This window comes from Salvelinus fontinalis, chromosome 14, assembly GCF_029448725.1.
Source record: "Salvelinus fontinalis isolate EN_2023a chromosome 14, ASM2944872v1, whole genome shotgun sequence".
In the NCBI taxonomy this organism is placed as follows: Eukaryota; Metazoa; Chordata; class Actinopteri; order Salmoniformes; family Salmonidae; genus Salvelinus; species Salvelinus fontinalis.
In genome coordinates, this window is record NC_074678.1 from 43887469 (window position 1) to 43959557 (window position 72089).

Genomic DNA, 72089 nt, shown 5'->3' on the forward strand with positions numbered 1-72089 from the left:
CGGACAACTGTCGCCTTATCCCCAACCCTCTGCAGGAGGACTCTGACGGTGAGTTCAGCCCTTTTTCAGTCTAGTTTCCAAAATGTTCTCCAATATATCCGTGTAATGTTGACAATAATATTATCCAGTGACTTAAAACTCACATGTTGAGTCAATCTCCTTGTTACAGGTGATGGTGTTGGGAATGTGTGTGAGAACGACTTTGACAACGACACCATCATCGACAGCATCGATGTGTGCCCGGAGAATGCCGAGGTCACTCTCACAGACTTCAGGGCCTACCAGACAGTGGTGCTGGACCCAGAGGGAGACGCACAGATAGACCCTAACTGGGTGGTGCTCAATCAGGTATGTGTATGCAGATGTTGGATCTTCATTTCAGCCAGTTTGCTATAACAGGAAAACAATCCTGTAGCAATTTTTGTAGGGGTTGATACATTTTCGTTAGGTCAAATCAAGTCTAAAATTTCTAAGTGGTAATTCTAAACGTTACAAGCCTTTTTAAAACTCAAATACACTTCAAGTTTGCATTTCCTGCCATGCAGGAAAAATCTCAGCAATAAAAGGGTCATCAAATGAAGATCCTACATCTGCATTGATGAATGCATTAAATCTAATACAAGAAGTCCAAGGGTGTTACAGTAGATACAAATCAATGCCAACCTACAGGGCATAGACGTCAGTTCAACGTCTATTCCACATTGGTTCAACGTAATTTCGTTGAAATGAGGTGGAAACAACGTTAATTCATCCAATGTGTCACCAGTGGGAAGAGACATGTTAATTGCTTAAGTTCTATAATCTTCTCTGTTTCTCTTTCCACAGGGAAGAGAGATCGTCCAAACTATGAACAGTGACCCTGGACTGGCTGTTGGTAAGAGCAACAATCACACTGTCTCAAGTCGGATTAATTCAATAAACCGAGTTGTACATGACGTTCTCAAACGCATCCTAACCCAAACTCACGCCATTCCTTCAAGGTTACACAGCGTTCAACGGTGTTGACTTCGAAGGGACGTTCCATGTGAATACCGTAACGGACGACGACTATGCAGGGTTCATCTTCGGCTACCAGGACTCTTCCTCCTTCTACGTGGTGATGTGGAAACAGGTTGAGCAAATCTATTGGCAGGCCAATCCATTCAGAGCTGTGGCAGAACCAGGGATCCAACTGAAGGTACAAAAAATTCCTAAATGCACATCTTAAATGACTATTATCTAGTCATGTAGTAAAAGTCACTTATGTTCTCACGGCAGGAAAATAATCCTGCAGCAACTGGAAATTTGAGTTATTGTGTGGATTATAATTAATGGAAGAAGAAAAAGCCATTGGGAACAGACGTCAATCAACGTCTATTCCACATTGGTTCAACATAATTGGGAAGGAACATCCGCAACTCTGATATGCTCCTATGGTGATTTAATCAGACGTACAATAAACACAACGTTTTAATATATAGTATTTTTCTGTTTTTTCTATTACAATTATAGCAAATTTTCAGTTTTCCCCTCCCCACTCAAATCACTCCCAGACAGTCCTAGCAAAATTCTTGCTTGAGAAATTGCTTTTTGTTGAGAAGCATTTTCTTTCCTTCTTTTTGACCGTTTTAATTTAAAACAACCACAGTAAGGTACTTAATTGTTACCCAGAAAATATTTATTCATTTTTTATTATAATTAATGGACATTTTTGTATGACTTTACATTTTTTGTTAGGGCAAATCAAGTCTAAAATGTTAAATGGAAATTATAAACTCTAGAAGCCTTTTTAAACCTTGAATTCCTCCAACTACATGGTGATCAAATTAAGATCCTATATACATCTGTACAAATTCATGCAAACATACCACTACTCTATTAATAGACTGACCTACACACAACTAGCCCTTTCTAAGTAATACTCATAGAGCCAGTTACCTAATATTAAGTCTCCTCCTGGACTAAAAATAGCTCAACGGAGAATAGATACATTTTGAGTTGAAATATAAATACACCTTCCCAGATTGATACATTGGAAGAGATCTGCAGTTCTGTAACAGTGCTGCCTGTGCAATTGTGTTGTCGACTAGGCTGTGAAGTCCAACACGGGACCAGGGGAGAATCTACGCAACTCCCTGTGGCACACTGGGGACACCAGTGACCAGGTGAAGATGCTGTGGAAAGACGTCCGCAACGTGGGCTGGAAGGACAAGACTTCCTACCGCTGGTTCTTGCAACACAGGCCCCAAGATGGCTACATCAGGTAGTGCGCTGCTATCAGACACACCTCGTAGGCGTCTGATGGCTTTTGGTGCAGTTTGCCAACGAGGACGTGACCTTCTCCTTTCATAATACATTAAAGGCCCAGTGCAATCAAAAATGTGATTACCTATATTTTATATTTAGTTCCACACTATGAGGTTGGAATGATACTGTGAAAATTTAAATAATACCATTTTAGTGTCAAAGCTTTTTGAAAAGACAGCCTGAAATTTTAGCCTGTTTTAGTGGGAGGGAGTTTTGGCCTTCCATGGTGACATCACCATGCGGTAAATTAATTAATAGACCAATAAGAAAGAAAGTTCCAAACCTCTCTGCCAATAAGAGCAAATGTCCAGTTGTCCCCTCCCCACTCAAACCACTCCCAGACTGTCCTAGCTAAATTCTTGTTTGAGAAATTGCTCCTTGCTAAGAAGCTATTTTTGTTCATTTTTTAAACAATTTTAACAGAAAACAATCACAGTAAGGTATTTAATTGTTACCCAGAAATGATTTGATATTGAGGTAAAAACGGCTGCATTGGACCTTTAAATTACAATTTGTGGCATTATGTGTGGACTGACATATGTGACTGTTGAACTTTAACAACATGAAATTACTATCGTGCATGTTTTCTCTTATCATCATACTATCCATATTGTATTCTTTACCACAATAGGTTACATCGTCCAGTGTGACACAACTATTCGGGTTGGAGATGGTCTTTGGCTGCATTAACACAGGCAGCCTAGTTCTGATCTTTGGCAAAATTATTGGCAAAAGATCTGATTTGATTGGTTAAAAGATCAGAATTGAACTGCCTGTGTAAACACAACCTTTGTCATATTTTGGTGTTCCTAACTGGTCTCGCTCTATGCATGTGTGTGTCATGTTCAGAGTGCGTTTCTTTGAGGGTCCTCAGATAGTGGCAGACACAGGTATCATCATAGACACCACCATGAGAGGAGGCAGACTGGGTGTCTTCTGCTTCTCCCAGGAGAACATAATCTGGGCTAACCTACGCTATCGCTGCAATGGTGAGCAGCACACTACTGACAACCCCACCCCCCTTATTAGAATACCCTTCTCACAAGCAGGAAGTAGAGGAGGATGGGGACCTTAGGGAATCAATTAGAGAAGTATTGCATTGCAGCATCCTGATAATAGAATTCCTGTATTGAGAAATGGATGATACTGCTCTCTGGCAAAAGAGGATCTACATTTACTTGTGTTTCATGCCTGCTTCTATCCATTCTCATTGTCATTAAGTGATACTGTGGCTGCATTTACAGTGCCTTCGGAAAGTACTCATACCCCATTGACTTATTCCACATATTGTTGTGTTACAGCCTGAATTCATAATGTATTAAATATATTTTTTCCCCTCCCCTATCTACACACAATATCCCATAATGACGAAGTGAAATTATGTTTGTAGATGTATTTTCTATTGAAAATGAAATGCAGAAATATTAAATTTACATAAGTATTCACACCCCTGAGTCAGTACTTTGTAGAAAGAAGCACCTTTGGCGGCGATTACAGCTTTGAGTCGTCTTGGGTATGTCTGTGTCAGCTCCCGTTCTTCCTTGCAGATTTTCTCAAGCTCCGTTAAGTCAGATGGAGAGTGGCGGTGAACAGCAACCTTCAATTCTTTCCACATATTTTCAATGAGATTCAAGTCTGGCCTTTGGCTGCGCCACTCAAGGACATTCACATTCTTGTTCTGAAGCCATTCCAGCGGTGCTTTGGCTGTATGCTTGAAAATCAGAGGTTGTTTGCGGTCAAAGGTTGTTTGCACTCTGTGACGGTCGGCGTCGTTTAAGATGAGGGAGGATGATTATTTTTCTTATGAGCATGGTCTTATTTCTATTACAGCATGTTGGATGACTGTCATTCATATTCCATTCCCCCAGCTCGATGTAACATCGATAGGTTTAGGTTACTACATGATACTCAGATTTTCCCTATACCCATCATGAGGTTGCTACAACCTAGCCTATGAATGAAAGTTTACAACATAGGTGCACAAGTGGAGAGAAATTTGAGTAATCAAGGTGACAGGCATTGACAACTTCAATACTGACTTGCACAATCTTGCCTGCATCTAGCTGATCTAGGGTGTAATCATTAGTCCAAAAGTTGCAAATGATAGTTTCTATTGGACAAATTCAGGTATGGTTATCAGTGGTGGAAAAAGTACTCAATTGTCATACTTGAGTAAAAGTAAAGATACCTTAATAGGAAATGACTCAAGTAAAAGTGAAAGTCACTCAGTAAATGACTACTTAGGTAAAAGTCTAAAAGTATTTGGTTTTAAATATACATAAGTATCTAAAGTAAATAGAATTGCTAAAATGTACTTAAGTTTCAACAGTAAAAGTATAAATAATAAAAGATTACTTATATTAAGCAAACCAGACAGCACAATTTCCTTTCCTTTTTTTATTGACGGATAGCCAGGGGCACACTCCAACACTCCAACATAATTTACAAACACAGCATTTGTGTTTAATGAGTCTGCCAGATCAGAAGCAGTAGGGATGACCATGAATGTTCTCTTGATAAGTGAATGAATTGGACAATTTTCCTGCCCTGTTAAGCATTCAAAAAGTAACAAGTACATTTGGGTGTCAGGGAGAATGTATGGAGTAAAAAGTACATAATTTTCTTTAGGAATGTAGTGAAGTAAAAGTAAAAGTTGTCAAAAATATAAATAGTAAAGTGAAGTACAGATACCCCCAAAAACTACCTAAGTGGTACTTTACACCACTGATGTTTATCCCCGTTTCTTTCCATTTAAGAATCGGCAGAATGAATACACCCCTGATCACGCAAACACAGTTGACACAGTTGACCACTTTGATCGTTGAATAATTCCTTCTCACATCTATCTACGCGCTCTCCACCTCTCACTTTTTGACTTCACAACACATCAGCTGTCTTCCACACCGATCTCGCCAAATCATTTCTGTATGGACATCACTTTGCACAAGGGGGCATGCTGAAACAGGAAAGGACCTTCCCCAAACTGTCGCAACAAAGTTGGAGCTCAGAATCGAATACAATGTATGTTGTAGCGTTAAGATTTCCCGTCACTGGAACTAAGGGGCACAAACCATGAAAAACAGCCCCAGACCATTATTCCTCCATCAAACTTTACAGCTGGCACTATGCATTGGGGCAGTTAGCGTTTTCCCAGATTCATCCGCCGGACTGCCAGATGGTGAAGCGTGATTCATCACTCCAGAGAACGCATTTCCCCTGCTCCAGAATCCAATGGCGACGAGCTTTACACTACTCCAGCCGACGCTTGTCATTGCTTATGGTGTTCTTAGGCTTGTGTGCGGCTGCTCGGCCATGGAAACCCATTTCATGAAGCTCCCGACGAACAGTTCTTAGACAGACGTTGCTTCCAGAGGCAGTTTTTAACTTGGTAGTGAGTGTTGCAACCAGAAAGATAGCTAGTTCTCGCTCTCGCTTCCCTTTAATTTTTGCTAGCTAGCTGTAGTTTAAGTTTTCAGTACTATACTGGACAAAAATATAAATGCAACATGTAGTGTTTGTCCCATGAACTGAAATAAAAGATCCTAGAAATGTTCCATATGAACCAAAAGTTTATTTCTCAACTTTTGTGCGCAAATTTGTTTCCATCCCTGTTAGTAAGCATTTTTGCCAAGATAATCCATCCACCTGACAGGTGTGGCATATCAAGAAGCTGATGAAACAGCATGATCATTACACAGGTGCACCTTGTGCTGGGGACAATAAAAGGCCACTCTATAATATGAAGTTCTGTCACACATGAATATATTTAGTATCTTTTTTTCTAAAAAGGATAACTTTGTTTCACTATTTTGATGAAATTCTGTGAGGAGGATGGTCCTCCTCTTCCTCCTCTGAGGAGCCTCCACTGTCTGAAGTGGGTTCTCATTAAGGATTTGCCTGTATTTTGCTCCACTCACTGTTCCGTCAATCCTTACCAATCTCCCAGTCCCTGCCGTTGAAAGGCATCCCCATAGCATGATGCTGCCACCACCATGCTTCACGGTAGGGATGGTGTTAGATGGGTGATGAGCTGTGCCTGGTTCTCCAGACATGGCACTTTGCATTCAGGCCAAATAAATTTGTCTCATCAGACCACAGGATCTTTTGAATTATGATCGGTCTTTCATGTGCCTTTATGCAAGATCCAGGCATGCTGTCATGTGTGGCTTTCGTCTGGCCCCTCTCCCATAAAGCCCATATTGGCTCCCTTCTGGCAGGTTCTCCCATCTCAGCCAAGGAACTCTGTAGTTCTGTCAGAGTTGTCATTGGGATCTTGGTCACCTACCTGACCAAGGTCCTTCTTGCCCAGTTGCTGAGTTTGGTCAGATGGCCAGCTCTAGGCAGTCTGGGTAGTTCCATATGGAGACCACTGTGTTTTGGGAAACTTAACACTAGAAATTGTTTCACAATTCATGCCTCATCTCAGGGATCTACCGCCAGTTCCTTGGACTTCATGGTATAGTTTCTGCTCTGACATGCATGGTCAACTGTCTGACCTTTTATAGATGTGTGGTTCTTTTGAAATCATGTCCAAAACACTTGAATTGGCCATGGGTGGACTCCAATCAAGTTGTAGTGACATCAACGATGATCAATGGAAATTAGATGCACCTGAGCTCAATTTGTAGTGTCATAGCAACAGGGTGTAAATACTTAAGTGAGATATTTCTGTATTTCATTTTCACTAAATTTGATGAGAAAAAAAATCTAATCCATTTTGAAAAACAAAATGTGGAATAAGTCAAGGGGTATGAATACTTTCTGAAGGCATACAGTATATACAGTAGACTGCATTTAAATGACCTCTCGGTACACATACGACTAGTTTGAGGCTTTAGAGAGAGAAGTTTGAGTCTTAATTAACTTACACGACTCATGTAGGTAAGCCTATTGCCATGCAAGGATTCCATATCGACTTACCATCTCTCCCTCTCCCTTTAGATACAATCCTCGAGGACTTTGACTCATACCAAGTCCAACCCGTTCAGCTGCAGTTCTAATACAGCATGCACACACATCTGCCCAAAGACTGGGAGGACATTCCATCTACACCCCCACATTCTGGAACGCATGGCTCCCAGCTGAACAGTGCATGGTTGTGTCTGTAATGGCACCCTATCTCCTATATAGTGCACAACTTTTGATTAAAGGCTATATAGGGCCGATTTGGACTTAGGGAATTATGCCTTTCTTACACACTTCTCAGTAGTTAGTATTCAGACTTACCTTATGAAAGTACGTAAAAGGGCTTTGCAGGCATGCTTCCCTTTTCAATCAATAGGGTTTTCAGTGCATTTATCTTAAGCCATCTCTTTAAATATGGTGTAACTTTTAGCTAGAATTTTGTTGACAGACTCAATAGAATATATTGAATATTAGGGATCAATGAAAGAAAACCATTTAAATATATGCCTATCATTCTCTGTTTCAGCACCATTTGGTAGATTCAAAAAATACTCTTATCTTGTAGATTATTTAGGGTTAGAAAAGTATTTATGAATCATAAAAACAGGTTTGGAGAGCCTTTACGCGGAAAAGAAAACAGTGTTTTGATTAATTCAGAAAATTGCCACATTGTTATTTAACCCATGGTAATGTTGGAAGATTAGTGTACATATAATTATAATAGGGAGAATAGTGTACAATAGTAGACTATACCCTCGTCTGTTGCCTGCACTAACCATGGTACTGTGTGATGACAGCCAAGTATTACGCCATGCGTAGGCTTCAAACGGTTAATGCCTGGCCTGCACTCTGCTCCATAATGATTTAATTAGCCTAACTGTTACTAATGATCCTCAGCAACAACCACATGGCCATGGCAGCGTTTAGAGAGGAAGCAAATACAGGTAAACAAAACAATGTAATTAAATGGAATGATAATGTATGCTATACCAACTGAAGGGAACTAACAGTAAACTGGTCGATACTGATAGTGGCTAATATTTAACATGATAGAAATAGGAAACAGAAAGTCATGGTAGCCTATAATTAAGACATCCGAGTGCCCATCTATGCAAGTTAAAAGGCTGTACAATTTAAATTCTGCATAATGGCACAGCCTTTCATAATCTTTACTTTGGGAAAGTTGATATGAAGCCATATGACTGGTTTCACATTTGTCTTCAGCAATTGGAAGGTAAAATACACTGCTCAAAAAAATAAAGGGAACACTTAAACAACACAATATAACTCCAAGTCAATCACACTTCTGTGAAATCAAACTGTCCACTTAGGAAGCAACACTGATTGACAATAAATTTCACATGCTGTTGTGCAAATGGAATAGACAAAAGGTGGAAATTATAGGCAATTAGCAAGACACCCCCCAAAACAGGAGTGATTCTGCAGGTGGTGACCACAGACCACTTCTCAGTTCCTATGCTTCCTGGCTGATGTTTTGGTCACTTTTGAATGCTGGCGGTGCTCTCACTCTAGTGGTAGCATGAGACGGAGTCTACAACCCACACAAGTGGCTCAGGTAGTGCAGTTCATCCAGGATGGCACATCAATGCGAACTGTGGCAAAAAGGTTTGCTCTGTCTGTCAGCGTAGTGTCCAGAGCATGCAGGCGCTACCAGGAGACAGGCCAGTACATCAGGAGACGTGGAGGAGGCCGTAGGAGGGCAACAACCCAGCAGCAGGACCGCTACCTCCGCCTTTGTGCAAGGAGGTGCACTGCCAGCGCCCTGCAAAATGACCTCCAGCAGGCCACAAATGTGCATGTGTCAGCATATGGTCTCACAAGAGGTCTGAGGATCTCATCTCGGTACCTAATGGCAGTCAGGCTACCTCTGGCGAGCACTTGGAGGGCTGTGCGGCCCCACAAAGAAATGCCACCCCACACCATGACTGACCCATCGCCAAACCGGTCATGCTGGAGGATGTTGCAGGCAGCAGAACGTTCTCCACGGCGTCTCCAGACTCTGTCACGTCTGTCACATGTGCTCATGTGCTCAGTGTGAACCTGCTTTCATCTGTGAAGAGCACAGGGCGCCAGTGGCGAATTTGCCAATCTTGGTGTTCTCTGGCAAATGCCAAACGTTCTGCACGGTGTTGGGCTGTAAGCACAACCCCCACCTGTGGACGTCGGGCCCTCATGGAGTCTGTTTCTGACCGTTTGAGCACACATGCACATTTGTGGCCTGCTGGAAGTCATTTTGCAGGGCGCTGGCAGTGCACCTCCTTGCACAAAGGCGGAGGTAGTGGTCCTGCTGCTGGGTTGTTGCACTCCTACGGCCTCTTCCACGTCTCCTGATGTACTGGCCTGTCTCCTGGTAGCGCCTGCATGCTCTGGACACTACGCTGACAGACACAGCAAACCTTTTTGCCACAGTTCGCATTGATGTGCCATCCTGGATGAATTGCACTATCTGAGCCACTTGTGTGGGTTGTAGACTCCGTCTCATGCTACCACTAGAGTGAGAGCAACGCCAGCATTCAAAAGTGACCAAAACATCAGCCAGGAAGCATAGGAACTGAGAAGTGGTCTGTGGTCACCACCTGCAGAACCATTCCTTTATTGGGGGTGTCTTGCTAATTGCCTATAATTTCCACCTTTTGTCTATCCCATTTGCACAACAGCATGTGAAATTTATTGTCAATCAGTGTTGCTTCCTAAGTGGACAGTTTGATTTCACAGAAGTGTGATTGACTTGGAGTTGCATTGTGTTGTTTAAGTGTTCCCTTTATTTTTTTGAGCAGTGTATATCTAAAACAAGTGTAATTTATAGTTCCCTTATCCAAACAGATTACACATTTAACTAGCGCTTATCAAGTTGTAAATTACAGTGCATGGAGAATGGTGTTTTTTCTATCGGAAAAAATGAAGTAATGCTTTTTCCACTTGAAACCGGTAGGTTCGCTAGACCTTATTCATTATTTCCTCATATGTAAAGTTGGAAAAATGATTAGGGAATTAAGTCAAGGTCAGAATACAGCGTCTGTTGACACACCCATCATTTATTTGATCTCCACCCAAAACGAATAGCAGGTGAACAGCATGCTATTCTCATGCTTAAGTTCGTCAGAATAAGCATAGAGAAAAGTGCATAAACATGGAATTACGTTCCATTTAAGCACGCTTAACTCGGGTCGGAATTGGGTCATATTGAATAATTTTTAGAAGGACCCTGTGAGACGTGACTCAGCAAAAAAAATGGAGGCTGCCATATTGGTCACCACCAGCAATGACAACATTTTCCTGTGACATTTGCTCCCCAATAATTCCAGTTCTCAGGGGACTTTTCTTTATGTCTACTACTACTACTCTGTCAACAATATAGAAATGTGAAGATAGTTGTGTGTGTTTTGAATAATCAGGGTGTGGCCAGAAAATGTGTATTACATTGTGAGCGGACTAACTATTTTTTTGAGGGGGGGGGGGGGGGGGCTATGCATTAGATTGCATGTGATCAATTAATAAAATGTTGAACCACACAACTGTTATTTTGCTTTAGCATATACAGGACTTACCTTTAGGTCAAAACTGGTTTACACTTTCTCCTCACTACTAACTAGACAGAAACTGAAGTCATGAGAAACGGCTTTGAGTACTGATCAAAAGTTTGGGACTGAAAATCACAAAACATGCACAGGTATTCAAAATTATCTTTTAAAAACACATACAGAAATACAGATTACAAAATATAAATAACATAACGAGGACAACAAAATATAGAATAGTTCAAACGTCATGCATGTCCACACTTAGTAAACCTTGGTGAAATGACATTTTTCATTTCTATATTCTGCAAAATCGAGACTATGCACAGAGAAAAAATGCCTCCCACATTCAGTTTATCTTACAAAGGGTTCACATAAAAAGGAGTTTAACATAGAAACAAAGAATTACTATACATCTCAGAATATGACTTACAGGACAATAGTTAAATATGTGATACCCACTTAAAGCTGACCAGGGAATTCCTATAAGAGAGATTTTCTTTACATTATGAATTGGAAATACTTGCCAAAAGTGGCATTTTAGGGTACCCAACTTCAACTGCACTGTTCTACAGGAGGAAATTATTTAGATTCATATTAATCCATTTCAAATTATGGGACAGAAAATATAATTATCCCTTTCATTCACCTTTAGTTGAGAGAATGTATGGGGACAGGTACTCTGGCAGTGACAGTAAGCTTAGTGAGAATCAAGATACTGCTCACCAATTCCCACAAAGCTGAATGCCTTTCATGCTCACTTCAGTCAGTGTATTGTAATAATTACTGTCAAAACAGGAGTCCACATCACCGTATTTGATTGCCATTTCCCATGCATATGCAGAGCAGTATGGTATATCTATTGACAAATAAATATACATTGAGTGCTATTCCTTTTTAACATGATTGGGAAAACAAGCTGCATTGGAATAAGCCCTTTCTGGTTTTGCATTACAAAATAAGGAATACGCTTCCACACTGTTACAGGCTTTAAAAAAAGAAGATCTGCTTTCTAGGGTACAACAGTCAGCATTGACAGAACAGTCACTGTTCACATTCACAAGGCAGGTGGCCACAAATAAAGTGAAAAAGCAACCGAATAAGAACACATACAACATAAAAACTTGTCATAAACCTTACTTAAAATATGTCTTATGCAGTCACAGTAACTGATATGTTTAGACTTGATTCGGCAGTCATGATGGCACATGCCTCAATTTAGGTTAGCCAACTAGCCATAGTTCATATTGCTGAAGTCAACATGATAACGTTGAATCATTTGCAATAAACCAGCATCAACAATAGGGACCACTTATAACATCAGCCATGTCATGCAACTGACAGTAAGCTCTCGACCGTCAAGTCAAGTTTTACTGCCAATACGGAGTACAGTTGCAGTCGAATATATTGGCACCCTTGCACTTTACAATGGAGCAGAATGTTCTGTTCTCTTTTAAAAACTGGTTGAATGTTTTATATATATATTTTTTTATTACCCTGAGTCACCTGGAACTTAAATTAGATAAATGGAGATAAATTACAACCTTAACAAGAATCACTTGCCTCCAACCAAACTAATTTGAATTTTAAATAATTTAGTCCAGGCCATTTTTGACTTAAGTAATAAATCTTAATTTCAGTTTGGATGTTTATTTTCTTGATCCTGTGCAGTTATAAATCAAATACACTTGTTAACGCCAACAGTTTTCTTCAATTTCAGCTGATGAAAATAAATGGAATTGTTCGAGGGTGCCAATATATTTGACCGCAGCTGTATAAGTGCCATTTTTAAGTAGCTTGTGAAACTGTTATTACTCTTGCCAGATCATTAAAGTGTCAGTTCACTCCAAAATCAACAGAAGTTTCTATATTTCAAAAGTGGTCTTACGTCAAAATGAGTCCATGCCCCTGGCCTTATGTTCTGTAGATCCAGATATTCAGGGTACGCTTCAGTCTTAAATGAATGGAAACAATGCGTACTCTCTTATTTCATCATGGTTGCAGTCTTTGGCTCTCAGTTTACACTTGAAGCCCAGTAATTGGGGCAGTCATTTGATGTCAGGAAGTGTACCAGTGCATCAAACTAATTACAGCATACATGCTATATTCACATCAACTATTGGGCTTTTATCCACATATATCATGTTGAAGTGATCCTTGGAGGAGAACGTGACAAGGATGTGAATTTACAAGTTCAGGATATGAGTTGAGTTACCTGCAAAGAAGCCGGTTAGAGTTGGAGGATTTGTTGCCATTGTTTTTGATTAGGCTATAACTCTTTCTGTATCAGGATATTCAAAGTCGATTCCGACTTTGACGGAAGTTCTCACAAACTCATGAGCCCGCTTTTCTAAAAACAGATTAATCTCAACATTAGACAACTTTGAGGTCTGGAATCTTCAGACAGAGTCTACAGATCACTTGGCATCTGATCTGTTATGAAAACGGATTTTCAATAGGTTCGCATTATAGGAACAACTGCCAATTTGATTCACACACAGTGAGGTGCTACAGTGATGAATTAGATGCTAAAGCAAGTAACAGCCAATTCAACTGAATAAGAAGTAGATGGTAAGAAAAGGAACTCAATGAAAATGCTTTTGGTTCATGTCAATCAGTGAAACAGACACATTCCAAGACTATGTTACACAAATACATTCTTATTTCAGCAATGAGCTAGCATTATGCAGAAATGGAGGTAACACAGTCCTCTGAAAAGTAAACCGTTTAAGTGAATCATTAGGAACAATTGACATACATCCTTTTTGACTGGGCGTTTCACTGTTTAACATTGTAGAGCATGATTTAAACCATCCTGCTTAGCAAATTAAGGCCTTTTTCTGAGGTTCACTTTCATTTTTGTCATGCAGTCGATTTGTTTCAGCTATAGCCTATGTACAGTACAGGATGTACAAAATTGTCTTGAAGAAAAATGATAATTTGTTTGCAGATAATCTGAATGGCACTGTAAGTATCATACATGCGTATTGCAGTTTGGCTCAAAGTGAAGTTTTTTGTGTGATATATATATATATACACACACACACACATATATTATACACACACAGTATCATCTATATGCATTTCCTATTCTAATGCAATGGACAGATGTTTTATTCTGATTTGCATAGGAATCACAAATCTTATTAAAGCCAAAGTCTGTGATAAATAAACAAGTCAACAGGCAATGAAGAATAAAATGAACGTGAACCCTTAAAATAGTGTCTGCAAGAACAATATTTCTTTGAGGTATGAAGTAAACCAACTGTTTCCTTTTTACTTAATTCCTTTTTTTGTTATATGTACATTATATTTGAGCCAATATGCCTATTCCCACATTGGTAAATTAAATTAACATATTTATATTTTCTGTATATACACACACACAAATACACTGTACATTAGAAACATAATCCCACACAGCGATCAACATTTCAAAGGTGAACTGAAAAATACGTTTGATAGTGTTCTTCAAACAAATACAGTTGACACGACAACTTGAGTATGAAAACGATCTCAGCCCATAGAGCGTCCAATTTAACCAACTTCCAATCTAGTGACTTAGTTCCAACCACTACATTAGTTTTCAAAAACAAAAATGTTTGAATATGAATTGTAGGGAAAGATAGAGTAAAATAAAAAAGCAAGAAGCATTTCAGCTCTACAAATTGGTGTATGGACAAAATCTCTTCGTCAATGTTACCCACTTTAGTTCTACATGTCTTTTGGGACTAATTTCACTGGGTGCATAAAACTGAATGTGAAGCTTGTTTTCTACCAGCCCTAATCTGGAGGGAATAACCAAATATAATATATAAGTAATATTGGAATTGTTTCATATAATTTTCTACCAAAATCTGGGTTAAGGAGCACAAAATGATTGTGCATTTTTGTCAGTTTCCCTTTAAAGAAGCAGAAACCCTACCCATATTTGCACTCTCCATCACAAATTTGAATCCAGCGGTTGATTTTTTTATACAAAATCATCAAGAATTTGGCTAGAAAGTGTACCAGTAAAAAATACAGTACAGTGATTTGTCGAACTTTACACTATATAACAAATATAGTCACTGACTAGGAGTTAAAAGTCCTCTCAAATACAAGAAAATCTTACGAGAAGTTAAGAAAATACATTGTCACATTAGTTAAGACTTAAACAGTATAACACTCAATATGTAAGGCAAAATCAGGTGATCTCACAGTGACAAGTTCAATAGGTTTCTGAGGAGTTTGTATCCTTCAGATTTTCAGGAGGCATTCAATCAGGATATCCATTTTCAACACGCAAAGGACAAATATGGCCATCTTGTTTTGGAAATTTGCCTCTACAGTGTTTTCATTGTCACATTTGCTTAACCTTATCAGCTGCTAAATGCAAGGATCTGTTGTGCATGTTTCCCATTAATTATGACAAACTTAAAAACAACAGAGTTGGCACAAGACAAAACCCAACAATTTATGGCCTATGTAAGTGATAAAAAGACCTGCAGACCCTATGCTATATTTTAAGAGGCCCCAGCTAATTCTATCTAGCAAGCTGTCTTAGCAACTGGCACTCGTTAGCGCTTATGAGCAAATATGGGGAGGATTTGTACTCCTTAAGTTAACAGAGTAGCTTAATAAATACAGTTTGTAGGTTCAAAATGAATAACATCAGTGCAGTATGTACAACATGACCACAACAGAGCAATGTTGGTATCGAACTCAAAACACATTTTGAAATGCAACATAATTTAAAAAAGACATTAAAACTAAATGAATAAATATTTCAATAAATACATATTTCAATATACAACAATCCAACATACATAAACGCAAATATTAACATTCGGTTGTCAATAAAAATAAAGCTTTGAGTGTGAAGTATAAAGCTGTTATGGTGGGTAGGGAAAGAATCCATTTCAATTATAGGGTAGAAATAACTTGGATGTTGTACATAATATTGTACACAGTATTCATGATAGGTACGGTGCAGCGCACCTTCCTAGTGGCTTTTTGCTTTTCAAAGTCCCAAAATGTAGTTGTAAAAAATAAAAAAATGAAAATGTAATAAAAGCAAAAGGAGATCAAATCTGTTCAACTGTGACACGGTGGGATATAAGTAATAAGATATATACAGTTGAAGTCAGAAGTTTACATACACCTTAGCCAAATACATTTAGAATCAGTTTTTCACAATTCCTGACATTTAATCCTAGTAAAGATTCCCTGTTTTAGGTCAAATAGGATTACCACTTTATTTAAGAATGTGAAATGTCAGAATAATAGTAGAGAGAATGATTGATTTCAGCTTTTATTTCTTTCATCACATTCCCAGTGGGTCAGAAGTTAACATACACTCAATTAGTATTCGGTAGCATTGCCATTAAATTGTTTAACTTGGGTCAAACGGGTAGCCTTCCAAAAGCTTCCCACAATAAGTTGGGTGAATTATGACCAATTCCTCCTGACAGAGCTGGTGTAACCGAGTCAGGTTTGTTGGCTTCCTTGCTCGCACACGCTTTTTCAGTTCTGCCCACACATTTTCTATAGGATTGAGGTCAGGGCTTTGCGATGGCCACTCCAAAATCTTGACTTTGCTATCATAAGTGATTTTGCCACAACTTTGGAAGCATACTTGGGGTCACTGTCCATTTGGAAGACCCATTTGCGACCAAGCTTTAACTTCCTGACTGATGTCTTGAGATGTTGATTCAATATATCCACATAATTTTCCTCCTCATGATGCCATCTATTTTGTGAAGTGCACCAGTCCCTCCTGCAGCAAAGGACCCCCACAACATGATGCTGCCACCCCCGTGCTTCACGGTTGGGATTGTGTTCTTCGGCTTGCAAGCCTCCCCCTTTTTCCTCCAAACATAACGAGGGTCATTATGGCCAAACAGTTCTATTTTTCTTTCATCATACCAGAGGACATTTCTCCAAAAAGTACTATCTTTGTCCCCATATGCAGTTGCAAACCATAATCTGGCTTTTTTTAATGGCGGTTTTGGAGCAGTGGCTTCTCCCTTGCTGAGCGGCCTTTCAGGTTATGTCGATATAGGACTCGTTTTACTGTGGCAATAAATACTTTTGTACCCGTTTTCTCCAGCATCTTCACAAGGTCCTTTGCTGTTGTTCTGGGATTGATTTGCACTTTTCGAACCAAAGTACGTTCATCTCTAGGAGACAGAACGCGTCTCCTTCCTGAGTGGTGTGCCGGCTGTATTGTCCCATGGTGTTTATACTTGCGTACTATTGTTTGTACAGATGAACGTGGTACCTTCAGGCATTTGGAAATCACTCCCAAGGATGAACCAGACTTGTGGATGTCTACAATTTTATTTCTGAGGTCTTGGCTGATTTGTTTTTGATTTTCCCATGATGTCAAGCAACGAGGCACTGAGTTTGAAGGTAGGCCTTGAAATACATCCACAGGTACATCTCCAATTGACTCAAATGATGTTGATTAGCCTATCAGAAGCTTTTAAAGCCATGACGTCATTTTCTGGAATTTTCCAAGCTGTTTAAAGGCACAGTCAACTTAGTGTATGTAAACTTCTGACCCACTGGAATTGTGATACAGTGAATTATAAGTGAAATTATCTGTCTGTAAACAATTGTTGGAAAAATTACTTATGTCATGCACAAAGTAGATGTCCTAACCGACTTGCCAAAACTATAGTTTGTTAACAAGAAATTTGTGGAGCGGTTGAAAAACGAGTTTTAATGACTCCAACCCAAGTGTATGTAAACTTCCGACTTCAACTGTATGTGTATGTGTATGTGTGTATATATATATATATATATATATATATATATATATATATATATATATATGTGTGTGTATGTGTGTGTGTGTATGTATATATATATATATATATATATATATATATATATAATAAATAAATAAAAACGCAGAAGGCTAGCAAAGCTCTGACCAACCAACAATCTCATTGGAAATGACAGCAATGCACTTCCCAAACCCAACAAGTCATTGCATGTCCTTCTCTACAATGGTTTTTGATGGCATATTATTTGAAAGGACTTGAGGGTGAGATCAGATAGCTGAATGGCCATGAAACTGGGGAGATGATTCACCCCCACCATGCCTCGTTTCCCTTTCTTACCAGGGTTATTTTTTTGTTTGCCACAGCCAGTATTCTGCATTACAACCTGTCCATCCTGAACGTGTCCTCAGTGGCAGGGTCAGCCAGAACCATGTCGGGGTCATTGAGCATGTGCAGTCCATCCAGTGTGAGAGGGTCGATCTTCAGCTCGTCCAATGGGAAGGGAGAGTCCGCGTCGAAGCTGACATCTCCAACACCAGCCAGTGAGTTGGTTAACTCCTTAGAGAGGCTGGGTGGAGACTCACCTGTGACTAAAATGCAACATTTGGGAAAACATTTGACATTTGTAAATCAAAGCAGCTGCTAGATAACTACCAATATTATTTAAGTAACAGTCTTCACTCAAAGAATCTATAACAAGAGAAAAACTAAATACAATTCACTTAAACAAAATACATGTTTTCCTCATACTGGCCAACCTTCATAAAACAATTGACTATAATCAAGCCAGGATGAATGAATCACTTTATTAGGTGTGTACAGAGCCTAGACTAAGTTAAATTACATGACAGGCTCGCTAATTGGCTGAGCTGCTGCTCAGTACCTGTGAGAATGATGTTAGGGATGTTGCCATGGTTACTGTAGCCCAACTGCTGGGAGTCATGCAGGCTGCTCCCTGTAAGGCCCATCATGGCTGCTTGTGTGTAGTTGAGGGTGGAGCACTGGCTGTATAGGCTATTGGAGCTGATGGGGTTTTCAATCATATTGAACTGCTCGAGCTAGGCAAGTGAAAAAATACACATTTAATAAGTAAAGTTAGGTAATAGAATATAGAGATCAGGCACAATTTCTAATGTGGATACATTTGGGGGGAACGAGTTGCAGTGAAAATAGACAGTGAAATTCATGTCCTAGTTTGATGTGGGTTAAGTCACCTGGTGGGAGAGAGCATTGGTCTGCCGAGATGCTAGCTGCGGATCGTAGAACGAATCCCCAAATATACTGCCCACCACCGGAATGTGCTGAAAGAGACATTTGACCACTGATTAGAGTAAAAATAAATGGGATATGTAAACTAATAGGCCTACAGCTAATCAGTACAGCCTTCTTGGGTATCTGAGGGATATAAGGGAACAGTAGTCATGAAACAACACAAAAAAAGCACAAGCATGAGGCAATCCACAAGCTAGTCAATTCAAGCACCGTTAGCAAATGGCTGTTCATGACTGCACAGACACTAGCATCTGAAAACACTTTATTATGCCAATTCAGACCATGTTTTAAAAATGAACCATAGAATGCATGATTCATAAGAGCCACATCCACATAAATGTTTCAGCAGTAAGATTTGATACAGCTGAACAATAACATTATAAAAATCAAGACCAATAGGCCTTGTTTAGAAAAGAGAAATGTCACAATATAACTGCAGAATGAGCCATCTTGTCATTTTTAGAGGGATGAGCTAGCAAAACAGTGCCGGAGCAAATAAATGCAAGTGACTTTTGCTAGCTAGCTAGCTAGCTTGGCTAACTTCGGGGTGAAGTTAATTAGCTTCTGCAGCTTCTCTCTGCTAGCAACTGTAACACGGTTTCATGCCTTTAAAACTGACTTGTGCCAGTAATACTTACATTTGACAAATGTCGTGACGTATCCACTTTTTAACTATAATTACTTGCCAAAGTTTGGCAATATTACAAAACAAATTTTGGAATTCAGAAATGTTAAAAACAACAATAAGTGGAACATACAGTATATACAGCTACTTTCCCAAGGAAGATCACATTACTGTAGCCAGCTGTAATATATGTAAAGGTAGGATCAGCAAACAGAACAAAAATATAAACGCAATATGCAACTATTAACTATTTTACTGAGTTACCGTTCATAAGGAAATCAGTCAATTGAAATAAATAAATCAAGCACTAATATAATAGATTTCACATGGCAGACAATCAGAATGAGTTTCTCCCCACAAAGGGACTTCATTACAGACAGAAATACTCCTCTGTTTTATCAGCTATCTTGGTGTCTGGTCTCAGATAATCCCACAGGTGAAGAAGCCGGATGTGGCGGTCCTGGGCTAGCATGGTTACACGTGGTCTGTAGTTGTGAGGCCGGTTGAACGTACTGCCAAATTCTCTAAAATGACGTTGGAGGTGGCTTATGGTAGAGAAATGAACATTAAATGCTCTGGCAACAGCTCTGGTGGACATTCCTGCAGTCAGCATGCCAATTGCACGCTCCCTCAAAACTTGAGACATCTGTGGCATTGTGTTGTGTGACAAAACTGCACATTTTGGATTGGACTTTTGTCCCCAGCACAATGGACTTTTGTCCCCAGATCATGCTGTTTAATCAGCTTCTTGATATGCCACACCTGTCAGGTAGATGGATCATCTTGGCAAAGGAGAATTGCACACTAACAGGGATATAAACAAATTTGTGCACAACATTTGAGAGAAAAGCTTTTTGTGCATATGGAACATATCTGGCATCTTATTTCAGCTCATGAAACATGGGACCAACACTTTACATGTTGCGTTTATATTTTTGTTCAGTATAGAAAGAGTTAAACCCATGTCTAACACCTGAAACAGCCTTGTTAACAGGATATTTCCCCAAAAATGAATAATGTCAACAGGAGACAACCAAAGCTGCTACAAACAGTTGTTGGACTATCCAAAACTAAAAAGAAATAATTAAAGTTCCAGGTAGGTGCTACATATTCACCGGACATACACTACATGGCTAAAAGTATGTGCACAGCTGTTCGTCGAACATCTCATTCCAAAATCATGGGCATTAATATGGTGTTGGTCCCCCCCTTTGCTGCTATAACAGCCTCCACTCTTCTGGGAAGGATTTCCACTAGATGTTGGAACATTGATGCGGGGACTTGCTTCCATTCAGCCACAAGATCAGTAGTGAGGTCGGGCACTGATGTTGGGCGATTAGGCCTGGCTCGCAGTCGGCGTTCCAATTCATCCCAAAGGTGTTCGATGGGGTTGAAGTCAGGGCTCTGTGCAAGCCAGTCAAGTTCTTCCACACCGATCTCAACAAACCATTTCTGTATGGACCTCGCTTTGTGCACGGGGGCATTGTCATGCTGAAACAGGAAAGGGCCTTCCCCAAACTGTTGCCACAAATTTTGAAGCACAGAATGTCACTGTTTGCTGTAGCGTTAAGATTTCCCTTCACTGGAACTAAGGGGCTTAGCCCGAACAATTAAAAACAGCCACAGACCATTATTCCTCCTCCGCCAAACTTTACAGTTGGCACTATGCAGTCGGGGAGGTAGCGTTCTCATGGCATCTGCGAAACCCAGATTTGTCCGTCGGACTGGCAGATGGTAAAGCGTGACAGCTGAGCAGTTGTTGCTCCTAGACGTTTCCACTTCACAATAAAAGCACTTACAGTTGACCGGGGCAGCTCTAGCAGGGTAGAATTTTGATGAACTGACTTGTTGGAAAGGTGGGATCCTATGACGGTGCCACATTGAATGTCACTGAGCTCTTCAGTAAGGCCATTCTATTTCCAATGTTTTCCTATGGAGATTGCATGGCGGTGTGCTCAATATTATACACTTGTCAGCAACGGATGTGGCCGAAATAGCCCGAATCCACTAATTTGAAGGGGTGTCCACATACTTTTCGCCATGTTGTGTACATTTGGTTCAAGCAAAAACACAAAAAGCTGCTATGCGACAACACTCAAAGACCTGAGCGAATATGATAAGCAGACATCGAGCAGTGGTCTGGAGGAGAGGAAATGGGGGTGGGATTGCTGACACCATGGATGGGAGCGAGAGGCTGGGATGAGTAGCAGCTGCCCCATTTACAGCCAATTCCAGGCAAAAAACCCTCCCCCAACAAGGCAGCTTGATGGTTTCGCCCTTACTTGAGGCGAGCCGCCAGGGGAGAAGCCCGGGGAGAAGCCTTGATTGGAGACTGGGGAGGTTGGAGACTGATTGGCCGGAGAGCCTGTCTGATTGCGGTACTGTTGGAGGGAAGAGTGTTAACCGGTGCAGAACTTCTAAACACTAGCAAGAGCACACAGAGAAGGTCCCAAGGACAGTCTGGGGTGGGCTCAGTCTTAAGCAGCTACTACACCATCTATCCACAGACCAGTTCACTTCCAATGAAAAAACACAAAAACTAAAAGCAAATCAGCCACTGCTGAAGTGAACCAAACTTTGTAGAAGCTAGAATTTCACTGGGTATGAGTAAGGAAGTCAAGTTATCAACAGTAAGGTACTGACAAGCAGGAAACTCAATTCAACAGAAGAAACTTGGGTAAAGAAATTTCACAGATCTTAAGTCATTCTTCTACCTGTTGTCCTCAAATAAAACTAATTTATGTTAAGCGGCTATAAGGGCTCCTGAATGTCGCAGCGGTCTAAGGCACTGAATCTCAGTGCAAGAGGCGTCTGCACTGAGATGTTCATGAAGTCTTTAGAACATTTAATGAAACAAGGACTACAACACTTTTTCTTGGAACTTGCCAGGTCACACTTCCCCCCTGTCTGTGTCCTCTTTCTACAGAGTGTTTGACTCACCGAGTTGACGTTGATGCTTGCGGGCGTCTGGATCTGGCTGTCCGGGGAGGACTGGGTGGCTGTTGGGGCAGTGGTGGTGGCCAGGGTGATCAGCCTGATGCCCTGGGGCAGGGCCTGCTGCTGCAGGTCATTGAGCACTTGAGCCTGGGCCTGCACTGTCAGCTGGCTAAAGAAAGCATACTGGGATAGCTGCTGCTCCAGAGTCAAGGCCTCCATCGCCACTGCCTGATAAATGATACAGAAAAACAAAAACAACTTTACCAGGCTAAAGAGGCCAAGATTTTGGGGTGAAACAATGAAAACAAGGTATCTGACAGTGTTAGGACAGGGTTACAGTATTTAGTGTAGGAGCAGTTGATAAATTAAAATGCAATTCATTTTAGTAAGCTAGCTAACTAACAGGTGAAACAATTAACTTATTTACAGTTAGGTAACTAATGCACTGCTCTTTGTTAGCAGTGTTTTCCACTAACGCCGGCTATACACACACATTTTCAGCCGCGTACTTTTTCCACTTAAAAAAGGTGCACTAAGCAGAAATCACTCCCCCATTTCATGGTTGCAAAAATGCTAATAGTTCACCTTATGTGTGACAAAAAAAGCAAGTATAGCGCAGAGAATTATTGTACCATCTAAACCGTTGTAAAATATATTTTCCATAACCAAAAATATTATATTTTCAGCTGTTTTGACACTGCTGTAAAAAAACGAAAGACGCAAAAACGAAACTTAAAAACGGGATGCACAGAAATAGCGCACATAGAAAATATCTACCACTTCTTAGACTTGCTTTCAATGAGAATGACAGTTTTATAACTTACATTTCTATGTGAATTTGGTCAGGTCGCCCAAAAAGTTACATACTGCAGCTTTAAATTAAACAAGGCTACTTTCTATCATTCGCAATTGTGTCGCACTGACTGAATAAAGTCAATCTGATATCCTTGTCATGCCTAAATCATACAATGTAGTTATACACGGAGTGTACAAAACATTAGGAACACCGTTCCTCAGAACAGCCTCAATTTGTCGGGGCATGGACTGACTACAAGGCGTCAAAAGCGTTCCACAGGGATGCTAACCCATGTGTCAAGTTTTCTGGATGCCCTTTGGGTGGTGGACCATTCTTGATACATGGGAAACTGTTTAACTTTTGCCCATTCAACCTCAATAGCACACATACACAATCCATGTCTCAAGCCTTAAATCCTACTTTAACCTGTCTCCTCCCCTTCATCTACAATGATTGAAGTGGATTTAACAAATTACATCAATAAGGGATCACAGCTTTCACCTGGATTCACCTGGTCTGTGTCATGGAAAGAGCAGGTGTTCATAATAATTTGTACAATCGGCATAGGTCTACTGATTTAATCAGTGTTTACAATGGAGTAGTCTACTACTGTTTTCTGTGTAGCCAAGTCCATGATTAACATCTGCTTCATTCACTCCTACCTGTATTGCAGATAGCTGAGAAAATGGAAGCATGTGGAAGTCAGCAGACTCTTACAAGATTCTTTAAGAAGAATTCTATGGGTCAGTTGTTAAACAAGTATTTTTTTTACAATGAATGACATACTGTAATTCACAAAGAGAGTTGCAAACACTTGCAGAAATTATTTCACTGGATGTCGTTCTCTCTTCTCTTAGAGATACATTTTTTCAGGGGATCCTGGCTGGCTACTTTTTCTATAGGGGCTACTCCGTGTGCTTGTGGAAAACACAGAGCTAAAAAATATATTAGGCATTTTTGACAGTCTTCTAAAGTGTATTAGTAAAAACGAACTGGTTTAACATACAAGTGACTGCCAAAATAAAGGAAACACGAACACAAAGTGTCTTAGGGCATTGGCCCACCACGAGCCAGAACAGCTTCAATGCACAATGGCATAGATTCTACAAGTGTCTGGAACTTTATTGGAGGGATGCGACACCATTCTTCCACAAGAAATTCCATAATTTGGTGTTTTGTTGGTGGTGGTGGAAAACGCTGTCTCAGGCGCAGCTCCGAATCTTCCATAAGTGTTCAATTGGGTTGAAATCTGGTGACAGACGGCCATGGCACATGGTTAACATAGTTTTAATGCTAATCAAACTATTCAGTGACCACTCGTGCCCTGTGAATGGAGGATTGATCACTCTACGGTGGCATAGCCATGGGAGCCAAATATAATAATATTCCCAGCATTTTTACACATGACCCTAAGCATGATTGTATGTTAATTGCTTAAATTAACTCAGGAACTGCACCTGCTTTCAATATACTTCCCTCATTTACTCATGTTTCCATTATTTTGGCAGTTACCTGTACATGACCTACTATATATCTTCATGCAGTATATAGCACCCAGATGAAGACTTAAAAATAAAGCAAATATGAATCACCTTTTGCTGAGCTTACATTTTCCTCCAATATACACTGAGTGTACAACACATTAAAGGAAACCGGCTCTTTCCATGATATACACTGACCAGGTGAACGCTATAATCCCTTATTGATGTCACTTGTCAAATCCAATAGAAATCTGTGTAGATGAAGGGAAGGAGACAGGTTAAAGAAGGGTTATTAAGTCTTGGGACAATTGAGACATGGATTGCGCATGTGTGCCATTCAGCGGGTGAATAGGCAAGAAAAATATTTGAAGTGCCTTTGAATGGGTTATGGTAGTAGTTTGTGTCAAGAACTGCAACACTGCTGGGTGTTTCCACACAACAGCTTCCCGAGTGTATCAAGAATGGTCCACCACCCAAAGGACATCCAGCCAACCCAAAGGACATCCAGCCAACAACTGTGGGAAGAATTGTAGTCAACACAGGCCAGCATCCTGTGGAACGCATTCAGCACCTTGAAGGGTCCATGCCCCGATGAATTGAGGCTGTTCTGAGGGCGGGGGGGTGAAACTAGGGCTGTTACGGTGACCGTACTATCGCATCACTGGCGGTCACTAGTCATGATGGCAGTCAAATTCCACATGACCTTTTAGTCACGGTAATTAGGCTTGATTAGGCGACTACAGGGTTCTAGTTGCAATAATTGTTGCCAGTGGGAGGGTTTAAATAGGAGTGAAGCTGGGATTCTGTACTGATGAATATCATTTGATTCCTCTGATGGTAATCACCACCAAGCTCTGATGCTGCTGATGGTTATTAGTAGCCTACCAAACGTGCTAACTGCCTGGTACTCAACACTCTATTGTCCCTCTAATCACCCTGACATCAATGCAAATGTAATTGAAAATCTAATCAAACACTTCATGAGATCCCATGAGCTCATGTTGCACAACATTTCTATAGGCTATGCAATTACATGACAAAACAGAGTGATGGCCTCTACTAAAAAGAGGATCACATCAGCTTTCTATAGGCTAGGCCTACTATATTTATTTCTCAACTTCCCTAATATTAAGCACAATGCTTCTCTTTACAACAGGAGTATAGCCTACCAGGCTGGCATGAAAATGGACCACGGGAAAAGCATCCTATATTTTTCCCCGCTGCCCGTTTCAAGACGGTGCATGATAATGGTCCATTCTAAATCAAAACAAATGCTAAATAATATATGTAAAGATTAAATCAAGAATATTGTGATGGTGACAATATTAGCCCATCACTTGTGAATGATGCTCAGCTTAAGGTAAGAAACGTGCATGTTTTTTTTTTTGCGCAACTTTTCCAAATCACACCTCTTGTACGTAGGCCTATATGTTTTGATATGGTTTGTATCACATTAAGTGTCCAAATAACCTCTTAAAATGAATCACATTACTCCGCTTTAGAACGGGCGTAGAGCCTAACTGGCATACACACACATGGGGGAGATCATTTACCATAAAAATGCACCTTTATAATAAAAGCATTACATGCATAATGGCATTTATGGTCACTTTTGAGAATGGTGTTTTCCTGCTAATGGAACATTCGCGCTTATAGCCTACTGCCATGGGCTCGTTGATGTGCTTACAATGTGAAGAAATAGCCTAATAGTGTATCAACATTTTAAGCGAAACCTTCATCTGCTGCATCAGGATCATTGCTTAAAACAGGTTTTCGATGCTAGTTGTATTCATTTGGGATCTATTGCATCCCAGAACTGTCCCAGACTATATTTGTAATATTTATTTCTCGCACAGAATAGGTACACTTTTGTACTATGGGGGATAGTAGATTTACATATGCTAGTGCTTTTGCCGTTCGTTGGGCCTACTCATCTTGATGCCTGACGAAAAGTAAATGTGGACAGTTCTTCCTATATCTTCAATATGCGCCTCGGAATTGGATAAGGACTCGTGCAGTTGCGTCCCTGATGTGTCGGTCTTCATTTGTAGCCTGTGAGATAGACCCGATCACGTGACGGAGAACCACGTAAGTGAGAGGTGCTTCGGCATGCAGCTGTGAGAAGATAATTATAATTATTATTATTCTTTCAGCCCAAGGGTACAACAGCCATAAAAGGCATGTTTTTTTAGGGGGCATTACAGCCACACAAAGGGGATGCAGTCGGGAAATTCGAGGCATTATCAAGTGCTTGTCAAATTGTGAATGAGAGACTGACGAAGTGGGTACAGCCTGGGCAAAAAAACAAAGCAGCGCTCATGCCTTTCACAAGACTTTTTAGAGTCGAATCATGCAGCCTTAGAATGTATTAAAAATCAAAACATATAGCCCAAAATTTGTATCACAACCAACGTTACATAAATAACTAAATTAAGCATATACAGTTGAAGTCAGAAGTTTTCATACACCTTAGCCAAATACATTTTAACTTAGTTTTTCACAATTCCTGACATTTAATCCTCGTGAAATTTCCCTGTCTTAAGTCAGTTAGGATCACCACTCTATTTTAAGAACGTGAAATGTCAGAATAATAGTAGAGAGAAGGATTTCTTTCTTTCATCACATTCCCAGTGGGTCAGAAGTTTACATACACTCAATTAGTATTTGGTAGCATTGCCATTAAATTGTTTAACTTGGGTCAAACGTTCACAGTAGCCTTCCACAAGCTTCCCACAATAAGTTGGGTGAATTTTGGCCCATTCCTCATGACAGAGCTGGTATAACTGAGTCAGGTTTGTTGGCCTCCTTGCTCGCACACGCTTGTTCAGTTCTGCCCACACATTTTCTATAGGATTGAGGTCAGGGCTTTGTGATGGCCACTCCAATACCTTGACTTTGTTGTCCTTAAGCCATTTTGCCACAACTTTGGAAGTATGCTTGGGGTCATTGTCCATTTGCGACCAAGCTTAAACTTCCTGACTGATGTCTTGAGATGTTGCATCAATATATCCACATAATTGTCCTTCCTCATGTCACCATCTATTTTGTCAAGTGCACCAGTCCCTCTTGCAGCAAAGCATCCCAACAACATGATGCTGCCACCCCCGTGCTTCACGGTTGGGATTGTGTTCTTCGGCTTGCAAGCCGCCCCCCTTTTCCTCCAAACACAACAATGGTTATAATGGCCAAACAGTTCTATTTTTCTTTCATCAGACCAGAGGATATTTCTCCAAAAAGTACGATCTCTGTCCCCATGTGCAGTTGCAAACCGTAGTCTGGATTTTTAACGGTTTTGGACCAGTGGCTTCTTCCTTGCTGAGCGGCCTTTCAGGTTATGTCCATATAGGACTCGTTTTACTGTGGATATAGATACTTTTGTACCCGTTTCCTCCAACATCTTCACGAGGTCCTTTGCTGTTGTTCTGGGATTGATTTGCACTTTTCGCACAAAAGCACGTTCATCTCTAGGAGACAGAACGCATTTCCTTCCTGAGCGGTATGACGGCTGCGTGGTCCCATTGTGTTTATAATTGCGTACTATTGTTTGTACATATGAACGTGGTACCTTGATTTTCCCATGATGTCAAGCAAAGAGGCACTGAGTTTGAAGGTAGGCCTTGAAATACATCCACAGGTACACCTCCAATTGACTCAAATGATGTCAATTAGCCTATCAGAAGCTTCTAAAGCCATGACATTTTCTGGAATTTTCCAAGCGGATTAAAGGCACAGTCAACTTAGTGTATGTAAACTTCAGACCCCCTGGATTTGTTATATAGTGAATTAATTTGTCTGTAAACAATTGTTCGAAAAATTACGTGTGTCATGCACAAAGTAGATGTCCTAACCGACTTGCCAAATCTATAGTTTGTTTTAACAAGAAATTTGTGGAGTGGTTGAAAAACTAGTTTTAATGGCTCCAACCTAAGTGTATGTAAACTTCCGACTTCAAATGTAGGAATTGTTTTGTTAACCGCTCAACACAGAATAGCCTCATGTTCGCACTCCCTCAAATCGTTTAGAGATAATAATATTTTCTATTTAATTCAGCTATGTTCAATTGTATTCTTCATACTATAAAATAATGCCACGGAATTCTAAGCAAATCTTGTCTGCTAATTAAACTAGTGTAGCCCACAGCCATTTGGCATAGCCAGATCAGGGCCTAACATAAGGACAACTCAGAGTATTCGATTATGTTCTTCTGAAATAGACTATATTTTCTTCATATCGTGCTTCTTTAGACCCGTCTAAAAAAAATAAAACAATTATTGTGAAGTTGTAGGCTTATTACATGGATTTAATAGACTTTTAAAAATGTACATGTTCCAAGGTCTACACCAGTGGCCAGTAGGCTATGCGTAGAAGCCAGGAGATGCTAAATGTGTTTATGTTAATTAAGGGTCAATTACCATGAGACCGGCAGTTATTTGATTGACAATCACCGGTTGACAAAATTTCATGTCCGCCACAGCCCTAGGTTCCAAGCCTTATCCGGAAGGTGTCCTTAATGTTTTGTACACTCAGTATTACAAGAGTGGCTGAATATCTTGTGAGCATCTAGGTTTTGCCCAGTGGCACAAAGGCTTAGTATGTTGTATAAAGATTCTCTTAGGTCATGGTCAGAACAGGTAACAGTCGAGACTGGCGCAATGGGTGGAGGAGGATTATTGTTTTCTATTTGAAAGTAGCTCACACTCGGAGCATTATGATCGAATGCCTTCTTTGAGCAATTGCAAGCACTAAATTACTTGAGGGATATTTGCTAGCCGAGTCATTTCAGGAAACAAGGCCAAACTACATCTGCCAGGAAGTGCTTGCTCACCTCCAAATTGGGATTTAGCCATTAAGAGAAAAATACTTCCACCAGTTCTCCTTTTGAAGTTAAGGTTGAGTTATAATTTAATTTCTGTCTACATAGCCGTTTAGCCAACTCCAGCACTATTATAAAATGTGCCCTATATAAAAGCCAACCCCACGGACAATCGGTAGAGCAAAGTTAAAATATAATTGTATTCAACAAGGAACGTTTAGATTTTTGTCTATGTAATGATGCTTAGCCCTGCTGTCCAGGGATTGGATAGCATGGTCACGTTGAGTCTACTCACCTGGATGTTGAGAGGAGGCGACAGCGTGGGGGAGAGCTGTTGCGGGGACTGCTGTGGCTGGGGGTCTGCGTTGAGGGTTAGGGGGATCAGGGTGGGCTGCCTACGCTGGGCCGCCACAGTCATGGTAGGCTGAGAGGTGGTAGTGATCCCTGCCAAGACACAACAGGACAGGCACAAGTGACTTCTCTGAAGTACAGCAAAATTAATTCTGGGCATTGCTGTGCAACGTAACATTTCTGCAATGCTACGTAACATTTTTCACAACTACATTGAACATATTTTCTAGTGAATTGTGCTGTATGTTTATCTGACTTTGGCAATCGTCTACATATGCCAATCACTATGTAATAAAGTACCCACCCATCTAGCTTTCCTAAGCTTGGAAAATGCCTAATCATTCTGTGAAATCTTTTCAGGATTGAATGAATGGTTCTTCCTCAAATACACTCCATGCAATAATTTATAATATTTTACTGAGTTACACGTGGTCTGTGGTTATGAGGCCGGTTGGACATACAACAATATTCTCTAAAACGATGTTGGAGGTGGCTTATCAGGAAACAGCTCTGGTGGACATTCCTGCAGTCAGCATGCCAATTGCACGATCCCTCAAAACTTGAGACATCTGTGGCATTGTGTTGTGTGACAAAACTGCACATTTATTGTCTCCAGCACAAGGTGCACCTGTGTAATGATCATGCTGTTTAAGCAGCTTCTTGATATGCCAAACCTGTCACTTGGATGGATTAGCTTGTCAAAACAGAAATACTCCCTAACAAATCAAATTATATTTGTCACATACGCCATATACAACAGGTGTAAACCTTAACGTGAAATGCTTACTTACAAGCCCTTAACCAACAATGCAGAACAAGAAATAGAGCTAAGAAATGATTTACTAAATAAACTAAAGTGAAAAAAAAAAAAAAAAAATAACGAAGCTATATACAGGGGGTACCGGTACATAGTCAATGTGCAGGTGTAGAGGTTAGTCAAGGTAATTTGTAAAGTGACTATGCATAGATAATAAACAACGAGTAGCAGCAGTGTAAAAACAAAGGGGGAGGGGGGGGGTCAATGTATATAGTACGGGTGGCCATTTGATTAATTGTTCAGCAATCTTATGGCTTGGGGGTAGAAGCTGTTAAGGAGCCGTTTGGTCCTAGACTTGGCGCTCCGGTACCGCTTGCCGTGCGGTAGCAGAGAGAACAGCCTATGACTTGGGTGACTGGAGTCTTTGACAATTTTTAGGATCTTCCTCTGACACCGCCTGGTATAGAGGTCCTGGATGTCAGGAAGCTTGGCCCCAGTGATGTACTGGGCCATACGCACTACCCTCTGTAGTGCCTTACAGTCAGATGCCATACCAGGTGGTTACAGAACATGCTTGGTGCTTTTATGAAAATCCGTAGAGTATCCTTGGTTACATTTTTATCTGAATATCATAAACCTTTCAAATTTGCCAGATTCATTTCGCCATCGATGACTTACCGTGGCTGGCAGCACTGATGCCGAGGTGGGTGAGGTTGGTGGTCAGGTTGCCTGTGCTGTTGGATGAGCCAAGGGAAGGAAACGCCACAGTGTCGTCTGGATCCAGCGGAGTGGGCAGCGGTGGGGGGAACTGGATGTTGGTCAGATCAGGCAGGGAGCCTCCCGTATTGAGCGTGGCCGGGATCAATGACGTGTTCACTTCCTGATCTGGTGATGGAAATATACTAGAGGGGAGAAAGAAAAGGTATACATATTTCCTAAAACAGCACTAGGCAAAAGAAAATCCATTATAAAATTACTTTTATTTGTTGGTTTTTATGAATGATGACTTCTCGTTGTTGTTGTGTGTTGAAATAACAGTTGCTAGTCATATGGTGTCATAGGTTCTCTCACACACAGACATGTTCTCTTCACCGAGTCACATAATTCAAGCCCTGGGCAGCTCTTTCTCACAAAGCACCTTTCTATATGGTATGGTCCTGCCGGAGCACCATATTCAGATGAATGGTGCAACAAATACTCACTTGATCCCAGGGACTTCGCAGGACTTGGTTCTTGATGAGTCATTCTAGAGGGAAAGTACACTCAGTAAAAAAAACATTTGAAAAAATGGCCTAAAATGGTGAGCAAGCACTGATACAAGAAGGCTACATGTTCGCTCCTTTACCTTTTCGTTATCCCATTGTGTATCCTTGTCTGCATCTGATTCAGACTCCTCAGTCCCAGGCACTGTAAGCAGCAGCACTAAATGGGGGCACAGTCAAATAAATGACAATTGAAGGTACTAAGCTCAATTCAAATCAACCCACATTGCAGTATTTTCAGTGTAGCATTCTTCCTGTAGTGAAATGAAACTGCATAATGGTTTTGGGGACAGTAAAAACAACCGGTAGATGTCCATGACAGGTAGCTAGATACATCCAGTTTTCAGAAGACCATAGTATAGCTCTATTTTCACACGTCATCTTCAGGAATTTCAATTGAGACCATTCCCAGAGAAGATAAGTTCCGTTCAAGAAAATGACTCTGTATAGCACAATATAATTCAAAATACTACAACAATCTTTCCCTCATCAGTAAGCAGTGGTTGGTTGAACACAAACCAAAATGTGATCGCTTCACCGAAAGAGAATAGCTGCTCCAACATGGACAAAAACTGTTAGTGGAACACAACACCTTCATGTCATAAATTATCCAGACGATTTTACAGTGGCTTATCCTTTCGTGGACATGTGGATTCATACAGGAATAAATTGAATCAGGCCTGAATTAATAGAAGCTGTTCCTTGTCCATGTAACTGGATCCTCCATTACCTCGTTTAGGCTGTAGCTCTTGTGATCCCCCTGCAAACACATCCTGGGGCACAGGGTTCATGGTGTTCTGGTGTAGTGCTGAGTCAGAGTTTGTCCTGTGGCATTAGAACGAAGGAAGGTCAACAAAATGTCTATTCCCCAACCTCATATCTGGCATGCTATGTCAGACTCTGGGTAAAAAATACCATTCAGTTCAATTGAACATGCCATTTCTACTTGAAAAATGGCAATTTACAAAGACATTGCATGCACTGTGTTTTTCCTGAATGTAGATGAAATGGCTAAAAACACTTGTTGAATTTTTATTTTTTTGAATAGGAGGACATTAATGGCCTACCTCCTCCAACTGGTATCCGGTGGGGGTGAGAGGTACACGGAGCTATAGGGGCAGCTGTCAATGTGGACCTCAGTTAAGGACGAAAATGGTGGTGAAATGTAAAATCAAACCTAAACCTATATAATTGAATGGTCAAGTTAACTATCAGCATTAATTTACTGAACTGCAAAGTCTAACTGTAAGCATGATCTGACAATGACACACCGTTTTAAAACAAGTACTAATTAAGTCAAAGTTTTGTAAAGACCATTCTGTTCTAGTCCAAAATAAGCTGAGTGCAGACAAAGGATATCTGGCGGCCATGTTTGTCCACAGAGAGGGGCCGGCGATGGGGCGAGGTTATACGGTTCCGATCGCGGTAAACACGGTCCACCAGCCCGTGATGCCTGGTCGACCGACTGGTGTCCAAAGCGGAATTCTGGACAGGATTAGCAAAATCAACCATACAAGAAAAAAATTGGGCATTTGAAAACACACAAAAAATTAAATTAAAATGTCTTGATATAATATGGTGCAAATGTATTCATTTCAAATGGGTCAAGCTATGGGCCCTCATACTCAAGTTAGCAAAAATGTTTAAAATAAATGGAAAGCCATGATATAGAAAGCAATGACAAAGGCTCCTTGTATGTGTTTTTTGGGAATCTTTATAAACATTTCAAGATGGGGTGAGAGTGTCTGATGCTCAAATTTAGCTTTCTTCTGAGACTTGGTTTTCCAGACAAATGCAGTGGATCAATACTGATAAGGCAGGACGAGTCTTCAAAATTGTAAAATACTAGAGAAGTCTCTTGAATTGGATTCCTGTTAACAACCTATAGGGTAACGCGAGGGTGATTCTTAGCCTATCATGAAAGCTCTGAAAGATAAAATTTCCCTCAGGTGAGATTTAATTGTTGTATCACGCAAATTAAAAACAACATTTTACCAACTAATAGAGAAGCTGTGAGCTCACCTGAAAAGGCAGGTCAATGTTGCTATTTCCAATCTGATTGACATTGGGCAGTGAGCCTCCATAGTACTGTCCACGATTCTGCCCTAGTTGCAAATACTGGGTCTTCTGTAACTGCAACTGTGCAAAGTGAAATCGTATGAAAGCATGAATGGGTGTGTAAACTGATACATGAAAGATTACACACAAAATATTGATAGAAAACGTTCCACAGTGCTAAAGATAGACCACATGTAAAAGGCCAGATGAGATAAGACATAGGTTAATATGGGCCCGTAAACTGTTCATTTCTTCATTGATTTGAGGCAGTATCAAGTTTGTGCAATGTGTGGACAAAGTCCGTAGGCCTAAACCTAATAGCTGGAGGGTGTCAATCTCATAAGGAAAGACATCGCTGTGTAATGATGGATACTTGGATTTGTCAAATGGTGTTTATTTTTTTCAATTAGATTTGTAATTTTTTTTTATATAATAATGTTGTAAAAGCACAACATAAGTCCATTCTGTACTCCTAAACCATTCCTTTATGATATTCATAACGGGTAGGTTCACCACCCTACACCTGGCAATAACTACTAAATGTTTAAGATCACCAATTGCTTTAATGAATTGCATGAATGATGGATTAAACAAAGGCCTGATTTTATGGGGATGAATAAACAGACTAACATGGACATATATATATTTTTTTTTTTAAATCAGACTTACAAGAATGATTGCCAGTAACCAACCAAAATGAGTCAATTATTTGCATTGCACGTATTACTAAAAGGTCTACAAGAGGATAGCTGATCCCATGTTATCAGTATCTGCCATCAAAGTTCAAACTTTGCAAATCTGTCAAACCTCAGCGTGCACACACACACACACACACACACATTAGGTGCTGGGGAGGGGGGTTTCTTAGGTGCTGTCAAAGCAGCTATTAAAAATACAGCTTAGTCCTACTGCTATTACTGTTCCAGATGGCTGATAGGCGTTATAAGGTAGGTAAAGTTAAGCGTAGCACAAAGAATTTGACCAAATTCCCGACTTGGAAGACAATGTGTCTTCTAAACTTCCACGTCTAGTTGCAGGGGATTCGTTTGAATTTAGAAAATGCTCAGTTAAAAATAAATAAATGTTTCACTACATGAAGTAATCCGAAAATGTGTATGCCGCCATCTTGTCTATTTCAAATCTTCTCTCATTGATCGAGACGAGTATCATCATGATATGAAGCACTACTTGACACCTTCTCATTCAAGGGTTTTTCTTTATTATTTTCTACATTGTTGAATAATAGGGAAGACATCAAAACTATGAAATAACACATGGAATCACGAGGTAACCAAAAAAGGATTAAATGAGTCAAAATATATCATATTTGAGATTCTTCAAAGAAGCCACCCTTTGCCTTGACTGCTTTGCACACCCTTTGCCTTGTTAAAAGTTAATTTGTGGAATTTCAGTCCTTCTTAATGCGTTTGAGCCAATCAGTTGTGTTGTGACAAGGGAGTGGTGGTATACAGAAGATAGCCCTATTTGGTAAAAGACCAAGTCCATATTATGGCAAGAACAGCTCAAATAAGCAGAGAAACGAGAGTCCGTCATTACTTAACATTTCAAGAACGTTGAAAGTTTCTTCAAGTGCAGTCGCAAAAACCATCAAGCGCTATGATGAAACTGGCTCTCATGAGGATCACCACAGGAAAGGAAGACCCAAAGTTCCCTCTGCTGCAGAGGATACGTTCATTAGAGTTACCAGCCTCAGATTACAGCCCCAAAAAAGTTCAAGCAACAGACATCAACATCAACTGTTCAGAAGAGACTGCATGAATCAGGCCTTCATGGTCGAACTAAAAAGGCCACCATAAGAAGAAAAGACTTGCTTGGGCCAAGAAACATGAGCAATGGACAATAGATCGGTGGAAATCTGTCCTTTGGTCTGATGAGTCTGAATTTTAGATTTTTGGTTCCAACCGCCGTGTCTTTTTGAGATGCAGAGTAGGTGAACGGATGATCTCAGCATGTGTGGTTCCCACCGTGAAACATGGAGGACGAGGTGTGATGGTGCTTTGCTGGTAACACTCAGTAATTAATTTACAATTCAAGGCATACTTAACCAGCATGGCTACCACAGCATTCTGCAACAATAAGCCATCCCATCTGGTTTGGGCTTAGTGGGATAATCATTTTTCAACAGGACAATGACCAAACACATATCCAGGCTGTGTAAGGGCTATTTGACCAAGAAGGAGTGTTGCATCAGATGAACTGGCCTCCACAATCACCCGACCACAACCCAATTGAGATGGTTTGGGATGAGTTGTGCCGCAGAGTGAAGGAAAAGCAGCCAAGAAGTGATCAGCATATGTGGGAACTCCTTCAAGACTGTTGGAAAAGCATTTCAGGTGAGGCTGGTGGAGAGAATGCCAAGAGTGTGCAAAGCTGTCATTAAGGCAAATATTTTGATTTGTTGAACACTTTCTTGGTTACGACATTTTTCCATATGTTTTATTTCATAGTTGATGCCTTCACTATTATTCTACAATGTAGAAGAAATGTAAAGAAAAACCCTTGAATGAGTAGGTGTGTCCAAACTTTTGACTGGTACTGTATATATTTATACATGAACTGTGTACAAAACATTATGAACACCTGCTTTTCATGACAGACTGACTAGGTGAAAGCTGTGATCCGTTATTTATGTCACTTTTTAAATCCACTTCAATCCGTATAGATTAAGGGGAGGAGACCAGTTAAAGAAAGATTTTTCAGATTTTTCAATTTCCACAAAGTTTGCGGCTTCAGTATCTTTAGATATTTTTGTCAGATGTTACTATGGAATACTGAAGTATAATTACAAGCATTTCATAAGTGTCAAAGGCTTTTATTGACAATTACATGAAGTTGATGCAAAGAGTCAATATTTGCAGTGTTGACCCTTCTTTTTCCAAGACCTCTGCAATCCTCCCTGGCATGATGTCAATTAACTTCTGGGCCACATCCTGACTGAGGGCAGCCCATTCTTGCATTATCAATGCTTGGAGTTTGTCCAAATTTGTGGGTTTGTGTTTGTCCACCCGTCTCTTGAGGATTGACCACAAGCTCTCAATGGGATTAAGGCCTGGGGAGATTCCTGGCCATGGACCCAAAATATCGATGTTTTGTTCCCCGAGCCACTTAGTTATCACTTTTGCCTTATGGCAAGGTGCTCCATCATGCTGGAAAGGGCATTGTTCGTCACCAAACTGTTCCTGGATGGTTGGGAGAAGTTGCTCACGGAGGATGTGTTGGTACCATTCTTTATTCATGGCTGTGTTCTTAGACAAAATTTTGAGTGAGTCCACTCCCTTGGCTGAGAAGCAACCCCACACATGAATGGTCTCAGGATGCTTTACTGTTGACATGACACAGGACTGATGGTAGGGCTCACCTTGTCTTCACCGGACAAGCTTTTTTCCCGGATGCCCCAAACAATCAGAAAGGGGATTCATCAGAGAAAATGACTTTACCCCAGCCCTTAGCAGTCCATTCCCTGTACCTTTTGCAGAATATCAGCCTGTCCCTGATGTTTTTCCTGGAGAGAAGTGGCTTCTTTGCTGCCCTTCTTGACACCAGGCCATCCTCCAAAATTCTTCGCCTCACTGTGCGTGCAGATGCACTCACACCTGCCTGCTGCCATTCCTGAGCAAGCTCTGTACTGGTGGTGCCCCGATCCCGCAGCTGAATCAACTTTAGGAGATGGTCCTGGCGCTTGCTGGACTTTCTTGGGCGCCCTGAAGCATTCTTTACAACAATTGAACCGCTCTCCATGAAGTTCTTGATGATCCAATAAATGGTTGATTTAGGTGCAATCTTACTGGCAGCAATATCCTTGCCTGTGACGCCCTTTTTGTGCAAAGCAATGATGACAGCACGTGTTTCCTTGCAGGTAAACATGATTGACAGAGGAAGAACAATGATTCCAAGCACCACCCTCTTTTTGAAGCTTCCAGTCTGTTATTCGAACTCAATCAGCATGACAGAGTGATCTCCAGCCTTGTCCTCGTCAACACTCACACCTGTGTTAACGAGAGAATCACTGACATGATGTCAGCTGGTCCTTTTGTGGCAGGGCTGAAATGCAGTGGAAATGATTTTTGGCGATTCAGTTAATTTGCATGGCAAAGAGGGACTTTGCAATTAATTGCAATTCATCTGATCACTCTTCGTAACATTCTGGAGTATATGCAAATTGCCATCATACAGCAGCAGACTTTGAAAATTAATATTTGTGTCATTCTCAAAACTTTTGGCCACGACTGTATGTGTAACTGATAAATGCACACACATGCACATTACATGTTTTTAAATGTACTGTATGTAAATTGTAGAGTATTTTGTCAGTAATTACTTTTCGTTATGTGTCGGATCCCAGTAAGACTAGCTTTCACCATTGGCGTCGGCTAATGGGGATCCTAATAAATAAAATCAAATAAAATCTTTCGACATCTCAATATTAGGAAGGTGTTGTTAATTTTGTGTACACTCAGTCTCTCTGTGTGTGTGTGTGTGTGTGTGTGTGTGTGTGTGTAATATATATATATATATATACATACATACACACACACCAAAAAAAGAAATGTCCTCTCACTGTCAACTACGTTTATTTTCAGCAAACTTAACATGTGTAAATATTTGTATGAACATAACAAGTTTCAACAACTGAGACAAACTGAACAAGTTCCACAGACATGTGACTAACAGAAATGGTATAATGAGTCCCTGAACAAAGGGGGGAGGGGGGGGTGGTGGTGTCAAAATCAAAAGTAACAGTCAGTATCTGGTGTGGCCATCAGCTGCATTAAGTACTGCAGTGCATCTCCTCCTCATGGACTGCACCAGATTTGCCAGTTCTTGTTACCCCACTCTTCCACCAATTCCTGGAAGCTGAGAATGTCCTAGTCCCTAACTTGTTTTTTAAGATATGCATCTGTAGGTCACAGACATCTGTATTCCCAGTCATGCGAAATCCATAGATTAGTGCCTAATGAATTTATTTCAACTGACCGATTTCCTTATATGAACTGTAACTCAGTAAAAACTTTTAAAATTGTTGTTTGTTGCGTTTATATTTTTTGTTTAGTGTATTATAAAGATCAGTCCTTTCAGCAGCCCAGAAAATTTATTTATAAATACCATCATTGGATGGTTCGGCAGTAGGGTTTAGGCCATAGGCCAGCACATTGTAAATATAGAAAAAAAATATTTGCCTGATAATGTGTATATGTCTTAGCATTTTCTAAATTCAAACGAACCCCCTGCAACTAGACATGGAAGTTTAGAAGACACGTCTTCCAAGTCGGGAATTGAGGTAGTATCCCAGTTAAAGGTTGGTAGAAAATTATCTTCGCTACACTTAACATTCCCTACCTACAATAACGCCTACCAGCCAGCTGGAACAGTAATAATCGTCCGACTAGGCGATATTTTTTTTTATAGCTACTGTCAAAGCAGGGTTGGTACTTTGCAAACATATTGCCTGACATGCATGGGAAAACAATTGACTGGGGAATTCTGTCAAAATGGCTTGTGGTGATCTAGCTATGGTGGATGTAACTCCATTGCGTTGTCAACATTGGCGTTAGCTAGATGTATCCTCCTAGCTAGTGCGGTGTTTTGTCAGTGTCAAATACACACCAGTTTGACTGAGTGAGTCGAACTGTGCTAGCTAAGCATGCTCAGTTTATTGCAAATTGTAGATGGTAACGTGCTACCTAGCTAGATAGTATCGATATCTAGCTTGATACTCTGAACCTTTTGATGTTTATGATGCATGGCAATTTGACTATGTATGAGCAGGTGCTTGCTAACTATAGAGCCTAGTTAGCTAGCCTACCTGGCTTCCCACCATACCTAGCAAACATCAACAAAGACAGTTCACTACACTAGCTGTCTAGCTAGGTTAAAACGTTTGCAAAATAACGCCCCAATCTATAATGGTTATCAGAATACAGATATTTAACTGCGAATGCAGTCAATCGGCTACTTTTGCTTGCCACTGCCAACTGGCTAAAAACAACTTGTCATAAAAACGTGCTAACGTTACTGGCTAACTAGCCAAGCTGCATACAGTAATTAATCAACAAAACAAGGCACTTACCCGTGCAGCTCTAGTGATGTTTAGGTCTTTCATCACTTCTTCGAAAGCCGCAGTCTCCTCCGCCTGTTTCTGATTATGTAAAGCGATTTTCTCGCTAAATTTACGTGGATTGTTTGAGCTCGCCATCTTTTGCTGTTCTTCTCAATGGGACATTACGCACAACGCTTGGATACGATTGTTTGTCGTCATTACGCGCGTACTGTAAATGATGCTATGAAATTAAAAATACAAATGTAAATGTCTAGCTAGCTACATAACATATCGCATACCATTTTATATTTCCTGGAAATCTAATGAGTATTATCACATCATTAAATCAGAACTTACCGTGTATATTTGATGTGTATGTTGGGCTCTGTGTGCTTTCACAGCAAATTGGTTTGGAGCGGTTCGGTTCGTTTGGACTGGTGGGAACACTATCCGCACTCGAGCGCACCGTGGTTCACTCAAAAAGGTTGGTCTCAGTCAGATTCCGTTCGTATCTTGGTGCGGTTCACTGCAGATGAGAACGCAGTCCGGACCAAATACCAGAAAAGAACCAGAGGCGTGCAGTATTGATTGTTTGACTGCAAGCATTTGATGACATGCACACAGTACCATAACTTGATATCTGTTGAAAATTATGTGGGTAGCAGCGAATTTATGGGTGTAGATTGGGGGGAGACAGGGCTATACCAGGATAGGCAATGTGAAACCACCTGGACCAAATTAATAAAACACAATTTAACAAATAATCGAACTCTGATTCGATCTATAGCTCAGAACTACTTGTGGAAACGCCCTAAAATATGTCAAAGGACAATTATGTTTAAAGGGATGGTTCACTTAAAAACTATTTTAGTATATTGTTCATTAGTACAACCCCCCCCCCCCCCCCCCCAAAAAAAATAAACATGTTATGACAGCAGTCCAGTTTTTCAAGAAGATAGAGTACTTTCAGTAAGCAAAAACTGTGACGACGATGATAATGAGGATGATGCTTTGCATCATATGACGATTTTTGAATGGTTAGGTTGACAAAATAAAAACAACTGGAAAACAATCTATTTCTTGAAGTTTCAAGAAGTTTTATTAAAAGCCACTCAATATCTGAACTACACAATGAACTGAGTGAACAAGGTATCCCCAGGGGGGGACATCTACCTGGAGCAGCACATACACACACCTGTTCTGTCAAAACCATGGATGGCAAATTCACAGACCCACAACAAGATTACAAATTCTCCACAGTATCTTTTGAAGTAGATTACAGAAAGTATGAAGGACACATGGCAGATATGTACATGCTACTTTTTCAAATATTTACTAATCATACATTTTTTTGGTACAAATAAAGATTTTGCTCTACCAAAGTTGAAATACCAGTAATGGATAAATCAAATCCTTGTAATTGTATCAGGGTCATGATGAACAGATATAAACTGAAATGGCCTATACCAAATTGATCAGTTGTCCAGATACAGTAGGCCTATAGTTGATTGACAGGAAATATTGGGATTCATGTCTTTGTGAAATTTACAGTGATGCTGCAGTTTAAATGCAGAGTATTTAGCTAAATACAGGGTATGGTCAAGTATAGAAAGGCAAAAATAGCACCTCATATAAACCATACATTAATTACGAATAATCTCATAAGCGCATGTTGTCCTCTGACACACTTTTAAAGCATGAAGCTCTGGAGCAAGGGCATTTCTCAACAACTTATTCAATATAATTTTCTGTAAAAAACACTTACACAAATGACAAAAGGATTAGTATGCTGATCACAAAAAGAATGTGTACAATCTACATATCACATCTGTATTACAGTACTGTATAAGAAAGAGGAAGAGCTCATAAAATGAAACACATTCTGGTATGGTCTTGTATTTCACAGTTTCACTGACGGGTCAAGTTTCTACGATTGGGAATAAGGTTTCACTTGTCTTCAATTTACATTAATCTGCCATCCCATGAAGATTCTGTTGTTCTTTGAAAAATGATACATTCATCTACAACACCTGAATGCTGTTTTCAGTTCATGTAACTGTAACGGATGTGAAATGGCTAGCTAGTTAGCGGTGGTGCGCGCTAATAGCGTTTCAATCGGTTACGTCACTCGTCACTCGCCTTGAGACCTTGAAGTAGTGGTCTGCAAGGGCCGCGGCTTTTGTGGAGCGATGGGTAACGATGCCTCGTGGGTGACTGTTGTTGATGTGTGCAGAGGGTCCCTGGCTAAAGTTATACTGTTACATAACACCTTTAATTAAAGCTGGAATCCATAGCGGTGAAATTGAACACATCCGGTTGCGATATTACAACAACAGACATTACTTCAAACAGACACTGATTTTTTCCCGTTGGACATCAGATTTTTTTTGCTGGATGCTCATTTCCTCAAAACAATAACAAATGCATCTAGGGGCGGCTGCTTCGCCTATCGCGGTTCTCAGCTTTAAGGTTATGCAGGGTTGTTTAAAAAAGGGGTTTAGGTGGTGTAGAGGCATTTTTAAACCAATTTCTCCACGGAGAAATGTATCTCCGCTGAGATACATTTTTGCATTTTAAAGCGAATTCCCTGCGATTCTACATATTCTGCCATGGAGGGAGTGACAATGTTGCAGTTTTAATGCAAATTTCCTGCAATTCTATGCATGTTGCCATGGATAATGCTGTGTTCTTTTGCTCAAACATATTAACAAAATCAATACGGCTAGATTAATTGTTTTTAGTATTTCCAATTATCCCTGACTGTCTATGTTTTATTTTGGTGATTGTTAGTTTTCAAATATGATATTATTGAAAAATATATAGGTCCATTATCTTTCTACATACCTTATCTGGTTTTAATCGTTTAAGTTTACACTGAAAGATTTTTTCCATTCCGAAAATAAATGTTTAAAAAATTGATAAAAAAATAAAAAAGTAAGCATTTTAACTTAGGAGTCCCGGAAAATACACTTAGGTGGCCCACCCAAGGATTTCAATGGCAGAAAAACTCTACATTCTCCTTTGATAACAGTGTACTCCACTTATAAAAAGCACTTAAAAGCTAACTATGTGCTTTTGAATTGGACATACAAAACATCAGAACAGGTGAAGCAAACGGGTGACATTTTCAAAACCAAAACATATTTCAACGACGGCCATGTTGTGCTTCCAAATAAGATTTTGCATTATAAGCTTGTCTCACCACTGTCAACATAGTCTACAAGGAGTAAAATACATTAACAATCAGTTGTGCATACAATACTGAAGGTCTCACAAATAGGCTACTCCTCATTAAACTAACATTTTACCATATGCACTATCCTAAAGGGAGAAATACACAGGACAATAATCATATATCCTCACTGCTTATGTGCTGTGGTCTCACAAATAGGCTACTCCTCATTAAACTAACATTTTACCATATGCACTATCCTAAAGGGAGAAATACACAGGACAATAATCACATATCCTCACTGCTTATGTGCTGTGCTTGTTCTTTCCATCAGGAGGTCCCCCTTACATAAATTTCAGCTCCTTGCCTTTAGCTCTTTGGCCTTCAGAGTTCTGGCAGGACTGGATAGGTGAAAGCAGTAGGCTTATGTCTATTTGAAGATAGGTGATGGCATCATCCTATTTCTCACACCTATAGAGTCCTTTTGTGTAGGAGCTAGGAGAAGGGGGTGACACAAATGTAACTTGGCCTTCGAATCTGGCCACTTGACCAGTACCCTCCCACCCTCACTTGTTCATCACAACTAAACACTGCAAGAGTTGGACGAGACAAAATCACTTATTCTGATCTACAGTATTGATTATACACAGTATAACATTTTAGAGAAAATGCAAGAAGCCTACAGAATTCCTACATAAGGTGCACTAACCACGGATGTTCTCATGCACTCACACAGATGACCTGGCCTTCACAAATCACCCGACGCCAACCCAATTGAGATGGTTTGGGATGAGTTGGACCGCAGAGTGAAGGAAAAGCAGCCAACAAGTGCTCAGCATATGTAGGAACTCCTTCAAGACAGCTGGAAAAGCATTCCAGGTAAAGCTGGTTGAGGGAATACCAAGGATGTGCAAAGCTGTCAAGGCAAAGGGTGGCTACTTTGAAGAATCTAAAATCTAAAATCTATTTTGATTTGTTTAACACTTTTTTGGTTACTACATGTTTCCATGTGTGTTTTTTCATAGTTTTGACATCTTCACTATTATTCTACAATGTAGAAAATAGTAAAAAATAAAGAAAAACCCTTGAATGAGTAGCTGTGTCCAAACTTTTGACCAGTACTGTACATTCATTTCCAATGGAACGCTGCGTTTGCCTTGCAGCATTGCGTTGCAGAAGCAGTTGCAGTGCATTCTGTGTGGTGGACACTTTGGATTTATCAAAAGTATGCATCAAATTGTATGCGTTGACGGCTTGACAGAAATGGTATCAGACCGAAGCATCAGAAGTTATGTAGCAAGCTAAGGTGACAACAATGCCTCCCATGGACGTTTCCCAGTTGATTTGAATGTTCAACATCATAGTGTAAGAACACTTTTTAAGCCTCAAAGGTTAAAACAAGTATTTTCAAAACAAGTCCTTTTTGGCTAGCCACAGCAGTCAACTAGCTAGCTAGGTAGCTTTCTAGCACATTCACTAATTTGTTTGTAAACAATTAACAAGCTAGTTAGATACCACATGTTCTTGTCAAACTGTCAACAGAGTAGCTAGCAAGCAACAAGATATGCCAAATAGCAGTCTAAAAACCACACGAGGGCAAATCAGATTTGACGGTTCAGACAAGTCGCATGGCCAGGAATAAGATTTGTATCGGACTTCAAACCGCCTATGAAGGTGGTTTGAAATGTGTCTTGAAATATCCGATTCCATGTGCTTTTTGGCTGTTCAGACTGCCAGAAAAAGAACAGATTCTAAATTGGCTATATGCAATAAAATTGAATTTGAGTAACTTCAATGTGAACAATGCTTACGGGTCCCATGCCGTCTAATCTGTCATCAAATCTGTTGTCATTTTTGTTTTGTTTTAAGTTAAACCCCGCAAAGTGACTATTTCAATGTATTTACCCAGCCAATTAATAGAAACATGCTTCCTTGATGCATGGCACAAATGTAGAAATGTTATCCTGCAAATCTGTTAATAGGTTTTTGATTGTGGGTAGTGCTTTAAGTATTTTATTAAACACCCAAAACTACGTTGAAATGTAAATAATTATCTATTTAACAGTAAGTCTGTCCTTAGAGCTAACACTTATTTTCCATTAAAAGGCCACTAATACATTTACACTAGCTCTGGCCTTCACATCATTTCAAACACAGTTCGTTATAATGCAGCACATGGACCTCAACCATAGGATGGAAGATGAAGTAATACACTGTAGCCTATATTATATCAACATCTTAACAGATCTTAACAGATAAAACATTATGGAGTCTTAAAGGAAGTTAAGGCGAAAATGTCACAAATATTCCAACTTCAATTCATTATTTCTCAATTATGCGTTAAGATACAAACGTCAAATACAGTACCTTCAGAAACTACTCATAACCCTTGACTTATTCCACAACTTATGTTACTGCCTGAATTTAAATAGGATTAAATACTTATTTTTTTTATCTCACCAATCTACACACAATAACCCATAATGACAAATTGAAAACATGTTTTGGACATTTTTTGAACATTTATTGAAAATGAAATATCAAATATACATAAGTATTCACACCCCTGAGTCAATACATGTTAGAATCACCTTTGGTAGTGATTACAGCTGTGAGTCTTGCTGGGTAAGTCTCTAAGAGCTTTCTTTGCACACCTGGATTGTAAAACATTTGAACATTATTATTTTTCTTCTTCTAGCTGTCAAGTTGGTTGGTGACCATTGTTAGACAGCCATTTTCAAGTCTTGCCATATATTTTCAAGTCGATTTAAGTCAAAACTGTAACTAGGCCACTCAGGAACATTCAATATTGTCTTGTATTCAGGACATAAAGTTAATTTATTTGCCATTTTTGGGAGGCAGTTTTACTTTAGTGCCTTGTTGCAAACAGGATCTATGTTTTGGAATATTTTTAGTCTGTACAGGATTCCTTCTTTTCACTGTCATTTAGGTTAGTATTATGGAGTAACTAAAATGTTGTTGATCCATCCTCAGTTTTCTCCATTAAACTCTGTAACTGTTTTAAAGTCACCATTGGCCTCATGGTGAAATCCCCCGAAGGACCCCTGTATCTTTGTAGTGACTGGGTGTATTAATACACCATCCAAAATGTAATTAATAACTTGACCATGCTCAAAGGGATATTCAATATCTGCTTTTTTTATCCATCTACCAAATATCTTTGCGAGGCATTGGAAAACCCCCCTGGCATTTGTGGTTGAATCTGTGTTTGAAATTCACTGCTCGACTGAAGAACCTTATGGATAATTGTATGTGTGGGGTACAGAGATGAGGTAGTCATTCAAAAATCGTGATAAACACTTATGTGACTTGTTAAGCAAATTTACTACTGAAATTATAAAGGCTTGACATAACAAAAGGGTTGAATAGTTATTGACTCAAGACATTTCAGGTTTTGTTCATTTGTAAAAATGTCTAAAAACATAATTCCACTTTAACATGATGGGATATTGTGTGTAGGCCAGTGACACAAAATCCAAATTTAATCAATTTTAAATTCAGGCTGTAACACAACAAGTTGTGGAAAAAGTCAAGGGGTGTGAATACTTTCTGAAGGCACTATATGTGTCATCCATCCTTCTTCCAAAGGACCCTTCTGTGGATTAAATTGACTAAAAATCCCCCAAATCATGGTATCTTTTTTGTTTTCAGTTTTGTGAGGAATCACCCATGGAATCAAATTGTCACAGTCACTTTGGGCGGAGGGATTACCGTTGCGTGGTGGTTTGTGGAAGTATGATCGGCGTACACGCAATTCCTGCAAAAGACTCAGGGAAGTGCAAGTCCCTCTCCCACTCATCAGCCTCTGTGTTGTACACTTGCACGATGCTTGTGACATTGTTTAGATGCCAATTGTACCCTCCAACAATATAGATCTTTTTGTCCAACAAGCAGCAGCCTGCCTCAGATTGCCCTGCTCGCATTGGGCTAACAGTGGTCCACTGGTCATTCTCTGGAATATAATACTCAACCACCAGGACGTCAAAGCAGCGGTCCACATGGTCCATGCGACCACCCAGGCAGTAAACACGGTCTTTGGCGGTGATCATAGCATGTAGCACTCTGGGCTCGTTCATGGGCGATTTGAAGTCCCATTGGTCAGATGTGGGATCATAACAGTGCAGGGCTTTCTTATCGTCCACCGAGACACCGTAACCCCCTGAGATGTAGAGCTTGTCACCACAGGGAGTTCCTGCATGGCCCCAGATTCTGCGTTTCAGTGGTTCCACGTAGGTCCACTCATTTTTATTGGGACAGTAGCACTCTACGGACGACAGACTTCCAGATCGGTTGCGCCCCCCAGTGGCGTAGAGTTGTCCTTGAAGAACGTTGAGCTGGAACTGAATGCGCCCCTCCTGCATCGGCTGGATGCGCAGCCATTGGCTCAGGTGCGGGTCATAGCGGAAGCAGATGTTTACCGCCCCTTCGCCGCTGCGGTACTGCAGGTGCTGCCCGCCTACTACGTAAACAAAGTTGTCCAGCACCGATACACAGGCGTGGCTGGAACCTGTCTCCGCCTCCGTTAGTTCCTTGAACTGACGCGCTGCAATGTCTGGAAGATAGAACACCTTACTGCTCACAGTACGGTCATTGTCAGTGTAGGGTGTTCCACCAAAGGTAATGAGCGAAACTACTTCGGAGCGGATCATGGTCCGAGGGGACTGCATCTCGTGCTGACGAAAAGGGAGGATCTGGAAGTTGAAGGCCTCCAGGAGGTACTGCCTGCACAGCACGTCCTCTACCATGATGTCCACCGTCTGCACGCTGTCCACCAGCTCTGAGGAGCGCATGAGGGGGAATCGTACGTGGCAGAGCACTTTGTTGGCTCCGGCCCGGCGGACCTCGTCGTGCTGCAGCCAGCGGATGGCAGCGTGGAACAGGTCTATCTCGCTGCAGTTCTTCAGCTTGTTGCTCTGCAGGAAGAAGACCAGGCGCTCCATGGGAATGTGCAGGAAGTCCTCCTCCTCAGCGATCTGCAGGAAGTGGCGGAAGGTAAAGGTGTCCACAGACTCCTTGAGGGAGGACAGGTTGAAGGTGGTGGCCATCTGGCCAATGTTCAGGCAGGTCTCTACGCTCATGGCTGACTTGAGGAACTCCTCACAGAGCTCCACGACTGGGACCATCTGGAGAAAGACAGCTGCTCCCAGTACATCCTGAATGCAGTCCAGGTCAAGTGTGACGTCTGCGCTGTAAGCAAAGTCAATTATGTGTTTCAGGCCGCGGGCAGACAAGCCTTTCAGCTCAATGGTGTCCTTGTTTGACTCCCTCATGCCTCCAGTGAACATGGCTCTGCAAGGTAAGTGAGAAAGCCATTTAAATAACTGTCTTTATGTTAAACTTGTTTTATTGATTTCCCCCCATTCTAAACAACATATTAATCTGAGGTAAATTAGACACAGAACCACTCCCCTACTTGCCATGCAACATCAGGACAAGAACATCAGATTATTCATTTAAACATATTCACATTGCACATTGTACACCTGTAATGTTATTATATCCCTTCCTATCAGTGCCACATATTGTACCAATTCCTCTTCCCTTCTCTCCACTATGCCTCAGCTTTTGATGTATCATTATTTCACACCAAAGCCAAATTCACCAACACAATCACACTCTTCCCTTCACCTCTACATCTGTATAATGATTTGATTTGTACGTCTCTTTACCTGGGTCTCTTTTTACCTGTCAGTGTATCACTATAGTCAGAGAATACATCCAGTGTCCAGTTCTCTCAAATCAGTGCAGATGAAAGGAAAGGAGACGAGTAGCAGAAGCCATTTTGGAGACACAGCGTCAGTCTCACCTGAAGTAGTCACTGCAGGAGGCCAGCACTGCCTTGTGAACCTGGAAGCGCTCCTCATTGATGGCCAGCACCACATCCAGGAGCTGCCCCTGGACTCGCAGGACCGACAAGCCCTGCAGGAGAGTGGCGCTATGGCTTGGGGCTGAGAACGTGCAACGCAGGGTGCTATTCTGGTTAGCCATACTGGAAGAAAAAAGGCCTATCACTATCAGTTTATCAGAATAAGTTATTTTTTAAAGTATTTCCACGTATCTTCTGCCAATTAGGCTTCTAGGATGCTTGTCAGAGTTTACTGATCCTGTTGTAGCATCAGTGACAGTGCTGAGCTCTTGCTCTCCTGCACTTTGTCCATCCGTTTTCCCAGCAGCTGCATCATCACCCTCATCTCAACTCCCTTTTCTTTTGAATTATTCAGCTGCTTCATATGAAGAAATGCCTTTTGTATTCAGAGAACAAAGCCTGTGTTAATGGTGATATATATCCCTTAAACACTAGAGAATATCTTGAATTGTTCACCACTTTCAGGACAATTTAATCTCACTAGATATTGAGTGAGGATATGACCTTCTTAATGGATAATAGTAGTATAGGCTGCCTATCTATGATACCTGGGGGGAAATTATAACTGTAACTCACAATTTATGTTGAAACATATTTTGTTAAATAGAATGAAGTTGCCTACATATTTTATCCAATATATAGCCTACATGCGGGAAGTGGTGTGTCAATTATTGTGGTGACTTACAGTATGACTGACTGTGCCTCTGGTAACTGGCAGAAGTCTAGTCAGTTTCATGTTTCAAGCATATCAATTAAACCTAATGAAATCAAATAATTATGACTGCTTGGCTGTTTTGAAACAAATTATTGATTGGGTTTGGTTGACAAGACACAACTGAAAAGTTGTATATTTTTACTTTTTTTTTTTTTTTAAGAAAAGAAACTAAAAACTAGCTATAGGCTACATTATCATCAATAAGTGGCAGATTAAATTCAGTAGGCCATAACATTTTTCATTTGATGCTGAAGAAATAGGGACTTTGCAATGTGTTGCGGTGCTGCACCTGCTAGAGGAAATTTGTTTATCCAGATGCATGAGGCTTAGCCCCCTCAGTTTAAACTTGTGCCCCTTCAGTTTTAGTTGTATGTGCCTATATAAAAATAGCTAAAAAGTTCAGATGATTGAGTGACAGGTTGGCGCATAAAAAAATTGGTATCTCGCTGCGTCAGCACAATGGGCAGAGTGCACCGTGGAGTGTGTAGGGGGGCTATGGAAAGCCACGGGGGCAGTTAGGTGAGAATACTTTGGGTTTCCATAGAAAGTGGGAAAAACACTTCTCATCTCTGTGATAGGCTAAGTGAATAATGTGATACGCCTCTGCCTGTAATATTTGATTTACAAGGGCGGGGTCAAGGTTACCAGTCAGGCCCTGTTGAGGATGCAGTGTTGGAGGCCTGTCTGTCTCCTTCCTGCTCCTCCTATGGGGGGGGGGGGGGGGGGTGTGTCTGCCCTGTGATGGGGTGTATGAGGTTTTCATCCAGACATTGACTGACACCAATTATGACGAGCTCTCTGCGCAACCTGGAGAGGAAAGGGTGTGCTCTGACCCTTTCCCCGGGCTTGGAGAGAAAATGACCACACCGCAAAATGTTCCTGGGTGTGACATGAAAGTCTGGAGACAACTCCAGTGTCCACCGTGCATCGATCTGGAGAGAATTCTCCCTTACCTGCATCAAAAAAGGTCCATGCGCCAAAAGGTTAGTGGACAGCTGAACGTTCGATTTCATTGTTTGTCAATGTTTATCAATGCCCTGTGAAATATATATTCATCAGTGAAGTTACTGTTAATCACAACATAGTCCCCCATTAATTTAGAATGTTTGGTTACAGAAATGTGTGTAATTAATTAAATATAGCCTAATACCATTCTCATTCTCCAAGTGGAAAAGTTGTTTGGAGAGCTCACAAACTGCACAACGCTTGTGATTTATTTAATTGCGTGTACCAGATAACTGTCCATTTCTTAATTGTCTTTGTTTGGAGAACATGTGTCTGGTTTCTCCGTCATGTTTAATGGTGTGAATGCGCGCACTTTAGCGTGCATAGATATACCTGGCTTGTGCGCCAAGAATAGTTCACTTTTGGGTAACTCAAGCGGAGAATGTATCCAAACCTGTGCTTTACTGGTTAAGACAGGTTTTGCCTTATAAGAGGCTTTTTATTTTGCATGCTGACATTTTTATATATTTGTAAATATTACCGTCACCTTTGAAACACCAGCGCTGTGTAAATAACCCCAACACTAATTTGCACCTCTACCTGCACCCTGCTGAATATTTGTCCTTACGACTGCTAAAAGGCCCATATTTTATGCTGATATGCGCAGCGGATATAGGTTACAGATTTTGCGCCAACCTGTCACTTTAAAAGCACTCAATGATATCGGAGTCTCTGCATTTGAACTTTGTTTATTGTGGTGTAACGTAATATAAGCAGAATTCGATATAATTCCAATACAAGAACCCCCCCCAAAAATATAGCCCTTCGACGAATTCAACTGCCCCCTTAAATCCCTTTATTCTGGAGCGGGGTCTGTAACTATGAACGTAACAATGTTACGACAGAATTCCAAACAGGTAGCCTAACATTCTTTCTTACTCATACCTTATCATTGGCAATATTTAGCCTAGAATGTAGCCTACCATGGATACAATGTACAATAAATGAATCAATCTGCAAAGATATGACAATTCATGCAAAAACAAAAAAGGCCAGTATCCTCGGGAATTTCTTGAAAATCCAGCCGAATGTCCTCTCGCCCAATGTTTCACATTTATAAATGTTTTAATTCCTTACCCGGTATGTTCTCCTGGATGCCATGTAGGCCTAGCACATGCCCATTTACCTCTGGCTGCCTTTTGGTCTACATACAGTTTTCCCATATTGATTTCACCACGAGTGTCATCCTCACCTGTTCTGCGGACGATTCGAGGCGAAATCCCCACCATCCGACTCCGCCATTTTCTAATGTAGCAGTAGGTCAAAGGCATAACAAAATAAACACATCAAGCATATCGACAAACCAATTATATTACTTTCCCCCGTGCTAAAATATGGTGATCTCTGCACCAGATGTAAATGTTCTGTTGTGCTGGGACTTTTTTCGGGTTTGCACTGAGCGCGCGCGCAACTGTACTTTTGTGAATGCGCAGGGGGGGGGTGTGTCTGCCCTGTGATGGGGTGTATGAGGTTTTCATCCAGACATTGACTGACACCAATTATGACGAGCTCTCTGCGCAACCTGGAGAGGAAAGGGTGTGCTCTGACCCTTTCCCCGGGCTTGGAGAGAAAATGACCACACCGCAAAATGTTCCTGGGTGTGACATGAAAGTCTGGAGACAACTCCAGTGTCCACCGTGCATCGATCTGGAGAGAATTCTCCCTTACCTGCATCAAAAAAGGTCCATGCGCCAAAAGGTTAGTGGACAGCTGAACGTTCGATTTCATTGTTTGTCAATGTTTATCAATGCCCTGTGAAATATATATTCATCAGTGAAGTTACTGTTAATCACAACATAGTCCCCCATTAATTTAGAATGTTTGGTTACAGAAATGTGTGTAATTAATTAAATATAGCCTAATACCATTCTCATTCTCCAAGTGGAAAAGTTGTTTGGAGAGCTCACAAACTGCACAACGCTTGTGATTTATTTAATTGCGTGTACCAGATAACTGTCCATTTCTTAATTGTCTTTGTTTGGAGAACATGTGTCTGGTTTCTCCGTCATGTTTAATGGTGTGAATGCGCGCACTTTAGCGTGCATAGATATACCTGGCTTGTGCGCCAAGAATAGTTCACTTTTGGGTAACTCAAGCGGAGAATGTATCCAAACCTGTGCTTTACTGGTTAAGACAGGTTTTGCCTTATAAGAGGCTTTTTATTTTGCATGCTGACATTTTTATATATTTGTAAATATTACCGTCACCTTTGAAACACCAGCGCTGTGTAAATAACCCCAACACTAATTTGCACCTCTACCTGCACCCTGCTGAATATTTGTCCTTACGACTGCTAAAAGGCCCATATTTTATGCTGATATGCGCAGCGGATATAGGTTACAGATTTTGCGCCAACCTGTCACTTTAAAAGCACTCAATGATATCGGAGTCTCTGCATTTGAACTTTGTTTATTGTGGTGTAACGTAATATAAGCAGAATTCGATATAATTCCAATACAAGAACCCCCCCCAAAAATATAGCCCTTCGACGAATTCAACTGCCCCCTTAAATCCCTTTATTCTGGAGCGGGGTCTGTAACTATGAACGTAACAATGTTACGACAGAATTCCAAACAGGTAGCCTAACATTCTTTCTTACTCATACCTTATCATTGGCAATATTTAGCCTAGAATGTAGCCTACCATGGATACAATGTACAATAAATGAATCAATCTGCAAAGATATGACAATTCATGCAAAAACAAAAAAGGCCAGTATCCTCGGGAATTTCTTGAAAATCCAGCCGAATGTCCTCTCGCCCAATGTTTCACATTTATAAATGTTTTAATTCCTTACCCGGTATGTTCTCCTGGATGCCATGTAGGCCTAGCACATGCCCATTTACCTCTGGCTGCCTTTTGGTCTACATACAGTTTTCCCATATTGATTTCACCACGAGTGTCATCCTCACCTGTTCTGCGGACGATTCGAGGCGAAATCCCCACCATCCGACTCCGCCATTTTCTAATGTAGCAGTAGGTCAAAGGCATAACAAAATAAACACATCAAGCATATCGACAAACCAATTATATTACTTTCCCCCGTGCTAAAATATGGTGATCTCTGCACCAGATGTAAATGTTCTGTTGTGCTGGGACTTTTTTCGGGTTTGCACTGAGCGCGCGCGCAACTGTACTTTTGTGAATGCCAGGTCTGGGAAAACCACTGCACAGATATAACAAGGAGCATAAGTGTAATCAGCTAGCTAGACGGATTCCACAGTGATTTGTCTGTGCATTTCATAATATATATATATATATATTTAAACAGGCATATATGTAGTTTTGGACTGCTGTTTAAGGCATTCGTTAAGATTACACTCGGCTGTTATTGCTGATGTAGCAGTCGGGCTAGCTAGTATGCTAGATAACCATCATAATGGTTTGGTTAGCTAGCCAATTTAGCTAGCTAGTGTCGTCAAACAGATTAGCATCTGAATTAGAATTATTTAGAGTGTAATGCAGTTGATTGATAACAATGGTATGAATGAACATATATTCACCATTATATGACCATTATAACCCAAAATAAATGTGGAATGGCATGTAGACTGAACACACAAAAATATAAACTCAACACCTAAAGTGTTGATCCATGTTTCGTGATCTGAAATAAAAGATCCCAGAATATGCACCAATAGCTTATTTCTCTCAAATGGGAGTGAGCATATCTGGTATGCCAAGATAATCCATCCACCTGACAGGTGTGGCATATCAAGAAGCTGATTAAACAGCATGAACATTACACAGGTGAACCTTGTGCTGGGGACAATAACAGGTCACTCTATAATGTGCAGTTTTGTCACACAACACATTACCACAGATGTTTTAACTTTTGAGGGAGTGTGCAATTGACATGCTGACTGCAAGAATGTCCACTAGAGCTGTTGCCAGATAATTTCATGTTAATTTCTGTACCGTAAGCCGCCTCCAACGTCGTTTAATAGAATTTGGCTGTATGTTCAACCGGCCTCACAGTTTGCGGATGTCAACTTTGTGAACAGAGTGCCCCATGGTGGCGTTGGGGTTATGGTATGGGCAGGCATAAACTACGGACAATGAACACAATTACATTTTATCGATGGCAATTTGAATGCACAGAGATACCGTGACGAGATCCTGAGGCCCATTGTCATGCCATTCATACACCTCCATCACCTCATGTTTCAGCATGATAATACATGACCCCATGTTGCAAGGATCTATACACAATTCCTGGAAGCTGAAAATGTCCCAGTTCTTCCATGGCCTGTGTATTCACCAGACCAGAAATGTCACCCATTGAGCATTTTTGGGATGCTCTGGATCGACGTGTACGACAGCGTGCTCCAGTTCCCGCCAATATCCAGCAACTTCAGACAGCCATTGAAGTGGAATGAGACAACATTTCACAGGCCACAATCAACAGCCTGATCAACTCTAGGCGAAGGAGATGTGTCACGCTGCATTAGGCAAATGGTGGTCGCACCAGATACTGACTGGTTTTCTGATCCACTCCCCTACCCTTTTTAAGGTATCTGTGACCTACAGATGCATATCTGAATTCCCAGTCATGTAAAATCCATAGATTAGGGCCTAATTTATTTATTTCAAATGACTGATTTCCTTATATGAACCGTATTTTACATGACTGTATTTTTCTAAATTTATTTAACTAGGAAAGTCAGTTAAGAACAAATTATTATTTACAATGACGACCTACCAAAAGGCAAAAGGCTTCCTGCGGGGATGGGGGCTGGGATTAAAAAATATATACTGTACATATAGGACCAAACACGGCAAAAGAGACACCACACCATTACATAAAGAGAGACCTAAGACAACAACATAGCATGGCAGCAACACATGACAACACAGCATGGTAGCAACACAACATGACAACAACATGGTAGCAACACAACATGGCAGCAGCACAAACCAGGGTGCAAACATTATTGGGCACAGACAACAGCGCAAAGGTAAGAAGGTAGAGACAACAGCTCGTTCCATTCTCTAGCTGCAGCGAACTGAAAAAAGGAGGGACCCAGGGATGTGTGTGCTTTGGGGACCTTTAACAGAATGGGACTGGCAGAACAGGTGTTGTATATGGAGGATGAGGACTCCAGTAGGTATCTCAGATAGGGGGGAGTGATGCCTAAGAGGGTTTTATAAATAAGCATCAACAAGTGGGTCTTGCGACGGGTATGCAGAGATGACCAGTTTACAGAGGAGTACAGAGTCCAATGATGTGTCCTATAAGGAGCATTGGTAGCAAATCTGGTGGCCCGAATGGTAAAGAACATCTAGCTGCTCGAGAGCACCCTACCTGCCGATCTATAAATTACGTCTCCGTAATCTAGCATGGGTGGGATGTCATTGTCGGTGATCAGGCCTACCACTGTTGTGTAGTCTGCAAACTTAATGATGGAGTTGTGCCTGGCCATGCAGTCGTGGGTGAACAGGGAGTACAGGAGGGGACTGAGCACGCACCCCTGGGGGGCTCCAGTGTTGAGGATCAGCGTGGCAGATGTGTTGCTACTTACCCTCACCACCTGGGGGCGGCCTGTCAGGAAGTCCAGGATCCAGTTGCAGAGGGAGGTTTTTAGTCCCAGGATCCTTAGCTTAGTGATGAGCTTTGAGGGTACCATGGTGTTGGATGCTGAGCTGTAGTCAATGAATAGCATCCTCAAATAGGTCTTCCTTTTGTCCAGGTGGGAAAGGGCAGTGTGGCATTCAATAGAGATTGCATCATCTGTGGACCTGTTTTGGCGGTATGCAAATTGGAGTGGGTCTAGGGTTTCTGGGATAATGGTGTTGATGTGAGCCATGACCAGCCTTTCAAAGCACTTCATGGCTACGGACGTGAGTGCTGCGGGTCTGTAGTAATTTAGGCAGGTTACCTTTGTGTTCTTGGGCACAGGGACTATGGTGGTCTGCTTGAAACATGTTGGTATTACAGACTCAATCAGGGACATGTTGAAAATGTCAGTGAAGACACGTGCCAGTTGGTCAGCACATGCCCGGAGCACATGTCCTGGTAATCCGTCTGGCCCTGCAGCCTTGTGAATGTTGACTTTAAAGGTCTTACTCACGTCGGCTACGGAGAACGTGATCACACAGTCGTCCGGAACAGCTGATGCTCTCATGCATGCCTCAGTGTTGCTTGCCTCGAAGCGAGCATAGAAGTGATTTAGCTCGTCTGGTAGGCTTGTGTCACTGGGCAGCTCGTGGCTGTGCTTCCCTTTGTAGTCTGTAATAGTTTGCATGCCCTGCCACATAAGACGAGCGTTGGAGCCGGTGCAGTACGATTCAATCTTAGCCCTGTATTGACGCTTTGCCTGTTTGATGGTTCGTCGGAGGGCATAGCAGGATTTCTTATAAGCTTCCGGGTTAGAGTCCCGCACCTTGAAAGCGGAAGCTCTACCCTTTAGCTTACTGCGAATGTTGCCTGTAATCCATGGCTTCTGGTTGGAGTATGTACGTACACTGAACTGTGTTTGATGTGATCAGGGGTGTATTTATCGCCGATTCTGTGGAAAAACGTTTCTCAACGGAAGTAAACGGAACAAATGGGGATAAACATATTTGAATTTGTCCAATAGAAACTCAAATTAAAAAATGTTGGACTAATAATTACACCCTAGATAAGCTAGATGCAGACAAGATTGTGCAAGGCGGTATTGAAGGTGTCAATGTCTGTCACCTCTCGACTCTATGTTGTAAACTTTCATTCATAGGCTAGGTTGTAGCAAGTAGCAACCTTATGATAGGTATAGGGAAAATTAGAGTATCATGTAGTAGCCTAAACCTATCAATGTTCTCTCTCTCTCTCTGGCTCTCTCTCTGTTTCGCTCTCTGGCTGTCTGTCTCTATGGCTGTCTCTGTCTGTCTCTCTGGCTCTCTCTGTCTCTCTGACTGTCTCTGTCTCTCTGGCTGTCTCTGTCTGTCTCTCCATCTCTCTTTGTGTCTGTTTCTCTTTGTCTGCCTTTCTCTCTCTCACGCTCTCGCTCTCACTCTCACTCTCCCTCTCACTGTCTCTCTCTCCGTGTCGGTCTCTTGCGAAACTGAAAGCAAATCAACAATGACCCTCCTTGGCCTTCGGTCCTATGTGATTCTTCTATGTAATTGCTCCTAACTTTTCCTTTTCTTTATTCTTTCTATTTAGGTGATATTGCCAGCTGCAATGATGACCTGACAGTCAAGAAAGACCCATGTTTAGGGAGGTCATTTGCAGACTTTAAATGGTAAGCATTGTGCATCTTACTTTTGTGTTGTATAGTTAGAAGGAAATTCTGGTCAGTTTACAAATGTTATGTGTAATGGAAGGCTAAAGACTGTATTATTCGTAGGTTTCTGGTTTGGGTGTGTTCACCTCTGGGCATCGGTCAGAACGCAATGATGGCAAGACTTGTAGGCTTGTAGTTTCCTGAAGGAACTGACAGTAAATAACAGGACAATATGTATAGGGCTATGGGTTGATCAGTAGAAAGGCTACTGTACCACTGATCCATAACTGTGGATGTGGAAAGGTGATAGTTCTTCTGTGTGGTTGACCTATATAGGAGGAAGCAGAATGCAGAGTGCCAGGAATAATATCAGGAATAATATACAGCAATTATACAATGACATTACTTAAAACCATTTACAATATAAACTGTAAAGGCATCATTTACTACACAGTTTAATACACATAAAGGGACTAATCTAAAGCACCACTAGGTGGCAGTAGTAACACATGAACGACTAGGACATTGCTACATAACTGAATTGTGGAATCTCACTGAATCCCAGTCACACTTTGGCAAGAAAGGAGATCCATGAAGTGAACTGAATCTCTAAGCCTGAATTCTCGTCAAGTCAAGGTAAGGATGGCTCCCCTAGGGAGCTCTACACTCACAATTCCACTTAGTTCGGGAACTGAATGGGAATTCTTATGGACAAATCAAATATCTTAGTCAGCTGAATGTAAATCAACATGGCATTGCATTTCCACAAAATCAAGGGTGTTCCTGACAGTTGGAGAGATCTGAGAATCGTCCTGCAGTGACGAGGAAGACACGGAAGGAAAGGCGAGTGAAGAGGAGAAGGAGGTGCTAAGTGTGGTCACACCATCGTGGTGTCGTATCTTCTCGACGACCCCAACAAGATCCTGTCGGTCCCCGCGCCAGACCTATCTCAGCTCACACCCCCTCCCATGATACCTCTCAGGTAGGGACCGCTGGTCTACTAACAGACAACTACTGTACTTCTACAAACTTGTATGTTTATTTGTCTGACACCAAGTTGATACCAAATATTGATACCAAATATAATTTTGTAATATTTCCTTACATCTTACCTAACAGGCTCCATGAGTTCCATGCCAAGCCCTGGCCATGGTGGTGTCTCACCAAGAGGCAGACAGAGTACCCTCCAATATCACAACAACTCCACCCATCATCACAAACGGTCAGTCCAACAGCAAATATAGGTCTAACTTTGTTAATTCCCTTACCATGAAGAAAACTCGACACTAGTTGACTGCACAAGGCATCAAAGCGTTAAAGGTCATTATTAATGTAATAATGTATGGTACAACCTTGTAGCTAACTGGTTTTGTTGTCCTGTGTGGCTGTCTCAGGCGGCTCCAAGCTGAGGCTGAGCCCCATACAGGATAACCCCGTCGCTGCAGATGGTCCAGACAGACCTGCTGCCCCTCTTCCACCTGTACCAGCCCCTGGAGTCCATCGTGAAAGAGACGGGGCAGCCCCTGCAGACCAGCTTCGTACCTTGGCCACCCAGCAGTCCAGACTTTAGTACGGCAGACTACCCCGACAGCTCCTGCCCTGACCTGCTGAGGCTGATGGTGAGTCAGCTGTAGATGTTGGGGCAGCCGGACCGGGCATTCTCACTCAGGCCCCTGACGGACTCATAGTGGCCTCCCCTGCTCAGGACGACATCATAGAAGGTATGTGAGCAGTTACGGTAGAAGCTGGTTCTTTACTCTTCTCATAACTAAAAGTAGACACAGTATTCCGTCCCCCATCCTTTTCCTTAATGCTGAACATGGTTTTTAATTTAATCTTACATTCTAATGTAAGATGATGTAGTTATATACTGAACAGAAATATGAACTCAACATGCAACAATTTCAACGATTTTACTGAGTTCATATAAGGAAATTAGTCACTTGAAATACAATTATTAGGCCCTAATCTATGGATTTCACATGACTAGGCAGGGGTGCAGCCATGGGTGGGCCTTGAAGGGCATAGGCCAACCCACTTGACAGTCAGGCCAACCCACTAGGGAGCTAGCTAATCAGAATGAGTTTTATAATTATTAATTACAGACAGAAATGCTCCTCATAAGGAGAGGACATTGAAGCCCAGTCTGCAAAAACCCAGTCTGAGAGAACCAAAAACACAATGATGTTTATCTGGACAATATTGCAAAACATGTTGATGCTCTCAGTATCACTGAATGTCTTACATGTGTTGACTCACACTGCTTTTTTAAATACATTTCCATGGGTGAGCTGGTTGGATGCCACACACCACGAACTCAAGGTGAAATGGAAGCTATGGTCCATGTTGTGTCTATAACTGTTTCCACACTGACAGGAAAAGACACTGCTGTGAAGGGTCCTGCCTGACACAAATGCTTCAAATGGCACAATTACATACGTAAGAGGCTGTCTCTTTGACAGGTGTTTATGAAACGGAAACCATCAGAACACTATCCCTCACAAGATATACTAGTGAAAGTGATTGTTTGATTTCAAATGTTTTATCATAAACTAATGATTAGTTACATGTTGAGTACATATTTTGCTACCCTTTCCTGATATGATTTTATAAATCCTGACTGGAGTCTCTAGGTTAGTCTTGTAGCTGAATGCATTGCTAATATCACCCCCAAAAACCATGCTGTTTCATTATGTGTATCTCATTAAACATTTACATAAACGTCTGTGTGCTACGTTGTGGTATTTGTTTCTGTGTTGACAGTTGCGATGGTCAAACTAAAAAGCATTACAAATCGAATTATTCATTTGTGGTCACTGACCTACCCATAATGTCAAAGTGGAATTATGCTTTTGGAAATGTATGATGGCAAATTCATTTAAAATGAAATACTTGAGTCAATAAGTATTCAACCCCTTTCTTATGGCAAAGCCTAAATAAATTCAGGAGTTAAAATGTGCTTAACCAGTCACATAAATTGCGTGAGCAATAATAGTGTTTAACATGATTTTTGAATGACTGCCTCGTCTCTGTACCCCACACTTATATATTAAGGTCCCTCAGTCAAGCAGTGAATTTCAAATACAAATTCAACCACTGAACCTCGGCAAGACGGAGCTGCTCTTCCTCTCGGGGAAGGACTGCCCGTTCCATGATCTCGCCATCACGGTTGACAACTACATTGTGTCCTCCTCCCAGAGCGCTAAGAACCTTGGCGTGATCCTGGACAACACCCTGTCGTTCTCAACTAACATCAAGGCGGTGGCCCGTTCCTGTAGGTTCATGCTCTACAACATCCGCAGAGTACGATCCTGCCTCACACAGGAAGCGGCGCAGGTCCTAATCCAGGCACTTGTCATCTCCCGTCTGGATTACTGCAACTCGCTGTTGGCTGGGCTCCCTGCCTGTGCCATTAAACCCCTACAACTCATCCAGAACGCCGCAGCCCGTCTGGTGTTCAACTTTCCCAAGTTCTCTCACGTCACCCCGCTCCTCCGCTCTCTCCACTGGCTTCCAGTTGAAGCTCGCATCCGCTACAAGACCATGGTGCTTGCCTACGGAGCTGTGAGGGGAACGGCACCTCAGTACCTTCAGGCGCTGATCAGGCCCTACACCCAAACAAGGGCACTGCGTTCATACACCTCTGGCCTGCTCGCCTCCCTACCACTGAGGAAGTACAGTTCCCGCTCAGCCCAGTCAAAACTGTTCGCTGCTCTGGCACCCCAATGGTGGAACAAACTTCCTCACGACGCCAGGACAGCGGAGTCAATCACCACCTTCCGGAGACACCTGAAACCCCACCTCTTTAAGGAATACCTAGGATAGGATAAAGTAATCCTTCTGACCCCCCCCCCCCTTAAAAGATTTAGATGCACTATTGTAAAGTGGCTGTTCCACTGGCTGTCATAAGGTGAATGCACCAATTTGTAAGTCGCTCTGGATAAGAGCGTCTGCTAAATGACTTAAATGTAAATGTAAACCACAAAGACCAGGGAGGTTTTTCAATGCTTCGCAAAGAAGTGCACCTATTGGTAGAAGGGTAAAAAAATATATACATTGAATATCCCTTTGAGCATGGTGAAGTTATTCATTACACTCTGGATGTTGTATTAATACACCCAGTCACTACAAAGATACAGGCATCTGTCCTAACTCAGAGAGTAAGGAAACCACTCGGATTTCACCATGAGGCCAATGTGACTTTTTAAACAGTCACAGAGTGTAATGGTTGTGATAGGAGAAAACTGAGGATGGATCAACAACATTGTAGTTATTCCACAATACTAATCTATTGTAGTTGACAGAGTGAAAAGAAGGAAGCCTGTACAGAATACAAACATTCCAAAACATGCATCCTGTTTGCAACAAGGCACTAAAGTAATACTGCAAAACATTTGGCAAAGCAATTAACTTTTTGTTCCCAAATTCAAAGTGTTATGTTTGGGGAAAATCCAATCCAACACATTACTGAGTACCACTCTCCATATTTTCAAGCATAGTTGTGGCTGCATCGTGCTATGTTTGTAATGCTTGTAATCATTAAGGACAGGGGTTTTCAGGACAAAAAAGAAACGGAATGGAGCTAAGGACAGCGCTTGAAGAATTTTGAAAAGAATAATGGGAAAATGTTGCACAATCTAGGTGTGGAAAGCTCTTAAAGACTTACCCAGAAAGACTCACAGGGGTGTAAATACCTATGGAAATTAAATATTTGTGAATTTCATATTCAATACATATTCAAAAATGTCTTAAAACATGTGTTCACTTCGTCATTATGGGGTAATGTGTGTAGATGCATGAGGAAAAACATATTTAATACATTTTGAATTCAGACTGTAACACAATTTTATTTTATTTGTTAAGGGGTATGAATACCTTCTAAAGGTATTGTATATGTAGCTGTAGAGGGATAAGTGTGTTGACCAGGTTTAAACAGAGCATGGGGAGCTCTGCCTGTTAATACAGTACATATCTGGTGGGAGCTCACACTGTTTCACCCAGGGAAGAGGCTGAGACTGGAATAACTTTGTGGAATGTATTTCAGACAATGTCACTTTTAAAGCAGGAGTCAACGATACTAGATGCAAACGTAGATGTGTCTGTTCTGTTCAGGATCAACCTAACATGAGTTGGGCTGACACAAACAAAGGGGTGGCTTAACAGTATGACATTGAGTTTAATTTATATCTGTGCCTTGGCAATAAACATTTTTTACATTCTCCACTGAGTTTTTATATTACTATTGAAATGAAATAAAACATACATAAAAAACGTCCCTGACAAATTGAGGGACTCTTATTTTGAAATTGGAAATCACAGAATTTGAATTTTGGCATGATGTATCTTATCTTATTTTGAAGTCTGTTCCTTTGAGCTCATTTTTATTTATTTTATTTTATTTATTTATTTCACCTTTATTTAACCAGGTAGGCTAGTTGAGAACAAGTTCTCATTTGCAACTGCGACCTGGCCAAGATAAAGTATAGCAGTGTGAACAGACAACAACACAGAGTTACACATGGAGTAAACAATAAACAAGTCAATAACATGGTAGAAAAAAGAGAATCTATATACAATGTGTGCAAAAGGCATGAGGTAGGCAATAAATCGAATAATTACAATTTAGCAGATTAACACTGGAGTGGTAAATCATCAGATGATCATGTGCAAGAAGAGATACTGGTGTGCAAAAGAGCAGAAAAGTAAATAAATAAAAGCAGTATGGGGGTGAGGTAGGTAAATTGGGTGGGTAGTTTACAGATGGACTATGTACAGCTGCAGCGATCGGTTAGCTGCTCGGATAGCAGATTTTTAAAGTTGTTGAGGGAGATAAAAGTCTCCAACTTCAGAGATTTTTGCAATTCGTTCCAGTCGCAGGCAGCAGAGAACTGGAAGGAAAGGCGTCCAAATGAGGTTTTGGCTTTAGGGATGATCAGTGAGATACACCTGCTGGAGCGCGTGCTACGGGTGGGTGTAGCCATCGTGACCAGTGAACTGAGATAAGGCGGCACTTTACCTAGCATAGCCTTGTAGATGACCTGGAGCCAGTGGGTCTGACGACGAACATGTAGCGAGGGCCAGCCGACTAGGGCATACAGGTCGCAGTGGTGGGTCGTATAAGGTGCTTTAGTAACAAAACGGATGGCACCGTGATAAACTGCATCCAGTTTGCTGAGTAGAGTATTGGAAGCTATTTTGTAGATGACATCGCCGAAGTCGAGGATCGGTAGGATAGTCAGTTTTACTAGGGTAAGTTTGGCGGCGTGAGTGAAGCATCATAGCTGGATGCTTGATGCAACTGTAAGCCGGATGCTGGATGCTGGATGTAACTCTGAGCCGGACGCTGGATGTAACTCTGAGCCGGATGCTGGATGTAACTCTGAGCCGGACGCTGGATGTAACTCTGAGCCAGACGCTGGATGTAACTCTGAGCCAGACGCTGGATGTAACTCTGAGCCAGACGCTGGATGTAACTCTGAACCGGACGCTGGATGTAACTCTGAACCGGACGCTGAATGTAACTCTGAACCGGATGCTGGATGTAACTCTAAGCCGGACGCTGAATGTAACTCTGAACCGGATGCTGGATGTAACTCTAAGCCAGATGCCAGATGTAACTATGAGTCGGATGCTGGATGTAACTCTGAGCCGGATGCTGGAAGCTGCATGTAACTCTGAGGCAGATACAGGATGCTGGATGTAACTATGAGCCGGATGCTGGATGTAACTCTGTGCAGGATGCTGGATATAACTCTGAGCCAGATGCTGGATGTAACTCTGAGCCGGATGCTGGAAGCTGCATGTAACTCTGAGGCAGATACTGGATGCTGGATGTAACTCTGAGCCGGATGCTGGATGTAACTCTGAGCCAAATGCTGGATGTAACTATACTGGATGTCTATACTGGATGTCACATCCAGCATCCAGCATTTAGCTCAAAGTTATAGCCCCTACTGTTCATAGGCTCACCAGACATGTAGAAACTTACACAATATATACAAAAGTATGTTGACACACTGTTCCCCAAATTAGTGGATTCAGCTATTTCAGCCTCACCCTTTGCTGACGTGTATAAAATCGAGCACACAGCCATGCAATCTCCATAGACAAACAGTGGCATTAGAATGGCCTTACGGAAGAGTTCAGTGACTTTCAACGTGGCACCGTCATAGGATGCCACCTTTCCAATAAGTCAGTTAGTCAAATTTCTGCCTTGCTAGAGCTGCCCCGGACAACTGAAAGTGCTGTTACTGTGAAGTGGAAACGCCTAGGAGCAATCAGAGCTCAGCCGTGAAGTGGCAGGCCACACAAGCTCACAGAACAGGACCGGCGAGTGTTAAAGAATGTAGAGCATAAAATTAGTCTGTACGGCCTCCGGAGTGGCGCAGCGATCTTAGGCACTGCAACGTTGTATGGCGATGGGTCAGTCATGGTGTGGGGTGGCATTTCTTTATGGGGCCGCACAGCCTCCTCCACGTCTCCTGATGTACTGGCCTGTCTCCTGGTAGCGCCTCCATGCTCTGGACACTACGCTGACAGACACAGCAAACCTTTTTGCCACAGTTCGCATTGATGTGCCATCCTGGATGAACTGCACTACCTGAGCCACTTGTGTGGGTTGTAGACTCCGTCTCATGCTACCACTAGAGTAAGAGCACCGCCAGCATTCAAAAGTGACCAAAACACCAGCCAGGAAGCATAGGAACTGAGAAGTGGTCTGTGGTCACCACCTGCAGAATCACTCCTGTTTTGGGGGGTGTCTTGCTAATTGCCTATAATTTCCACCTTTTGTCTATTCCATTTGCACAACAGCATGTGAAATTTATTGTCTATCAGTGTTGCTTCCTAAGTGGACAGTTTGATTTCACAGAAGTGTGATTGACTTGGAGTTACATTGTGTTGTTTAAGTGTTCCCTTTATTTTTTTGAGCAGTGTATATTGAATCCATTAACAGAAATTACCATAACCAGGCAAACATTGCAGATGAGAAATTATGGGAATGAACGGTAAATGTAGGCTACTACTGGTGATGTATGTAATTGGGAATTGATAGACACAGCAAACAATGCACGCAATTAAGTTATTATGAAACAACGAATAACCACAAAATGGCAGGAGTGAGACGTGCCTTGTGCATCAGCCAAACTCCCCATATTCTTGGACTGTGGCATCCTGCGGCCTCCTCAATGGACTAGTCCACCGAGACAGGGGCAAATCACACAGGTGTCTCGTGTGCCATGAAAAAAATTATATATTTGCGACTGCTCGACTGAAAGAATTATAATATTTTCAATACAGACCCGTTTTGTCATACAGTAGGCTACTCTATATAACAGTGACGGTTGTAGACCATTTCAACTGGGGGGGCCAAGCTGGGGCCAGTTGTACTGTTAGAGGGGCCAGTTACATTAGACGTTATTGTTGTTGTATCGTTGTCTTCACTGCATTGCAGGCATTAGCAGGCAAAAGACCATGTTCATAATCATTCAACTATTTATTTGCATTTCCATTATAATTGTAATTTGCATTACATATTCAGTATCAGGTCACATCAACTGTATTCTCCGGTTTTTGTGTTTTTTTGCAAAAAGATCAGCAAATTCATCTAGACTCAATACTTAATACACCTAAATTGCTTAATCTGTCATCTGACATTGTCGACCTGAGATACGTTATTTCATACTCCACATCCTTGTTGTCACAGGGGCACTGCCCCCCCCTTGCCCCCCCCCAGAACCACTAGTGCTATATAAGCCACCCAGACCTTATGAAAGTTGCACAGTACAGCCTTAATCTTGTTGTGAATCAAATCTAGTGATGCATAACTTGACATTTCTGCCATCCATTGTGACATTGTGGGATCATAACCAACCTTCCAATTAATGGCAATGCGTTTCTTAGGTGCTATAAATGCTAGGTTACCCAGTTTCTTCTGATAACAGTCTCTGGTATCAACATTTCCAAGCAAACAAAAAGAGGGAGTATCTGTTAACATGCTGAGATAAAAGAACATACGCTTTGCCAGAATTCAGCCAGCCTTCCCAAGACCATAACATATGCAAATATGTCCCCTTTTGTGTTTTACACTTCCAGCAGAGGAATTACATTTCTGAGTGCATGTTATTCAGTTTCACTGGCATATAGGATGTTCTATGGATGGTTTTATTCTGCAGTAATTTATGTCTGAGATTATATTAACATAATCAATAACGTTACATTGCTATACTGACTCTAATAAAAACTCACATTGCGCTGTCAAGAAACGTTTGGCCGCTGGTTTCATCATTTAATTCAGGTCTAGTGTGAGTGAGGCAAAAATAATACCTACAGTTAGTCAGCTAGCTAGCTAATGTTAGCCAAACAGCCTACCCGACCACTCTGAGGCGTCCGCATGGTCATAAAGAACACCGATGACACTTTTTTGTATCACAGTGCAATGATAAAACTGGGGGGGGGGAAATGCAATTTATATCCCACCGCCCCCAGTGAAAGATGCGCCTCTGGAAGAAGCTATTACTTAAATACTGGAAGTCAAATGATACTCCATCTTTCAGAGAATGGAAGAATCAAATGCTTTATTATTTAAATATTGAAAAAAATCCGGCTACAGACAGAAACAACATAACACAATTTGAAGTCACATGGGGCTTAGCGTTAGAAACAACATTAGGTGTGGACAAAATGAAGAAGGCTGTAAAGCCGAAACGTATGATGCAATGAAAATAATTAAAAACATTGAATAATGGGGCGGCAGGGTAGGATAGTGGTTAAAGCATTGGGCTAGTAACCAAAAAGTTGGAAGTTCAAATCCCCGAGCAGATAAGGTACAAATCTGTCAAGGCAGTTAACCCACTGTTCCTAGGCCGGCATTGAAAATAAGAATTTGTTCTAAACTGACTTGCCTAGTTAAATAAAGGTAAAAACATATTTTTTTTATGAAGTACTGTAAGCTTTATGCGATAACTTTTTTAGTGCCAACCCATTACACCTCTTTGTTTGTGTGGATACGGTGGGAACATGTGGGTCTGAGCAAGTGTGATGCCATTAATGTTTGTGGAAATGTATGTAAAATTAAGTTGTCTGTTGTTTTTGTCTATGTTGTTTTTGGTTATTGTCAAGAAAATAAGTTTAGGGGGCCTCCTGGGTGGCGCAGTGGTCTAAGGCACTGCATTGCTGTGTCACCAGAGACTCTGGGTTCGAGCCCAGGCTCTGTCTGGCATCACACTTGCTCAGACCCACGTGTTCCCACCGTATCCACACAAACAAAGAGGTGTAATGGGTTGGCACTGCGCCACCCAGGAGGCCCCCTAAACTTATTTTCTTGACAATAAGCAAAAACAACATAGACAAACAACATAGACAACAGATAAGCAATGCAGTGCCATGGGAATACATGACTGGGAGGCCCATGGGGCGGCGCACAATTGGCCTAGTGTCGGGAGATTTTGGCCGGCAGGGATATCCTTGTCTCACCGCACACTAGCGACTCCTGTGGCGGGTCGGGTGCAGTGCACGCTGACCAGGTCGCTAGGTGTACAGTGTTTCCTCTGACACGTTGGATGTGCGCTGTGTTAAGAAGCAGTGCGGCTTGGCTTGTCTTGGCTTGGCTTGGCTTGGCTTGGCTTGGCTTGGCTTGGTTGGGTTGTGTTTCGGGGGACGCACGGACCTTGGCCTCTCCTGAGTCCGTGCGGGAGTTGTAGCGATGAGACAAGACAGTAACTACTAACAATTGGGGAGAAAAAGGGGGTAAAAATTCAAAAAAAGTTTGTCCACAATAATATAATAATTATCTTTTAATGACCTAGCCTGAATATTTTAACAGACAAAGTGCTAAATGGCCCAGCCAGGCCACTGTCACCACACTCTGCCAGTGTTGCTAACGCTTTACTTAAAGGATGCACTTGTTAGAAACAAGAATAAACCTTTATAATGTATTATTTTAAAGATTATAATATGTCAATTCTCTCAACTGACTCAAAATGGCTGTTATTTAGTCAGGACCAATAGAAAGTGAGCATAATAATACACCATAATAAGGGGGTCATACATTATAATTACAGGCTTCAAGCGAGTGCTACAGCAGTGATGTCTAAAGTGGGATCCCGACATCCTCGGTGGAGTATGCTTTCATATCAAAAACCAGACCGTTCCTGTACATCAACATGGTGACCATACAGTCAATCTCTCCTTGGCTTGAATCAGGGGTTTCTAGACGTAGCACCTGGCCCTTGTAATCAGGGCTCAGCAGGTCACTGACTGGGGTGCTGGAGTCTCCCAGGCACTTCTCGTCCGTATCTTCACACTCGTATGTCTCAGACACCTCCAGGACAGTGGCTTCCTCAGGGTTGGGGTCTTGGCTGCAGTTGTCATGTAGCTGCAGCTCATGCACCTCCTCCTCCTCATACATGTTCTGTTGAGACAAAGGGATACCCATTCAGGATCAAATCATGCCAATGTCTCAATGATGTCAGCATCAATACATGACTTGGACAAATGTTCAAGTTAAGCACACACAAAGTCGTGCACCAGATATTTATGCTTTACACCTATAACGCATCAATTTCACATGTTTTGTAAAAAGTTGAGTTGATAAACCAGCTATTTAATAAGTTTGGGGTGCATTATTGTTTGTGGAATGTATGGAAGGTTTGTGGCGACTGAGTGCCAACGGAAGATTCTTCTCACCATGTTTGTGCTTTCCTTGCTCAGCAGGTGCTTTCCTCCCACCAATGTATTCATATAGACCTGAGCACCTCTGTAGACACAATAACTAACCCTAGCTTTTATGATGGCTGCCTGACAGGGCTCAGTCATGACTATGGTACTTTATCATTTGTGATTTAGTGTAAAAGATCAAAGCATGTCACATGATGTCTACTTTCAATTCTGTTTCAGTTCAATCATGTGCTGCGTGCATTCTGACTTGAAATACACGTCTAGCTTCTTACAAAGCAGGACATTTAGGGAAAATGCAGAGTTCTGCACAGTAAAGTCTGAACACAAGCCTAAATATTTCAATTGTTAAAAGGATCTTACCTGATTCCCCGCTCGATAATTCACCGACTCTACGACCACAGGACGTGGTATTGGTGGGAAGATCTTTTTTTTATGTCTTAGAATTAGAACAAAAGTTATAGACGCTGTTCAGAATGATGTGTGAAATGTTTTTGAAGTCATTGGAAAATGAACAATATTCATCCCTGAAAGACTAGGCTTTCTTGCTAATCCTGAAGATCAGATGTTGTTGAAAAGTATATATTTTCAGCTTACCTCTTGATGATGAACAAGCATACTGTTATTAATATTGCAATTAAAACAATTATGCCAGCTATGATCCAACCTTATTGGAAAAGATAAAGGAGATATTTATTTAATTTTATGTTGTTGAGTTCCGATAAGCATCTTGAGTCTGTAGGGGAAAACAATGCAGGCAGCATCCACATATCACTCATTTGAAAAGTGAAAATCACGAGTGATAAAGTCAATTATAACATGAATGTGGACTCTCATAATTTCAAAATAGTTTAACATTTTTGCTGGTTCTCTGGTCTAGTCTGTGCCATAAAAATAATACATTCCTAATTCCTACCAATAATGGACTGGGGTAGAGGCTTTGTCACGATTTGGATAGTTGTCGTTGGTCCTGAACCTGCAGCTGTTGCTCCAGCGAGATGGATGTTGTAGATGGACCCAGGTGTCAGGTTTTGAACAAGATACTCTGTTTTTGATGCAAAGCTGTTGTGACACTCTGATAAGAGACAAAAATGTGATATTCATCTATATACATTAATTACACAATTACATAAATTACACGTTTATCACAGGGCATCGACTCATTAAGTTAGGAGGAGGACTTTACCAGATTCAATGTGTGACTCATTTTTTTGGCTTCTCCTTGTGTAGCAGACTTCATAGTGTGTTAGGAAACCTCGCTGGTCTGGCACAGGAATAGGTTTCCAATGCAGCATTGCAGAATTGGTTGTAACATAAAGAATAGGAGCAGTGAAATGATCAGGTGCCTTACTGGGTGCTGAAAACAAGACATCCGTGTTAGATAATGTATACATTATTATGTAGGAAAGAACTGCATACAAGCATTGCTGTGACAGTCAGATTTTTTTATATGAGCTTAGCTTACCACCCTCCTTTTTATACATGAGACACATCTCTGTTGATTGTGGCTTTCCATCAGTTTGTTTGTGAACGAGGTAATAGTAACGTACATAGTCGTCCATCTCTGAAACAAAACCAGATGTGTTTATTGTCTCAGTTTGCGAGACATACCGCCTGTATATCTTGATATATCACACTTGGTAAAGCACAGTAAAACAAACACAGACGTTTCCTCATCTTCCCCCCAATTTTTTTGGGCGTGAAGTTCCCCCTTACTTTTTCTGACATGTTTTAGTTTTTTCTTCACTGTTCCATTTAGTTTTGATCTATTCACTTTTTCTGGTTGCGTTTCTCCGTCTGTTGACTTGTACCACTCCAGGCAGGATTTCATAAAGCCATGCGCATAATTGAGTGGGATGAGTCTGTCATTAGGCCAAGCTAATTGGAAATTAATTTACAACATTTTGATTTAAGGAATTAACATCATTGTGTAGAGGTAAATGAAGCATAAGCGCAGACACACACACACATCTACTTACACTTGCTGGGAAATGTAAGATGTTTTGCTGGGACAAGGATATGTGTCGGGGATGACTTTCCCACTTTATTAAAGGCAATAATGTCACCACTGACAGCAGAGTAAGTCACATAAACACTGATCTCAGTGTTAGTGACATTGGTGAAGTTCTTTCGCTTTAGTAGACAAGGCCAAATATGGAGAGAGAGGTTGTAATTCACCTGCATAGAGACTGGATAAGGTGGTGTCTGGAAGACACAAGGGTACACAAATAGATTTAAGTGATGCAACTCTTTGAAACACAATTTGAGCCTAATTGTAATCAGCAGAGTCTAGAATGTTACTTAATTTTCAATGTTTTGTAGCATTTTGAAACTTACACCCCAAGTCAGCTTGAGTAGTCGAGTACCATTGTTAAAATCCTCTACTGTCCAGTTAACTTCTGGGGGATTTGGGATTTCTGCAGCAAAATGACAGTTACAACCAGAAATGGTACATCCTCTGCAATTCTAGAAGGGCAAAGCCAGCAACATGTCTTCATCTCGGGACATAGAGTCAATAGGAT

The 72089-nt window shown here is 41.2% G+C and overlaps 4 protein-coding genes across 11 annotated transcripts in view; 1 reads left to right on the forward strand and 3 right to left on the reverse strand.

Annotated features, from left to right (window-relative positions):
- The window catches only part of LOC129810937 (thrombospondin-4-like), a 14880-nt gene extending 5885 nt beyond the window's left edge, over positions 1-8995 (forward strand). Inside the window, exons 10-16 of the mRNA XM_055861948.1 lie at positions 1-48; positions 170-348; positions 826-874; positions 981-1177; positions 2070-2242; positions 3136-3275; positions 7228-8995. The exon at positions 1-48 is cut by the window's left edge and continues 146 nt beyond it. Of these exons, the coding sequence (XP_055717923.1) occupies positions 1-48; positions 170-348; positions 826-874; positions 981-1177; positions 2070-2242; positions 3136-3275; positions 7228-7286 (845 nt within the window). The 3' untranslated portion in view covers positions 7287-8995. The remainder of the gene's footprint in view (positions 49-169; positions 349-825; positions 875-980; positions 1178-2069; positions 2243-3135; positions 3276-7227) is intronic.
- An 8586-nt stretch (positions 8996-17581) lies between these two features.
- On the reverse strand, positions 17582-40521 carry LOC129810938 (CREB-regulated transcription coactivator 1-like). Of its 3 annotated transcripts, XM_055861949.1 has the most exons (15): positions 40268-40520; positions 39941-40151; positions 33817-33933; positions 33152-33279; positions 32862-32921; positions 32525-32619; positions 31878-31954; positions 31735-31778; positions 31211-31434; positions 29720-29868; positions 22338-22562; positions 21680-21778; positions 18715-18801; positions 18384-18558; positions 17583-18090 (listed from the first exon to the last, which is right to left on the reverse strand). In XM_055861949.1, exons 2-15 carry the CDS (start codon positions 40064-40066, stop codon positions 17879-17881), a joined length of 1818 nt encoding a protein of 605 aa, XP_055717924.1. In that variant the 5' UTR covers positions 40067-40151; positions 40268-40520; the 3' UTR covers positions 17583-17878. The 3 variants fall into 3 exon arrangements, with proteins under 3 accessions (XP_055717926.1, XP_055717924.1, XP_055717925.1); XM_055861951.1 differs by lacking the exon at positions 33817-33933 and having other exon boundaries at positions 17582-18090; positions 40268-40521; XM_055861950.1 differs by lacking the exon at positions 21680-21778 and having other exon boundaries at positions 40268-40519.
- A 456-nt stretch (positions 40522-40977) lies between these two features.
- LOC129810939 (kelch-like protein 26) lies at positions 40978-52112 on the reverse strand. Of its 4 annotated transcripts, none has more exons than XM_055861954.1 (3): positions 51882-52112; positions 48910-49092; positions 40978-48392 (listed from the first exon to the last, which is right to left on the reverse strand). In XM_055861954.1, the coding sequence occupies exons 1-3, from the start codon at positions 51929-51931 to the stop codon at positions 46811-46813; spliced, it is 1815 nt and encodes a 604-aa protein (XP_055717929.1). In that variant the 5' UTR covers positions 51932-52112; the 3' UTR covers positions 40978-46810. The 4 variants fall into 4 exon arrangements, with proteins under 4 accessions (XP_055717929.1, XP_055717927.1, XP_055717931.1 ...); XM_055861952.1 differs by lacking the exon at positions 51882-52112 and adding an exon at positions 51767-51875; XM_055861956.1 differs by lacking the exon at positions 48910-49092.
- A 14257-nt stretch (positions 52113-66369) lies between these two features.
- The window catches only part of LOC129810940 (interleukin-6 receptor subunit beta-like), a 10135-nt gene continuing 4415 nt past the window's right edge, over positions 66370-72089 (reverse strand). For 2 of the 3 annotated variants that reach the window (XM_055861959.1, XM_055861957.1), the window contains exons 8-16: positions 71905-71984; positions 71547-71772; positions 71284-71445; positions 71033-71131; positions 70754-70924; positions 70484-70642; positions 70165-70234; positions 69931-70006; positions 66370-69304 (exon numbers count right to left, since the gene is read on the reverse strand). In XM_055861959.1, coding sequence (XP_055717934.1) covers positions 68984-69304; positions 69931-70006; positions 70165-70234; positions 70484-70642; positions 70754-70924; positions 71033-71131; positions 71284-71445; positions 71547-71772; positions 71905-71984 — 1364 coding nt within the window. In that variant the 3' untranslated portion in view covers positions 66370-68983. The remainder of the gene's footprint in view (positions 69305-69930; positions 70007-70164; positions 70235-70483; positions 70643-70753; positions 70925-71032; positions 71132-71283; positions 71446-71546; positions 71773-71904; positions 71985-72089) is intronic. The other variant, XM_055861958.1, reaches the window with a different exon arrangement.

What these genes read in the sequence shown, in the direction of transcription:
- LOC129810938 (XM_055861949.1), bottom strand. Translation starts at nt 40,066, where the DNA reads ATGGCGAGCTCAAACAATCCACGTAAATTTAGCGAGAAAATCGCTTTA. An exon ending in TGCGAAGTCCCTGGGATCAA is followed by an intron (nt 31,435 to 31,734) that starts GTGAGTATTTGT and finishes TCTCCCCTCTAG; the next exon opens with TATATTTCCATCACCAGATC. An exon ending in CCAATGCTCTCTCCCACCAG is followed by an intron (nt 18,559 to 18,714) that starts GTGACTTAACCC and finishes TCACTTGCCTAG; the next exon opens with CTCGAGCAGTTCAATATGAT.
- LOC129810939 (XM_055861952.1), bottom strand. Translation starts at nt 51,852, where the DNA reads ATGGGAAAACTGTATGTAGACCAAAAGGCAGCCAGAGGTAAATGGGCA. An exon ending in CATCCAGGAGAACATACCGG is followed by an intron (nt 49,093 to 51,766) that starts GTAAGGAATTAA and finishes TTTTTCTTCCAG; the next exon opens with TATGGCTAACCAGAATAGCA. An exon ending in TCCTGCAGTGACTACTTCAG is followed by an intron (nt 48,393 to 48,909) that starts GTGAGACTGACG and finishes CTTACCTTGCAG; the next exon opens with AGCCATGTTCACTGGAGGCA.